A 67500-nucleotide genomic window follows, 5' to 3' on the forward strand; every position below is an offset into this window, starting at 1 on the left:
ATTACAGAGACAGGTCATTTGGGAGCTGGTATTGGTTAGACAGCACAGAGACTGGTCCTTAAGGAGCAGGTATGCATGTGATGGTAAATAGACAAGTCTTTAAAGAGCAGGTAGGGGTTAGACAGTGAATACAGGCAGGTTAGAGAATACAGAAACAGGTCCTTAAAGAGCAGGTAGGAGTTATCTATCGAAGGAATCCTAAGATGTTAAAATGTTTGTGACATTGGGGATCCATCCCAGTAACTTTTAGCTGGGAGTCTTCATTTTTTTCGTCTCTAGTCTGCCGCACCTCCTCCGGCATAGAAAGATTCAAAACAACCTCCCTTTCATTCAGCGGAGGAGGAGCCTGTCTATGTCTGTATTATTGCAGTGTGTTGCATGTGTCTGTGGTGCATGTGTGTGGGCTGTGGTTTATTATGTGTGTGTATATGTGTGTGTGTGTGTGTGTGTGTGTGTGTGTGTGTGTGCACGTTTGTGTTTGTGCATGCATGTGTGTGTGTGTGTATGTGTGTGTGTGTGTGTGTGCTAAAGGTGTGTGGTTAGTTGGTTGGTTGATGGGAAAGTGCAGTTCTCTCTGCATTCCTATCTGCTGAGCGGAGACCGGGCCTCAGTCTAGACAAATCTCTGTTGTCAGGGGAGACCTGGGGGAGACCAGGGACAGACCATAGTCTATATGCGATAGGGGGGGACCAGGGGACAGTCCATAGACTGATTAAAACAGGGGGGGGGGGGGGACCAGGGACAGAGTGGTAGAGACTAGGGGGTCCAGCGCTAGGGAGAGAACTTGTTTTCTTCTCTTTTTTCTTCTCTTCATTTCGGTTTACTTTCTCCTTCTCTACTCCCCCTCTCTCTCCCACTCTTCCCCCAACGACTCTCCCGCCTTGATTTCCCTCTCTCTCTCTCTCTCTCTCTCTCTCTCTCTCTCTCTCTCTCTCTCCCTCTTTCCTTCTCCATTTCATGCTTTCCCATATTCCCTCTCCCCCCTTTCTCTCAGGGGGTTGCTGTGTAAAAGTGGTGGGTGTCTGTGAGTGTCTGGTGTTGTACTGCTGGCTGATGCTGGGAGTGTCTGGGTGTAGACGTCGGGTTGGGCGTTGCAGTCGTTATGACTGGAGCCGTGGTCTCTCTGTCTCGCGCTCAGCAGGAAATAGCTCCATGCACGCACGCAAACCCTCACTGCACTTGAACCCTTTTGTGCATGTGATCCATTCATGCAAAATGTTGTTGAGTTGATGCTTGAGTATGAATTTGCTTGCACACTGAACTTTGTTGTGCACTCAGTGTTCACCTTGCACACTGGTTCAACTGTGCATGCTCATGCCAACCTGCACGTTTTTAACCTCTTTTATTGAATCCAATGCTTGAAGCGAACCGACAATCATGATCTATGTATCTCTCTGTCTCTCTCTCTCTAGCTCTTTTTCTCTCCGTACCTATCTATTTGTCTGGCACACAAACATGCACACACACACACACACACACACAAACACACACACACAAACACACACACACATGCACACACACACACACACACACAGACACACACAAAGTCACACAGTCACACACACAGCCACACAGCCACGGGTCAGCTGTTTGCCGACCATCAATCTGTGTTTACTAGCCGACACCAGACTGTTTAGGTCAACAGAAAGCCCACGACGCAGCAGCCCTGGCTCTCCGCCTGGCTCTCCGTGGTCCACTCGGCTTGTAGTGTGTGGGCTGGGGCAGGGACAGTGCTCTGCAGATAAGACTGCAGACAGCAGGGTCAGGCAGCAGCCGTGAGTTCCTGGCTGGACTGGAGGATCAGCCTGCAGACAGGCTGGCTGATCTGGGCTTCACTACGTCCTGCTCTCTGCTCAGCTGTGACCTGCGGGCTCTCTCACAGATCTCTCTCTCTCTCTCTCTCTCTCTCTCTCTCACACACGCACACACGCACACATACAGACACATACAGACACACACACACACACACACACACACACACACACACACACACACACACACACACACACACACAATTGCTCTCTCTCTCTGTCTGTTGTTGTGTGTCAGCCTCGGGTGCCTTGTCGTTTCCAGAGAATTCTTATGACTGCCAGAAGTTATGGAAAGGTTTAGTTTCTCCCCATGTCTGGTCGAGGGAAATGTGTTGGAGGGTGGGTGGAGGTGGGAAGAGGAAGGGGTGGGTTTAGGAGTATATATCTCAGTGCTGGGAAACTCTCAGTATCAGCTGGGCGCTTCCAGTTAAACACGAAAAATGTTCCTCTTCCACGAGGCGTGCAGATGCCTCAAGAGAGAGGAGACGGTTAGGAAGCCTGTGTGAACCCTGTGAAACGTGCAGACGAGCGCGGGAACTACCCCTCTTCCTCTGAGGACTGGCATGAATAGATGCTTCTTTAAACATACTGCCTGCTTTCTCACGATTGTCCTCGCAAATTATTGTTTCACAAAAAACCACCCAAATCTGTCAAAGACCTCAGAATGACCACATAGACAAAGACTAATGTCTATAGTGTGTGTATGTGTGTGAGTGTGTGTGAGTGTGTGTGAGTGTGTGTTCGTGCTTTATTGTTTTTGGAGTACAATAAAAGGAAAAGTGCACGAGAGTCAGTGTAAGCTTGTGTACGAGACTGGTGCATGATGGACCGGCACCTGGTTTCACTGCCTTTCTCTCTGTGTGTTTGCCTTCACCGGACATGAAAGGCATGACGGCAGACTTCAAAGAGAACTTTAATCCACTGCAAGTTGGTCGATGAGAGCGCCCGTGAGAACGTGCACACACGCCAAGGACACGTGCACATCTACATTACTCCACATTTATGTTTGATATGACTGAGGGCTTTGATCTTTGTGTGACTACAAGTGTCCAAGAATGTGACCACACAAAGTCATGCTCACGCATGCATTGAACGCACAAAGACACGCAAAACAAACACACGTATGTGTCCCAAAGTGACTGAAGACTCTGAGCCACACACCAACACACACAAGCATATATGTGCACACACACACAAACACATATGTCCCTAAGTGACGGGAGACACCCAGCTGCACACATACACAAATACTCACACACATAAGTGGTATATAATTAGACATACACACGCATATGTATTTATAGATACTGACATGTCCCTGTTTGCAGAATGCGACAAGATAGAGACACACACAGACACACACACACACACACACACACACACACACACACACACACACACACACACACACACACACACACAGAAACCCATGACTGTGTGCAGGTCACAGCAGTACATATTTCAACGTGAGAACCAGTTAGTCTTCTGTGGTGGGAGAAAGGAGAGGATCTGGTGTCTGGCATCTGGTGACCTCCCTGCAAGAGGTGCTGCTTTGTTCTCTCTCTCTCTCTCCCTCTCTCTCTCTCTCTCTCTCTCTCTCTCTCCCTCTCTCCCTCTCTCGGAGGGGGGGCGAGGAGACAAACTCCCAGTAGCCTCTGAGTCAATACCGTCATGGAGTCTCCGTCTTCCCCACCTTCCCTTCCCCGCCGCGTCTCGCCTCGGGAGCACATTGTGTTCCCCTGATGACACATCTGGGACAATCTGGGTCTCAGACTGCTCGCCGCGCCAGACCTGGAATGCTGCACGCATTGCTCATCCCCGGCTCACACCGTCTGCAGAGAAAACCTGCTACACTTTGAGGTGTATTGTTTGTTGTTACAGTGCGTCTGTGTGTGTCCCTCTCCCTCCCTTGGCGACCGCTGGAGGGGAGGAAACTTGTCTCTTTTCGTCTGCACGGTCTGGCTCCACAGATAGCATCAGGCTGTGGCTGCTAACTGCTCATGAGGGTGTAGTTAAACTTGGTAAATTAAAAAGCTGAGCAAAGCCTGCAGGGTCCTGGCTCCCATGGAAACGCCACCACCCCAAAACGCCTCTGTCTCCTTTCGGGCTCCACACTGATAGCACAGTCTGCATTGTGCCCATGCCGCTGAAGCTGACCCTTAAACCAGGCGAGCTAATTGTGGACACTAGCCCCGGTCAGGCTGGGCCAGCGCTGGGGGGGGGGGTCGTGGCCGTATTGTTGTGGCGTTAGCTGAACAATGGAGCCGTTAACTGCAGCAGCGCAGGATGTTAGCGCCAGCGCTAGGCTGATAAGGAGTCATTCAGGCTACGGTGTTGAGCGTCTCTGTCTGGCCGTTGGCCGTTGGCCTGGTTCAGCTCTGCTTTTATCTGATTCAAACAGGGTCGAAGCCACATATTTCCCGCGGTACATTTTGTTCTGAATATTTGTTTGCTTTTGTTTGTTCAGAAGATGCTTTTGACAAAAGTGAACTGCAGTGATTTTTTTCATATTGGCCTACATTATTACACTTGTGGTTACTTTGACAGACTATTTTAATTTGAGTCAGACAAACATCACATATAGCCACAATTGCACAAATAGCGGCAACACTCATCAAAGTACGCCAGTATCCACCCTTTCTCATAGCTTTGGATAAAACATGATCTGGGACTGTTTGCCAGTCACAAAGCCAGTACCACCCATGTTTGGCATTTGGACTTCCCTGTTGTGGACGAGACATTCCTTGGATTGTAACAAAACGGCAGCAACATAACCACAATTACACACGTGAATTTCTCTACCCTCTCTCATGTCTGTTGAGGGTTTGGTTGATTATTGTGACAGTAGATTAGCGGTTCTTAAACCTTTTCATCCCAGACCTTGAAGACCATTTCAGTGGACCTTAATGCATTCATGGAATGCTCTAAGCAGTGCGGAATTGGTGATCCTTTTCCTGTGTGTTGTCAGGTCGTGATCCAACTCCCACTCCGCCCCATGGTTTGAGAAACGCTGCAGAAGAGCAACTGAACACACACTGTGCCTCTCTGTTTCTCTTAAGTTCAGACTCCAGGGGCCTAACCCTGCAAGGGCCTCACCTTACTGCAGGGGCCCACCTGTGAGATCCCTGGGAGCAAGTTCAAAAAAGCGCAAGACGAAAATACAGTGGTAGGAATACAGTTTTGCTATGAATGCACATGTTGATGTGAATGGTTTGGTGGTGAGTTCTGAGTTTGGTGTGTGTGTTTGTGTGTGTGCATGTGTGTGTTTGTGTGTGTGCGTGCAGGCTTGCGTGTGTGTGTGTGTGTGTGATTGTGTGTGCGTGCGTGTGTGTGTGTGTTTGTGTGTGCATGTGTGTGTGTGTGTGTGTGTGTGTGTGTGTGTGTGTGTGTGTGTGTGAGTGTTTGTGTGTGTGCGTGCGTGTGTGTTGGGGTGTGCCACCTCAAGGCCACAGCAGGAGCTGTGATGTGGGCCAGGGACGAGCACACAAAGGTATTCCAGGAATGCGCTCGTCACCGCCGAGAATACCAAAGTCTGACGTCGGTAATCTCTCACGTGTGGCGTGCCATTCTTCCCTGAGCCCTGTTTCCATGAGCTCCTTTTGACTTAACACCAAAAGATCTGGATTGGAGTTTATTCGTTAACCCAGAGGGAGAATGGAAATCCTGGGGTGGACTTTTAATTTCTAGACTTTGCTATTTACTATGAAGTCTTTTAGCAGAGTCTTAAATCCAAAGGGAATTACTTTTTTTTAGATGCACATGCACAGCATTACGGTCAGGGCATTTTGCTAGCAGGTAGTGTGCAGATTTCAGGGATCGAACCCAGTGCCTTTCAGCTAGGAGTCAAACACACCCACGACTAGACTGTCCTGCCTTTGTTATCACAATGCTGCGTCTGTATTTGTTTTTGTGAAAATCCTTAACTAGATTTACATCTCGTCAGATATTATCCTCTTCTAGACAGCGGGAAGCATTGTTAGTTCATATTGTTAACATAGCGAACATACCTACCCCCTTCCCGGTCACAACCAGTGCATTTGTGAGGGGAATTCTGCAGTTCAATCAAGCCAATGAGCCTTCAAGCAACATGAATAGAAATGCAAGTCCATTTTATTAGCATTGTTTTACTTGTGGTGCTTTCATTGATTGTATCATGTCTGTACACATCATAAGGATGCATGGGTGGTCCTTAGGTGCTATCACAGCGAAATAAACCTCCATATTTCCATATTGTGGATGCAGGGGTGTGGACCAACTGAACACTACCCCATCATTACTCATAGCGTTAGCAGAGCCGACTAGTCTGAATCTAAATCCGTCGCTGCAAACAGCTGGTCTCTCCCAGTGGTGAGGGTGGGAGCTGAGCGCGGCACCGTTGAGCCGTGACGGTTATTCTGACTCAGCTCAGTACCCTTTTCACTGGTACAGAAACTGCAACGACAAACAGTCCCCTGTAAAGGGCACACAAATGCACAGTGAAAAACATGCAGGTGCCCTCCTGGCACCTAGCATTGCTATGGTGTGTGTGCTTGTTTGTCTGTGTCTGTGTATGAGTCAGTGAGAGTTAGAGAGACATAGAGAGAGAGTGTGTTTTTGAGAGAAATTGAGAGCGTGAGTATCTGTTTGTGTGTGTGTGTGCGCGTGTGTGTGTGTGTGTCTGACTGTCTGTGTTTGTGTATGAGTGAGCGAGAGTTAGAGAGACAGAGAGAGAATGTGTGTGTGAGAGAAAATTAGACATTCTGTGTACCAGTGTGTGTGTGTGTGTGTGTGTGTGTGTGTGTGTGTGTGCATGCAAGCGTGTGCTTTCCTCAGTACACTCATCTCTTGTTTCAGTGTGATGTCACCACGAGGTGCGCTGAGCCGGCGAGAGAAAAGGCCAAGTCCTCCTTCTCTCTCTTCCAGCCGGCTGCACCCTAAAGTAGTCACTCCCGAGCCCACCGGAGCGGTCTCCGCCGGCGTCACACGGGGACCCCCGCCCACGTCTCCGCTGACGCGGCGGGGAAGGTCTGGTGCTCCGATGCGTCTCTCTGCGTCTGGTGTGGTCTGGCGTGAGGCGTCCTCTGGAAGCCCACACTAGAGTGACCGGTGAGCGGGCGCAGGCTGCTCCCGGGTCACAGCTGTGGACAGAGGAGCTGTTGGTCAGCCACGCACTGAGGCCGATGGTGGGAACAATGGGGTCTGCAGCGTGACAGAAACAATGCATCGGTGGTTTTTAGTCCCCAGTGTGGACACCAGGGTTTGTGTCGGAGGGTTTGGACGGTATTTCCTAGACAACAACAAAAACAACTATGCTTAAGAATCACATATGACTAATATTAACTATGACTAATGCTGACGGGTGTAATGGATGTTCACAACATGTTTATTTTTTATGCTTCATTTAGTTATTTATATTTATTGTCATGGTCATAATACAAAACATTCCCCATTCTGCTGCATTCGGCCCCGTTCTATTTTTAGTTTGTGTGATAGCAGACGTCCGCAGGTCTCTGCCTTGCTATTTTTAACTCAGCCGCACCATATTTAATCATTTATACTTCATGTCTGGTGATCCATACTTCCTGCGGAGGAAGAGGAAGGGGGAGGGGGGGGGGGGGTGCAGACTTTTTGCCTCTTAACTCCTCCTCGTCTCTACCCTCCTCTCCTATCTTTTCTTCTCCTCTCTACTCTACTCTCCTCTTTTCCTCCTCTCATTCTCTCTCCTCTCCTCTCTTCCTCTTTACTCCTCCTCTCTGATTTGCTCTCCTCTCCTCCTCCTCCTCTCCTGCTCCTTCCTCTATTTTTAAGGGGTTTTCGAAGCCTCCACTGTTACCGGTAACAACGGTTGGCAAGTGGTAGACATGACTCACTACATGCTAGTCTGCACAGAATAGCACAGAGAAGCGTAAGGCCTCTTGAGTATTCGTGTGATTCTTTCCAACTTCCTTTGCTTCTCAAAGCCTGTATTTTGAACAAAGGCTAAATGCTGACCGTGTTTTTCTTCTATTCTTGGCCCATATTTGAATCCATATGGACTCTTCCACTGGTGCTTTCTCATAAAGCATTACTCTACTTTCTAGATTCTTAGCTTGATATTAGCCCACTGACGCTAGCTCTTGCATTAGGCAGTATTTTGTATGTTGTGAACTGGGTGTCGGCGGCAACATTCCCGTCATGCATTAAAGTCACAAGCATCTCAGTTAGTGATGCCAGAGAGGGCATAGTGGAGCTACCGCAACAGACTTGCTATTCTACGAACGTGTGTGTAAAGGCGTACTGTTTTCTTTCAAAGTAAGTGCTGCCAAAGAGAACAAAACTGAAACTTAGAGAAAGCCACTCTAACCATATCTCACCTAATACCCAACTTAACCATCTCTAACCTAATACCTAACATAACTATCTCTAAATGATACCTAAACTGAATCATCTCTACTAAGTACCAAGACACCATCTCTTACCAAATTCTCCAACTCATCCCTATAATGTTACCAGAATGACTTGTGAAATAGTAGTTTGGTAAATGATTGGGACATCACTTCTACTTTTGTTATTTTCTCATGAAATGGTTTTAGGGAAGTAGGAAAATTGTTGCCGGTAAATATTATTTTTGCACTCATACAAACATTCATAAATAAACACATAAATCTTTGTTGCAATGTTACAGTAACATTTCATTTACATTTTGTTTTTGTAAGTCCTCTGCAGAGGTGTCCCTGAGCAGGATAGCCAACCCTAACTTCTCCCAACATGTTAACTTCTGATTAGGTTGGTTCTCCATTTGTTTGTGAATGGGTGAATATGAATGGTGGAATGGGAATGTGAGTGAATTCATAGTCAGGCTACAGCGTGAATGGTGGCCCCAGTGATGAGAGTAGTGTATGTATAAATGCAATCACACCCACACTAAGCCAGAACTCACTGATATATTTTCTTGAGAAAGGTTTTCTGTCTACCATAGCATTTCCTAAACGGTTTTCCTAAATATTGTCAGGCCATCCAAACTGAAACTACGGAAATGTATTATTTCTGATCACATCACAATTAAACACAATCGTTTTCAGAAATATCCATTTTTCTCATTTCCAAATTCCTCCAGTCTTTGAATATCAAATTTTGGTGGATGACACCCCGTATGAGTTGACCCAAACTGTGGGCATAGTCTCGCTACAGGTCAACTCATCCATCTCCCCCACCCTGCAGGGCTGAAGGCAGTGTCCGACGCAGAGGGACCATGCCCGACGTTAAGGTGCAGAGCTCCAGCGGGCTGGTCCAGGCCCGCCGCAGTGTCCAGCAGCTCAGGCAGGAGGCATGCATGGAGAGGATCAAGGTACACCTGGGTTCACACACAACAAACCTTTTATTTGCATTTATTTCATTTACCATCAGTCTGTCTAAGGTATTTTTATTTTATTTTTATTGCACTGTAAGGTGATTTTGAGTGTCCTGGTACCAAACAAATAAAATTTATACTTATTTATGTTGTGCTTTCTTTCTTTTATCTCTTGTGTTTTTTTATTGTTATCCTGGTTTAGTAGGCCTGGAGTCCAAGCATTCCATGACCTTTTGTTCTTTAATATGCACACGCTAAATCCACTTGAAACTATCTGCACTTTATCCTTTTTGCACTTTGCTCTTAGCCTTTGTACAACCAAGGTGTTTCCCTTTCTTGTTTTCACTTTCGAAGATCATTTACTGTAAATCTTTTACTATTTATTTGGGATGATGCTTCTCTCCAAGGGGGGGACTCGCAGTGAATACCATAGCTCCATGTGAGCAGGCAGGGGTTAGCGATCTTGCCCATGAATGACTACAGGTGGAATTGCTGACATTGGGATTTGATTCCAGAACCTTTTGGATGGGCATGGATAGGCAATTATGAATTATGAATATAGAGTTGTATGTCTTATCAGTGCTTTGTGACTTATGGCTAAATGAACATATCTGTTCAACCTATCCCCCCCCTCCCTGCCCAGGTGTCCAAGGCGTCCTCAGACCTCATGCACTTCTGCCGGGAGCAGGCCAAGTACGACCCCCTGCTCAATGGCATCCCTGCCTCCGAAAACCCCTTCAAGGAGAAGAAGCCCTGTGCCATTTTGTAGCAGAACCCCCACCCCCCCCAACACACACACTTTCGGCCTTTTCTTATTCTTCTTATGCTTTTTTTTCTCCATTATTCTGTTCCGAAAAACAAGACTCAAACTGAAACTCATGAGTGAAACTGTACCGTAGAAACGTTAGCCTTAAGGTCGTTGGCCTCTCTAAATCTGTTACCAAACACCTGCTTCTGAACAGTGGTTGGAAAAGAATGCCCTTCATGGCTCTTTAACTGCACTCCACGCACACCAAAGAACACCCAGCCACCGTACTTCAGCTAGCATGTAGCATCAGATATAACAGCGGGAGCGTACCTATGTTCCCCGGGTCCTATGTTCCCCAGGTCCTATGTTCCCCGCTTTATATGTGACCGGGGAACATAGGCTCCGGAGAGCGAATCTTTTTTTCATAGGACCGCCTTTCTTGCCTCTGATTCGCCTGTGATGGTTAGAATGGCTCTCCTCCTATTGGTTATGGTTAGGGTTAGGGTTAGGTTTAGGGTTAACCCTCACCCTAACCCTAACCCTAACCCTAACCCTAACCATAACCCTAAACCTGACCCTAACCCTTCGCACCCGGGGAACATAGGACCTGGGGAACATAGGGATGACCCCTATAACAGCTAGCAGATGTAGCAATGGATATAAAAGCTAGCAGATACAGCATCAGATATAATTCTAGCAGGTATAGCATGAGATATAATGCTAGCAGATATACCATCAGATAAAACGGCTCGCAGATATAGCATATAAAAGCTAGCCGATATAGCATAGATAGATAAAGAATTCACCAAAGTATGAGGTATAATATTAGGTATTGTGTCATTATTAATAACATTAGATATTACTCCAATGTTAAAGAAGCAATGTATGACCTTTTAATGCAGAGAAGGAAACTATTTTCTCCAGGTAGATTTATTGGATTTATAGGAATTAATGGAGGGTTTCACCAGTAGGTCCTAATGAAATTTTATTCAAAGTTTCAGAAATCTTTTTTTTTGCTGCCTTTCTGCCTTTCTGTACTTCGTATGCCATAGAAACGACTGCAAGATGATGTTTTTTCACTTGACACTCCTCACACTTCTGGTAAGGTATAGATGAGATTAGTGTAGATTTGCCCCTTTAAATGAGGTACACCTTAAATGTATTTAAATACGCTGTAGATTCGTATATCTCACCGTGTGTCGTTTTCCATATTTGTTATCATGTTACTATCAGTTAGTATTAAAAGCTAGAAAGTTAGAACTTACATAAACATGACCAGCTTGTACCAAAACATTCTGTGTTTACAGTTGCCATGGGGATTTTCCTTTTCATAATATTTTTTTCCCGCAAACAATCCATCAGAGAGCTGAGATGTATTAATGCGTGTACCAGGGAGGCTATTGACATTCGTCTCATGGTTAATTACACATAACTAAGACCAGACCGTTTAAAATCTTTCTAGGTGTAGATGAAATAATGTGAGGACACACATTGAATGAATATGTGTATTTACATGCACTCACATAAGTTTTAGCTACTCATTGATTTGTCTGAATTGTGTTTGTGTGTGAGTGTGTGTGAATGCATGCGTATGTGTGTCTATGAGACCGTGTTAATCGATTTAAATAAAACTATTTCCAAACGATAAACATCACTAGTCCATGTATTCATTGAACCAGCAGTATTTATTCATACAAAAGTACAAAAGTCCTTCCAAATAGAACCAATGATCCTTGAAACAACAAAGAGGCAGGGGTATTTTCTGAGGGGTATTTTCATGATTCACCGGTTCGTAGTACGTATTCGGAGAAAGTCCATTCTCTTAATAACTGCACCCTCGAGTTTACTTGGATCTGAATCTGACGTATAAGCTTCGTCAACGTGAACGCATCAGTTACTCATGCGTCTGTTTACCTGCAGCGGTTCCACACTCATATTTCCTTTGTTGTTTTTGAAACCTGTTTATGTCTCGCCTTAATGTATACTTATAATGGAATATTTATCCCATGCTGCATTGATTGTTCTCAGGGCTTTTCTTAGAAGTTAAGTTGAGGTTTTGAATGAAGGTGGCTGCAAAAATGTATAAAGGAGGAATAATCTTTTACTTGCACGTAATGCTTCACCCATTTGTTTTTTGATCTTTAAATATGACATTTTAACAGTTAACAAGAACTTCAACAAAGAACACCATGCCCTGTCGGGCACACGATCAATCACGCACAATCACACAGGCACACACACATGCAAACACCAAACCCCTCACACAAATAGTCAATCACAACCACACACACACAAACATGCACGCACACAAGCAAACAGTCAATCATACACACTTATACAAACGTGGACGAATGCACACACGGACACACACACACACATATGCACGCACGCACGCACGCACACACACACACACACACACACACACACACACACACACACACACACACACACACACCGGGCAACCACGCACGCAGCTCTCTCCCCAGTGTATTCCAGGTCAGGGGGTTGGGTGTGCATGTGCTCCTCTCCATAATAACATGTTATGTGACATGGAGCACGCCCCCCCCTCTGGGCAGAGCCAGGGATGTTATGCAACCCAGCGGCTGGTAGCCCTCCTCTCTCCCGTCACCCAGGTGCGAGGTTACACCCCAGAACCAGGTCAGGTCTCTCCTGTTGGCCCACATTAACATAATCCTCTCTGCCGTCAAACCATGACAGTTGGCTTGAAGGTGTTATGGGGGGTGATCATGTTACCCTGTTATCTTAGAGGGGCAACAAGAAGTAGCTTAATGTCTTCAGAGGACAGCTTCTGTTTACCAATGTTCTGCAACTACAAAGGTTGGAGATGTATGGTTGTATATTTGCATTTGTTGTTCGGTGCACATGATAGTGCAGTGGCTAGGGTGTTGGACTGTCAGCTGAAAGGTTTTGGGTTTGAATCCCAAGGCCGGCAGTCTGGCTGTAGGCATCAGAGAGCAAGATGCACCCTGATCTGCTCATAAATGCATCTAAAAGGAAGTATTTTAGAGTAAAAAGTAATTGTCTAAAATGTCCTTATAGAGAATTATGGTGGACACGTATATCCAGAACATCTGAAGCAAGAGCATTCTCAGCATTGGTGGCCTCACACTGAATTCAGCGGAATTTATCTTGCGGTTACTTCCTTGAAATAAAATGGACCTGTTTTTCATTGCCATGCTTCCAGTAGCTCAGCTTACTTTGCATAGCAGCGTGCTCGACAAAGACATCTCAGCCTGGCTTTCTAGAGATTAAATCCTGCTTTCTATAGATTCCATGCTGCTCTCTATATAACTGAGGTTGGCAAACAGTTCTGACCACAGATTACGAAACTCGTCCAGTCAGTTTGTCACTGTTTATTGAACGATAATATAATATTTGCTGGTCTTTTGCAATCTCTGGTTTTTAATTCAGTGCATGTGTGTGTGTGTGTGTGTGTGTGTGTGTGTGTATTGGGGGGGGGCGCATTCACACACCGTACCTTTCACCTGTTTTACCTTCTCAACCTGCAATCTCCATCGGCCAATCAGTGCAGGCCATGAGCCGTGACCTTGGCACACCTGAGTGTTGCAAAAAAAACACAACAAAAACGTTCCCTTGTTGGACGTATCTCTTCCTGGATGCAGCAGCGCAAAATCTGCTGACATCGGTTCAATGGAACCGTGTGGATGACTCGTGTACGAGTCATCACAGTGACGTCACTGCTGCCCTCCGGTCTGCTGACGTCACTGCTGCCCCCCGCCACCGCCCTCCACATCGTGTTTCCAGTAACGTCCCCACGTCTCTGCACATTTTCTGGTCCCAACAGTCATAGACGTTATGAGCAAGTGTTACCGGACAATTAGACGCTGTGCCTTTTTTTCCCCATCGCCTCCTTCACCCTCCCCCCTACTTCCCCTCCCTCTCCCTACTCCTCCACCGTCCCCGTACTTCTCCTCCCTCTCGATATCCTGTTTGCACCCCACCCTCCTCCACCCTACGTCTTTATCTTAACCTATCTCACCTTTGAATGGCAGGTGTGCCTTTGTTTTATCTCAACGTGCAATTGCAGAATCGTTCAAGCATGTTCTCTAATTTCTCCTGATGTACAGTAGATCTGGTTGCAGTCGGCCTGTGGGGGGATGTGCTGTTTAAGTATCTGCTTGGCTGATGGATGAAATGCTCAGTGTGCGGTTGGTTTGAGGCCTCTGGGGACCTGTCTGTGGGGATGCTCTCCTGGGACTCATCCCAGGGCTCCGGTTCCCTGCTCTCTCCTCCAGGAACCTGCAGGGCCGGCTAATTGGAGACCCTATACTTCCCACGTAGGTGCAAATGATTGTGTGTATGTGTGTGTGTGTGTGTGTGTGTGTGTGTGTGTGTGTGTATGTGTGTGTGTGTGTCTCCGTCTGCGAGACCCTGTAATGGTGGTTTCACCACTGGTGTAACTGGTTCGCCTTTCAGGGCCCCTCCCTGCCTCTAGCCCATTGTCAGCTATAGGGTACCACACACCACCAACCACCACCACCACCAACACCCCCGCCATCCCTCTCCCAACCCTGCGACCCTGGCCAGGAATAGGGGGCTAAAAAGAAGAATGCCGGATAGTGTAGTCCAGCTCTTTAGCAGAGCTCTGGCTAACCATGGTCCAGGCATGCGTTCATTGTTCTATGACCTTTCTGTAAGAGGCTTTGCCTCTGGGAAACCTGAGAAAACCCCCCCTTTTCACAGCGTATTTTAGGCTCAGCTGCGAGGTCGACCTGCTATTTTTGAGAGTATGCCAACAGTCAGACTCGCTGACGCAGAAAAAAAAACATATTTGGTAAGAGTTAGTAAATTAAAGGGTGGATATACGCTTTGTCTTTTTAACATTAGAATATCAGGCCTCCGGTTTTTGCTTGGACCTTAAATGAACCCAACAAGACTCACGAAAAACCAAAGAAACTTAGCATCCAAGGCAGCTGTTGGTGGTTTGTATGAATTGTGTAGGTCACCCAATTAGGCCAGAGTGTTAAGGCTAGAAATTACCCAGAGTTAAAAAAAAGAAGGATACCAGTTATAGTATTAGATAACCATCTGATAATTATCGACACAAGCAAGATAAAAACAAAGCAAATCAAAACTTCACTTTAAGAACATTTTATTACATTTTTATATTATTATGGACAGGCTGGTCAGACTACTGTGCAAAATAAATACAGTTTATCCAATAAATTATTATTTAAAAGTAGATCAAAGAGATGCGTGGCTCCTTCTACAGCGTGTTAAGACTTGTTTTTTAAATCATCAAAATGTCTGCTGGTCACATGTAAGAAAACATTAAATTAACGTTTTTTAAGGCATCTGTTAAAAGTCGGTTAAGTGTCCTTAGTGTTTAACTGGAACATTCCAGGCTGGTTCTTGGAGTCTATCAAGTTCAGCAGCTCTCTCTCTGTCTCTCCCTATGTCTCTTCTCCGTCTTTGTCTCTCTCGCTCTCTCCCACCACCTCTTGTTGTCTGCATTCCTTGAGTGTCCTTCCACGTGCGTCGTGCCAGATCACATGCTCCGGTATCCCGTAAAGACATGTGTTCCCGGTAAATGCACAGTCATGCTTGGCAGATCCTGTGACTCCTTGTAAGCGCTGAGTCATCCTTCTTGGCGCGGTATCCCCGCGCTGACCCGGCGCTTTTATATTTTCCTTATTCTTTATCTCTTCCTTTGTTGGTATTCCATCCTACTGTCACTCCTCCTCCCACCGCTATTCCTTGTTGCCCTGGAAACCGATTGCTTGAGTATTCCCGGAGACGGAAAACGGATAACGGATAACTGAGAGCTGTGACCGTTAGCGGGGGTCTAATGTAGTTTGTGTTTCGTTTCCTTCCTCCGAGGCACACTGTTTTTTGCGTGCGCACGTACATGGTGTCGTGCTGCCCTGTGTGTGCGTCGCGGTCATCGGTCGGGCAGGTTGATGACAGGAAGCCACTGGTCCAGACACCGGCAGTCTTTGCAGAACGTGTTGACCTTTCCCAACGCAGGGTCCTTCCACGACGTGGAGGGGGGGTTCTGTGGAGAGCCAAACAAAGACATTTAGATACGGGACATCACAGATAAGAGTGATTACATTGACAAACTCAATGACATGACCTTGTCAACCCAAACCGAGAGAGGGTGCTGGAATTCTGTCTTACAGGAAGTAGGCGGACTAAGTATATTTTTCCTTCTGAGAAGAGGAGGGTGGATCACATGCCCCATGCCATGCATGCATGCTCCATGCATGCATAGAGCATATTGACCAGCCCCCCCTAGCATAGCCCCCTTGGGTGGCAAAAACTCACTGCATGAAAACGATTGACGCAACCCTTTTTCACCCCCCATAAAATGACTCAAAGTACCAAAAAAGAAAAGGGAAAAGGAATCGATGTTGAATAATTCCGTGACGGGAAACCATCGTGCCTGTATTATACGAACAGTAGTAAAGTTCAGTAGGTGTTCCCTTGACTCACCGTTACTAAAACACAGTGCAGGTCTTCGGGCTCTCCACCCGGCTGGCTCTCTCCCAAGATCTCGGCAAGGCGCCGCATGTTGCTCACTCGCACGATGTTGATGTCGTTTTCGCAGCAGAAGGCCTGGATGAGCGTGAAGTGGATCTGCAGGGCCACGTCTCCCGCGTGCTCCTCGTCCGTCGCAAGCAGACACAGGACCACGTTGTCTGGGTCCCTGTTAAAGCAGCACGCACACACGCACATAGGAGTCAGTAAAACACATCTCACCTTAATGCGTCACCGAGGGACCAAAGCCCAGTATTCAAACATTCCACACCCGACACTGCATTCCTGAGGCTATTGTCGGGTATCATTTGCATGTTTCGTGTTGTTTTATGAATACACCTTGTTTTTTTTTCCACTTACGCATTGAGAGATTTGGCTGCTTCGTAAACGCCGGCGGTGACGCAACCCTGGGGCAAGGCAGAGCTGAGAATCTCCTCGATTGCCTTTGACACCGATTCCATCCTACAAGGAGAAGATTATTCTGTTTTTAACATATGAGGCAGATCGGACAATAAAAGCCAGAAGGAAAATAAGCATAATCCTGCTTGTTATAACAATATAACAATATAACTGATTGTTGCCACACGTAGGATAGTTGCCATGGATATTTGCTAATGCACTTAAACGTCCCACTACTTATTTTTCTTGCTAAAACGTTATTACAATAGTCGTTAAAAGATGGATTAAAATGCATAGTTCTGGTTACTAGCATACATTAAAAGTTGCTGAAGTTCATGGGATTTCGAAAGTTCAAAACCCAAATCCCTCCATCTATGTAGTGCGTAGAAATAGCACGACAAATAAATTGCGTTCATTCCACAACATGGGATATTATAAACATACCTTTCTGAAGAGATGCCTCCACAGGTTTCTTCAAATGTCATATTGCACATCCGTGCTGCTGGGTGTCGACAAAGTATTCCGAGGAAAAAGTGTATCTGCAGATTGTGGAAACCCAGTGCAACTGTCTGGCGGAACGTGTAAGACCGCAGCAAGTCACGACTGAACACGGGACACGTTTCTGCTTCTGCTCTTCTGCAAGAGACCGTTTTTCTTGGAGCTAATTTGCATAACCTCATCTTATTGGCCATGTGTATGCCTCTTTGTTTCACGACACACTTTGTGTGCAACAGCGACGCCCGCTGGCAATACAACGCATTGGGACCCACAAATCAACTGCTCAACACAATAAATACATTACTACCAATTATAGACATACCAATTTTCCATTATCATACAGGCCTACTATATGAGCAAATTGTTGTTATTATCTGGCAAATGGCCTTCATCGTCTATTGGCTAACTAAAAATAGGCACCGTGGTTTCCACATAAACAGCGCCAGCCCTCTGTTTATGTAAACAGGCAGACCGGGGTTCAGCAGAGGTGATAAACAACGCGGGTATGAGCTCAGCTCACAGCGTAACGTCTCGGCGGTATCGTCGTGACGACGTCCTGGACGCTGCTGAGACGTGACAAGAACAAATGCCAGATCCGCTTCGGGGGACTCATGTTTGTGAAGAGGTTATCTGGGGCGACGTCGTGACCCTATGTTTCCCCGCTAGACCTGCCTAATGGCATACTTTATGTAGGCTATGGCTATTTATAAGCATCACAAAAGAGTAGCTTTAATAATAAATCTTACAAATAGTTTCAAAATGTTTATTGTTTTCAAAGATGCTTGAACAATAAGGTAGGAATGGAAAGCGCTGTAGGGACCTACATACCATATCCATGCCAGGGGTTGGGAAGTTTAAGGGAAGAAAAAAAGATAGAAATGGCTCAGAGGGCTGACGTCCTCAGACATCCTCCAATTGTTGGAGTTGTAGGCTACGTCAAACTTACATTGAAATAGTAGTGTGACGATGATTGTTTCTCCTCCCGCCCGCATATTCTTTCAGACAACGTGGCAAGACGACACGACTCCCGCCCGCCTGCTCCCACTCGCTTCAGGCGGCTTTATACCCGTCACTTTTTAAATCTGTTCTCATGCGGAGTCACCAGAAACACAACAACGTCATGAAAATTGTCAGCATGTTGACTTTCAAAAATAAAACCACACTTTGTTTGTTTTCATTCTGGTTATCGGTGAATCACTGCAGCTGTCAAACGCAAGGCGTGGTGCTGAACTCCCCCGGCTGGACCAGATGAGCGGAAAAAACGTGTTCTGGGATGAAGGTCAGAAACGGCGGGACACAGGGGACCACAGAGAATGAATGCTGTTTATGGTCTGTATTTCATGCATCGCGTGATATCATTGTGTGTGTGCGTGGGTGAACCTGGATTGGACTCTGCCGGTGAACTTTACCCCTGCCATGATGTTATCGTTTCAGCCAACTGTGGCTCCTGAATCAGTCGTTTCTATTGATGTGGCAGTTGCGACTGTACTTTGACCATCACCAACGGTGGAGCTGCAGGGCTAAATTGTGAGTAGCCGACCGGTATATCTTTTATACACGTTATTTTCTTTGCAGTTGAAATGATTGTCAGTTTGTTAGGCATTCTTGCAAAGATGAGGATCTCGAGCGATTCGTTTAAAAGTTAAATCGCATAGGCTAACGTTATCTGTCTTGAGCCGCCTAATAACTCCTTTATTCTCGCTCTGTCAGTAAATAACGATCGCTAGCTTCCTTTGTAAATACAAGGGAAAAACATTTGAATAAGACTCGGAAAAAATTCTTTGGTTGGGATTTTTCTAAGCATGAAGACCCTGTAACGTACCATGGACACCAGAGGGCGCCAAGGTCACCACAAGGCCCTAGCCGACGCTAGCAGGTCTCCCTACCCGGACAGGAGCCCCAAGTACCCGCCAACCGATCCGAGGGAGAGGGAGAGGTCCTGGGGCTACCCGGAGGCTCATCACAGAGAATATTTCACCAGCTCCCCTCACAGACCAGAGTATAATGACCCCAGAGGACATTATGGGGGACAGTATGGATATGATCAACAAGGTCACGCAAGGTGTGTGATGTTGTTAGGTTTTTGTTTACTTTGTCCTCTACAACAAGTTTGAGAAACGCTTTTGTCTTTTGTCTGGTCCATTCTTGCTGGTGCATTTCACAAAAAACAAAAAGACTAAAACGAATTAATGCAAGGCCCATAGCTACTGTAGGCTACTCTATGTTCGAGGTAAAAAACTTTTTATGGAAACCTGGGTTGAGTCCAATCAATGAATACATTAATATATTACAATTTAAATAGATAGGTAAATGTTTAATGTTATGAATACAATATAACATATTGTAAACACAAGTTTGCGTTCCAGGCCCGGGTACGAATACCCTCCTCAACAATGGGAACACAGAGATTATTATAATCAGTACAACCACGACCCATACTGGGGACAACGGAGAGGCCCAGGTATGATCGAATCTAATCTGATCGGAAATAATCGAACATCATATAATATAAATCTCACCCGATCTGATCTGATCCGATCTTGTATGCAACAATATTATATAATAAATTGTATTCTAATCGAACATAAAACAACACTATATATTCGATTTTAATCTAACACTTTATTGCTGTTTATTTGTGTCAATTCCAAGATGGTGGGCAACGTGTTTCCGATGACTCATGGCGGTACCAGGACAGGACGTATGAACAGATGCATTCTGAGTATTCCAATTCAGAATACTACTGGTCAGTATCACACTTTCACAATGTTTTTTTTTATTGACAATTCTAAATAGATATTTGTGCGCAAGCGAATAACCTAAATACGCAATCATCACAATCTCTCTTATACAAAACACCCTCTCACATATCTGCTTTGCGGCTCACCCGTTATCATCACAATCTGTGTTCTACCCCCCAGGTCTGACCAGCAGACAGACCGGGGTCACTACGTTGATCCAAGAGAGGCCGCAGAGCCCTCAGCCTCGACCCGGCTCTCAGAACATTCCAGAACCCCAGGCCTGCCCCTGACCAGCACCAACTCTCTGGAATATTCCAAGGCCTCGGGCTTGTCTTCCAGTGACTACGAGCTGAGCCAGTACATGAACGGGGCCGACCAGATCGATGTTGACTCTCAGGCTCTCCTTCCTCCTCCTCCTTCTTGTTTTGAGCCAGGTAGAAACGCAGGACACAGCATACAGTTAGGGCGCACTCACACTAGGCCATCTGTACCGTGCCCAAGTCCGTTTCACCCCTGTACCGTGCTCAAGTACGATTGCCCCCGTACGGTTTCCTCTTGTACATGCGTCATCACGTCGTTATACGTCACCACCAAGCGTCCCCTGCTTAGTAGAACAACACAGAGAACACTGTTGACACTTTACTGACTTTGTTGCTTATTTGGAGCTGTTCTACTCTGATACAGCCCTCTCTTACTGAGCATTTTTACACTGCCAAATAGGCCGTTTTATGCACCCCTTTTTCGCGGCACGGCCCGCGCGTTTACACTCCCCGAGGTAAATTGCCTGCTTGAGCTAGAACCCCAATTTACCCTCCCGGACCCTGCACACATTGGTGGTTTATTGGGTTCCCGGGGGAGGGGGGGTGCTTGGGTAGTGGTGTTGCTGCGCTGTCTCCACAGAGACAACACAGCGATATGATCATGAGCAGTTAACTTCAAACTTGAGAGAAAGTGAAATCCGCGAGCTGCTGATAATGTGAGAGAAGGTGATGCAGTCGTATTGAACAAAGACGTTGAAAGATGGTGCGATTTACGGCCACATGTGATATTATATTGGTTTATACCCTTTTTAAATGGACGTTTGACTCAACCGTGTAATCATGAAATAATTCAAAAATACATGTAAATACTCAACGTTAGTCTTCCTCGTAAAGCCTCTAGAGGAGGCTTTACGAGGCTTTCTTTATGAGGCTTTTGTCGGGATAAAAAAACAAGTGGTCGACAAAATAAAGAATATGTCTGCGTTTTTGCACTTGTAAATAGTTAGTCGCGTTTGTAGCCTACACTCAGACGTGAACTGATTCTTGCATGCGGGTGTCTTCATTCATAAAAAAATAAAAACATTCGGGAGTGTGCAAATTATTCTAAAGAGGTCTAGACTCCGTGCGCAGCCCCGCCTTCTCCAGTGAACAAAGAAAGCCTGCGCCGTGACAAACGGGGTAATTTTGATCAAAAACTCAACTTCACTATCGCACCAACGTGAACCGCTAGCCGTCATGTTTATTGTTTAATGGGAAAGAAGGGTCGCATGGACTATACGTCATCCAGCCCAGGTTGCGTAGCTGTGCGTGTGTGCGTGTCGGCTCATTAGCATCTGTACCGTGGCCTGAGCACACCTCCCAAGTGTGCTCAGGCCACGGAATGGAAGTGGAGTTGAGTACGGTTGCCGCGCTCACACTAGCCAAACGATCTCGACTTTAAAGGGTAATTCCGGTGTCAAATGGATTTGGGATATGTTTTGTATGATAACGAGTTGAAACGTTCGTTTTGGAGCACAAAAACCGCATATAGACGCTTTCTTCAGGTTGTTTTTAGCCGATTCTATCAAAACGCTATAAACTTGGAACGATGGGGGCACTGGTTATGTTAAAAACTAAATCGCTATTTTAAACCACTTAAAAGGCTATAAGTAGATTAGGGAACACAGAGTTTGCGTGTGGCTGACGGATGTCACAATCTCTGTGTTCTTCAATCTACCTATCGAGTCTTAAAAAAGAAATGGCGTCGACGCGTGATCTACTGATGGTATTGTGTGTATAAAATGTCCTTTTTAATAAACAATCTGTACACTTACAACGTTCTCAATGCCTCGTTTTATATGTTAAGACACTTATTATACTACCAAAGAAGTGTCGGGCTACTTTTAGCCTTTTAAGTGGTTTAAAATAGCGATTTAGTTTTTACCATAACCAGTGCCCCCATCGTTCCAAGTTTATAGCATTTTGATACAATCGGCTAAAAACAGCCAACTGAAGAAAGCGTCTATATGCGGTTTTTGTGCTCCAAAACAATCATAAAAAACATCATACAAAACATATCCCAAATCCATTTTACACCGGAATTACGCTTTAACGATCTAGAGCACGGTACAGGTGTGAAACAGACTTGGGCACGGTACAGATGGCCTAGTGTGAGTGCGCCCTTAAACACGTTAGTGGTAGAGGGAGACAGTACATTTACTAAGTGTTTTGAACGAAAAAAAATGACTCAGACATAAAACATTTAATGGAGGATCGCTCAGAAACCAGATGAAGAAAAATAACTAAGATGCGAAATAAGAAAGCGTCAGAAAGTGTTCAGGGTTTTTTCGATTCCCAGCCAAAATGTTCTGGGTTCGTACCCAAAGGCTAACCCGATTAGCATGATGATGAAAGCTTCTAAATCACAAAAATAATAAAAGGAACAAATAGTAAATATAGCAGGATTCAATGAATGAAAATATATTAGAAAAAACACGTTTGCGAATGTGCAGTGATTATTTGATTGATTGTCTCTCTCTATAGAACCCGTTCCTGTCGCTCCGCTGAAGTACGCAATCCCTCACGCGGTGGTCAGTTTCGGTACTGCAGGCCAACTGCTCCGGGTCAGCCCGGGTTTCTCCACCAAAGAGAACCAGCTAGAGATCCACAGTCTGGAGGTAGGCCTAATAATCTGCCTTTTCACTCGCTACAACTTGACAAGTGATTGAATGCCCAGCACCCAAGTTTTTATTTGAATGTCATAATGGCAGTTTTTTCACTACAGGTTATTCTCGGGGAGACCCAAGAACAACAGGACTTGAGGAACTTCCCTGGGCCTTTAACCAGGTAATTATATTGTATTTCATTCTTTAATAATTTTCTCTTGTTTGACAGTGTTTCTGATTGACAGTGAAAGTAGAAAAAACATCTGATACAATACTTTTTTGTGTATCCTATATACTTTCTCTATATAAGGCCTACATGTTGAATAACATCATCATAAATTAAGTTGAAAAAGATGCAACATTTTCTGTTAATTAATTTCTTGTCCACGTGGCCATTTTGGACTATTTCTAAATTAAGTTTTCCATGAAAGTATTCATTTGCATAACAATTCAAAGTAATATTAATACGATGACGTGTTAACCATCAGTCTGCTCTACCTCATCTACCTCTCCACCTCACCAAAAGGGAAGACTTGCACAAAGTCGACGCTATGGAGTTCGCCCACAAGAGAGCAGCCGCCAGCTTGCGAGACGTCACCCGGGACAGCGCCTCTGCCGCCCTCTTGTGGAAGCTGCTGATTCTGCTTTGCAGGCAGAACGGAGTGAGTAGCCCTGAGATATCGCGTGTTGATGGTTCAGCAGGGAGGAAATCCTACACCTCCTGACTTGCTGTGAAACTAACTGAAAAACACCACCTCTCGTCTTTCTATCTGACACTAATAGCCCTTTCTTTACTGCCTCCAGCAAATAGTTGGATCTGATATTGCAGAGTTGCTGCTCCAGAACCCGTCCAGCGAGGAAAGGCCTGACAGCCGTGCGCCGATGCTGATTGACTTCAGCGAGGGCCCGGCCCCTGACACGGTGCCCTGTGTTGTTGGAGACGACCTTCTCACCGGCACCGCGACCCACTCCAGTGCAGAGAGCTCGAAGGTGGCCCTGGACAAATACACAGCGCTGCTATTGGCCGGGAGGAAGAAGGTGCATGACATCACCTGCCATATGATTGGCTGTCGAAGCCCGCTAGATCGACCTCACTTTACATATATAGCTTCAAACATAATAACATGGAAATGTTATTAGTGCATCTAGGAGAAACTTTAATTCCCTTTTATATGGTTGAATTATTGCCAGAACCATTGCTGATAAGATAAAGTTTAGATGTACTTTAATATCCCCATCTTGGAAATCCAGTAATTACACCAGAAAGTACAGGACAGAAATAACAGTTAAAAAATATATATATATATTAAGAAATGCAATCGACGGTAAAGTCTTAAAAAAACTCACAGTAATATTTCTCACTATTATACTATTGCATATATATAATGTTTACATCATAATGACATTATATATTAGAAGGCTTTCTTCTAATTAAGGCTTCTTCTTATAAGGTTTTGTTATTTTTCCTTGATAGTTGTGGATATTTTTTCACCGCCCTTTCAAAGATTTAGGATTAGCGGGTTGTAAATTGAGCTAAATTTCACACACATTCACATGATTTCTGAATACTCCTCTGTTATTCTGTAATAGGAAGCTTTAGAGTCGGCCATGAACAGTGAGTTATGGGGACACGCGCTTTTTCTGGCCAGCAAGATGGACAACCGCTCCTACACCACCGTACTGAACAGGTAGATCAGTTAAGATAGCTTTACTACTATGTCATGTAGGAGACACTTCCATCCAAGCGACTCACAGTGAATTCAGATTGGGAGCAGGTAGGGCTAAGGACATATTTCTCAGGATGCCTAGGTTAGGAAGGGACATTGGGGATCAAACCAGATATTGGGGATCAAAACCCAGCCTCTGCACTATCCCATACTATAGCCTTATCCTTAGTAGGTTATTAAGCCGGTTAACCTGTTGTCTGTGAGGAAGACTGCTCAAACTTTAGTGTCTATTATGAAGTAACAAGCACTCTCACACACTGAAAAAAAGGTACAATTTAAGATTGTTGTGTAATAATAGCATTTGGCATTCATTCTTTTAAAATAGGTCTTCAAGAAAATAATAAATAGAGAACACATCCATGAAATCTGGATTGTTGTTAAATACATAACAGGGTTGCCTCCCTCTTATCCATTCATTCATTTGAAATAAGTCTTTCACTTCTTTAAAATACCAAATGACCACAGAAACTACTGGTCATGCAAGGGGGTATATGTCACATTCAAGTGTTTAAACTTACTTCAGGATTTTAAATAAATGACTGACATTTACAACAGCACAGATATTTGGCCACCGGACGGGCCATTCAAAGTCCCATAAATAACAGCATTTTAACACATTAAGCCTTCAGCACCCGGATGGCACGACTGCTTCTGAGCGTCTGGATTCTTCAGGAGTTTATAAAAACATTACAATAAGGACCAGCGTCCAAGCACGGCTTCCGTGAGCCAGCAGAATGTCAGTCCGTGATCCTGCCTCTTGTTGGGCTTCTCCGGACTATAAATACACACAAATAAGTGATTGAGGCGTTAAATAAAGATCTGTTCACACCCCCGGAGCTAGAGCAAGCCCTCTCCCTCCGGGTGAATCACTCCGCCCCCCCTCCCCGTCCTGAACCCCTCGAAGCATTCGCGGTGCCATGTGCGGCCTGGCGTCACTAGGACAAAATCTGCAGCCAAGAAGCCCCTGTCTTGGATATGGCGAAGCACTCATCCACAACACCGACCCTTAGATTTATACTCCGGCCAAATTACCATGTAACCCAACACGCTGACCGCCTATGCTGGCGTTCCCCTGCTCCACGTGCGGAGGCCTGCGCATGTCTGACCCACAGGGCGGACGAATGAATGCGCTGGACGTAGGGGGTGTGAGAAAATTAAATCTGATTAAAGCAAGGGAAGGCAGTTTGTAGACACCGGCAAGAGTCAGCTTGATTTCGACATAATCTAAAAAATTAACCCAACTCATGCCTTCAGGCTTCCCTCCGAAGCCACACCCCCATAACAGGTGACTAGCTCGCTAGCTAGACAGACAAGTAGGACGTCCAATTTGTATTTTGTCCGATTGAAATGATTGGACCGGTTAATTACAGGCCTGCACCAGCCACATACATCAGATTGTATCATTTGCTTATGTCGGAGGATTTGATTCATTGATTGCTGTCGAGATGTAAAAGAAATTCAACAAGTATGACGAAAGATTCTTCTAAAATGAACTGCCTACCCTGGCAAGACGTTAAGTGGTTCTGAACCTAGAGTTCTGCCAAGTCTGCTTTCGAAGGTTCTGAACATTGGAATAGTAGAGCACTCTAGGAACGATCAGGACAGCCAGTGACCATACTTTGGCAGAGCAAAAGTGGATGGGGGGGTTGCCAGTGTTTGGTGCTAATATTATGTGTGACTTCTGTCCTTATTTAGGAGGTATAACATTTGAATCAACACTTTTGCGGACCAGCTGTGGGTTTTTGACAGTGTTTGCTTGTAATATCTGACTTACTATTTAATAATTTGAAAGACAACATAGAAAATTATACAATTATATAAATATTAAATAAGGCAACAGATCTTTTCACATACGTGTCATTAATGAGCAGGTAGGGTAAGGGCATTTTGCATTTGGGTACAAACCCCAAACTTTTGGCAGTGACACCCTAACCCCCTAACCACTGTTCATTTCGACAACGTTCACCTTGTATTTCCTCAGGTTCACCGGTCAGTTGACCTTAAGCGACCCCCTCCAAACGCTCTTCCAGCTGCTCTCCGGGAAAACTCCTGCAGTATCCACGGTAACGCCATTAACACTCACCTACCCTCTGCAACATCTTGAACTTCACATTCACACCTTCTTTTAGTTTTGCACATTTGACGTTTGTGTGTATTCGTTGTGTGTGTGTGTGTGTGTGTGTGTGTGTGCGTGTGTGTGTGTGTGTGTGTGTGTGTGTGTTTGTGTGTGTGTGTGTATATGTATATGTGTGTGATTTGTGTATGTGCATTCATGTTTGTGTGTGTGTGTGTGTGTATGTGTGTGCGTGTGTGTGTGTATGTATATGTGTGTGATTTGTGTATGTGCATTCATGTTTGTGTGTGTCTGTGTGTATGTGTGTGCGTGTGTGTGTATATGTATATGTGTGTTATTTGTGTATGTGCATTCATGTTTGTGTATGTGTGTATGCAGTGTTGTGGGCAGGAGAAGTGGGGGGACTGGAAGCCCCACCTGGCCGTCATGCTGGCCAATGAGACGGCGGATCCCGACGTACAGAGGAAGGCGGTTGTTGCCATGGGAGACACCCTAGGTAACGGGTGCAGAGATAAGAAAATGGGTATCATGATGATACTACTATTACTAGTACTACCACTAGTACTACTAATACTAAAAGATTAAATGATACATTGAAATAACAATGACATACACTGCTTTGAAATGAATTGGTTATTTCAAAGTTGATTTCTAATGTACCAGGCCAAGATTTTCTGAGAAGAAAATGATAAAATCTGAATTGCATTATGTGTACCACTGATGGTGACAATTTCTTTGGCTTGGCTAGCCTCAAGAGGTCTGCTCCACGCAGCTCACGTCTGCTACCTGACGGCCTTTGTCCACTTTGGGTTCTTCACTCAAAAGACAGACCGGCTGGTTCTGCTGGGCTCCAGCCACAGGTGAGCCACGATGGGCAAGTCCCGGAGCCACACAAACACAACACAACATGACCTTCACGTCACAAACTTGTTTCGTTACCAGTTATAAACTGGTAACGAAACCAGTTTACGAAATCCAGTCAGATCCTGCGATCTGAGTGGATCGAAATTAATTTAATTATTTCTAGGGCTACATTCAAATGCAACATTTTATGTTGTTATAGAAGCTATCTCTTCTTGATTCATATGATAAAGGTTATTATGCTTACTTTAAAGTTACTGTCAAAAGCTAAGAGTTTGTTGCTGGTTACTCCGTAGGCTAACTTGAAAAGGTAACAGTTTGTTTCTCTTTAGATTGTCCTTTTCAAAGTTTGCCCAGAATGCGGCCATTCAGTGCACAGAGGTATTTGAATACAGCCAAAATCTAGGAGGAAAACATTTTTCTATTCCAACGTTTCAGGTAATTTTAATTTTCAAATCAAAATCCACCCTTATTTTTTGCTTAGTGTTTAAGTGCTTAAGAAGTGAAACAACACAACTTTATTAAAATAATATCTGTTTATTAATATTACATATTATATATATTACATTTTTTAATTAATGTTTAACCATATTAAGTAGTTTCATAATTTGAAATTGCTAATGCAGAATATTAAGAAAGTGTTGGTCATACATTTGTTTATACATGAGAGCTGGAGGCCTCCCTACTGTACAATTTACTGTAAATAGAAATGTGACACCCTGAAAGACCAATGACTTCACTCTTACATTTTGGGAACACTGGAATCTTCATGACTATGTTATGGGTTCTACTAACTTTTGTTAAATATCTTTCACTGTAAAATGGCAGCACAAAGCTACCTCCAAACTCTGTATTTGACACATTTGAAATAGAAACCGTTGAAATAATAAAACACATGGTTTGAGTCCGGAGTGTCAGAATGTTGTCGGAGGACATGGTGTGTGCAAGACTGTCAAGGGACTATAATTAACCCCGTGAGACTCTGAAACCCTGTGCTGTGGACAGGTGTATAAGTTGCTGTACGCCACCAGGCTGCTGGACTGGGGCCTTGCATCGCAGGCATACCATTATTGCGAGCTGATTGGTCAGAGCATCCTAAGACATAATGAGGCCCAGCTTGTCCTGACCGGGGAGGTTATCAAGGTATTAGAATGACAGAAATACCCTAAAGGTGATGCATTGGTATGTGTGCATGTATACACTATATTTATGGCTGTGTTCATGTTCAGCATTTATATATTTTTACCTTTTAAAGATTATTTTTGTATTGGTCTGTTTTGTCAAAGTCTTATGGTGGTGGGTCACACCATAATGTATTGTGATATATCGTTACATATCATATTGCTGGGTATAACATATCATAGCGTTACCTTTTATTGGGCAATGCATTGCTACCTTTTCGGAAACCATTTCAGAACGTATCTTACCGAAACAAATCATAACTTTTTATTTGAGAACCTCTTGTATTGCTATCGTAACCTTTTTTGTGAACATATTGCATCGTAACGTATCATAACCTGTTGATTCAGAACGCATTGCATTATAAGGTATCGTAACCTTTTGTTTACGAATGTATTGTATCATGAGGTATTGTATCTTATGGTATCATAACCTTTTGTTTTGAAACATATTTTATCGTAAGGTATCGTAACCTTTCTCTTTCGGAACTTATTATATCGTAACGTTGTTGTGTTTCTCCCTGCCAGTTGGCTGACAGGCTGAAGCACTGCGAGGGCCAGTTGAGCGACGCGTCCTGTGGGGGAGTTCCATGTGACCCCAGCTGGCTGCAACAGCTGCGTCTCAGGCTTCAAGGCTTGCAGGTCACGACCCCCTGGGGCCCTTCAACATGCCACGATATGCCATGCCCACAGTCCACCCTCCCTCCCCTAAAGTCCTTCCTCCCCTCCCAACTGTCTTCACTCCCTTCTTTACAGTCCTTCCTCCCTCCCCCATACTGTCCTTACTCCCCCCCATACAGCCCTACCCCGTTCCTCCTCCTGTACAGTCCCACTTTAAACGTAAACAGCCTACAGGACCAGTATGTTAACATCTTAATCATCATATTCATCAAACAAAACTCTCTCTCTCTCTTTCTGTCTCTCTCTCTCTCTCTCTCTCTCTCTCTCTTTACAATTCATTCTAAATATTATTAAAAACATTTGTTATCATATACGTTTTCGAGCCTTGGCTGGCTTCTATTCTATTCTATTGTAGTCTATCCTACATTTTTTTGTTTGGGTTCAGGACAATAATCTCCTCTTCTATTGTAGTCTATTATACTATACTTGTCCATATAGTCTAGTATGCCACAGTTGTATTGCATAATACTATATTATGTCCATGTTTAATGTAGGTTGTTCTTGGTCATTATGGTGGTAATTACAATTGGTTTGGTTAGTAGTAACTATTAAAGCTTTACAAGATCATAATGCTTTTACCAGAATCAATTAAAAGTAAGCTATAGATATGCAATATTAATTCATTGATTTCATCCAATGACCCCGCTCTCTTGTGTTATAAAACATGCCGACTCACACTCTCCTGTGATTCTCCAAAGACGGGAAATGATGACAGCATGGGAGCCTACCTACCCCCTGTTGATGGGAGCCCCCGGGCCAATCAGGACACAGTTACACCCCCAGGTGACGAACTAACAAAGTCCAACATCACGTTATTAAGGTGACAACATTCAGCTGTTATCACCTAAAGCTAATTCAGACCTCCCATTTTTGGTTGACTTCCCAGAGGCTTACCCCCGCTATGACAAAGGGACCGAAGGAGGGGAAGGAGAAGGAGAGACCCCTGGGGTAGCCCTGCAGCCACCACCAGACGGGTGGGGGAACAAGGACCTGGGGTACACCACCTGACATGAGTCACTGGACCTGGGCTGTCCAATAGGCTTGAGCCTCTCAAGTTCTCACTCTACCCATGTTACCATAGTAACCATCACCTATAATAAATACAATCTTCTGAATGAACTACTATTTCTATACACAGATATTATATCTAGTTGGCTCTAACATGGCAAATATACCCTTTACCATTTTTACGATAGGTTTGAACTAATAAGAATATATTACTATTGGTGCATTATTAATAATAATAATAAAAACCCTAATTTGATTTTACCATTATCATTATTACTAATATTATGACATATTATTCATGTTAATATTATTACCATACTATGTGCCATAGCTGTGCTCTACTCTGACACACTGGTCTGGTCTCTCTCTCTCTAGGTTCCAGGCTAATGCTCCCCCTTCTCCATCGCAGCCCTACACTCCTCCGACTCCAGCGCAATCCTATGCTCCTCCACCACCAGCTCATCCTCACGCTCCCCCACCTCAACCAGAGCGCTACGCCCCCCCACCTCAACCAGAGCTCTTTGCTCCTCAACCTCGAGCTCCTAGCGGAGCCGTGGACCAACAGCTCGGTTATCATCACTCAAATGCCGCCCAGGTCATCACACCGTCCACAGGTGCTAACCCCTAGTACACACCAGTAATATATACCATTATACTTTCACGCAGCTAACGCATGTTGAAAGGCTTACAGTCACAAAGCCATCAAATGTTGTACTGCTAAAAATCTTAAATCTTGGGTTTTTGATGTTGATCCTGTGCGTCCATGGGGGTTTGACGTTGTGAAATTGTCTTTTTTGTTCTTATAGGGTTCCTGCCGATGGTTCCTCTGGAGAATGTATCTGGAGAAGACTTGGTGAGGGATGGGTTTTCCAAACAGTTGTTGTCTGAAGAAAAGAGCATAGTCACAAAGAGATGGCTGTTCCGTAGAGGGGATTCTCCCCAGTGTAGTGGTTTGGTGTCCGCAGCAGGGGACTAAATAGGTGACAGGATATTCACACCTAGCCTAGCCACCTAGCCTAACCCTGAGATCCAGCCCATAGGAACCCCTAACCATCACTCCAACCCTAGAACCGGAAAACCAAACCCTAAAACCCAACCAATAGAAACCCCTCACCCTTACTCCCAACCTAGAACTGACCACCAAACCCTTAAACCAAACCCATAGGAACCATCAACCCTGGAACCAAAAACAAACCCTCAAACCCCACCAATAAAACCCCTATCTGGTTGAACTTTTACTCTCTGGACCTTGAGTTTTATTGTCTGTTTAGATGTTGAAAGGGACCCAGCTCATGATTGATTGTGATGGGCTGCTTGTCTAACTTGAGGTGGGGTTTCAGGTGAACAGCAACGGGGACGAGACGTGGCCTGAGGGTCCACAGGCAACGACTGCGGAGGAAACGGCTACAGAACCAGCCGACACAAAACAACCAGATGTGAGTGATGATTTAATGATCTGTTTAACAAGGGCCCAACATACTGACAAACATGCAGCCACATACAGTAAGCCACGCCCCTATCTATTGTTATGTCACTTTGATGAAATAAATGTAGCGTGGCAGGGTTTCATGCTTTATCACCACAGGGCAGCAAGCCAGGCTGGTTCAGTAGATGGTTCAAATCCAAGCCCAACAATGAACAGAAGGAGGTGTCAGATCAAGCCATACCCACTCAAACAGTAAGGACAAAGTCCATTGATTATTTGTATAAATCCTTCGGTGTGCTCCTTTATTAATTTATTAGGTAATTTTGTCATTTGATTTCATGAATTGTTTTTGTATTTATTATTTCTTTATTATTATCCATTCATCTGTTAATACGTGTAACAATCCAGAGTTTATAAAGATCTTTTCTGATTAAGGCGTCAGAAACACCCCAACTGGGGTCTAGGCCAGAGCCCCCTGCCCCTCCCGGGGGCTCCTACGACTGGGCTCAACGCCAACCCGGCTTCAATCCCGGCCCACCTTCCACCGGCATAACTCTATAAACCCCAGGTACCTACCAGCCCCAGACACTTTATTTATCGCGACAAAATGGTCTGCAACAGTTTTATAGCAATTATTTTTTGATGCTATTTAGTTACACCAACCATGTTGTGTCTTGTCTGGTCCTGGGCTGGAAGGGTGGTGGTGTCTGGTCCATGGTGGTGGGGTGGTGGTGTCTGGTCCATGGTGGTGGGGGGGTGGTGTCTGGTCCTGGGCTGGAAGGGTGGTGGTGTCTGGTCCATGGTGGTGGGGTGGTGGTGTCTGGTCCATGGTGGTGGGGTGGTGGTGTCTGGTCCATGGTGGTGGGGTGGTGGTGTCTGGTCCTGGGCTGGAAGGGTGGTGGTGTCTGGTCCATGGTGGTGGGGGGGTGGTGTCTGGTCCATGGTGGTGGGGTGGTGGTGTCTGGTCCATGGTGGTGGGGTGGTGGTGTCTGGTCCATGGTGGTGGGGTGGTGGTGTCTGGTTTTGGGTGGTGGCGTGGTGGTGTCTGGTTCTGGGGTGGTGGCGTGGTGGTGTCTGGTTCTGGGTTGGTGGCGTGGTGGGGGGGTGGTGTCTGGTTCTGGGGTGGTGGGGTGGTGGTGTCTGGTTTTGGGGTGGTGGTGTTTGGTCCTCTGGTGTCTGGTTCTGGGGTGGTGGTGTTTGGTCCTCTGGTGTCTGGTTCTGGGGTGGTGGGGTGGTGGTGTCTGGTCCTGGGGCTGTGGGGTGGTGGTGTCTGGTTCTGGGGTGGTGGTGTTTGGTCCTCTGGTGTCTGGTTGTGGGTTGGTGGCATGGTGGGGTGGTGGTGTTTGGTTCTGGGGTGGTGGTGTCTGGTTCTGGGGTGGTGGTGTTTGGTCCTCTGGTGTCTGGTTGTGGGTTGGTGGCATGGTGGGGTGGTGGTTTTTGGTTCTGGGGTGGTGGTGTCTGGTTCTGGGGTGGTGGTGTTTGGTCCTCTGGTGTCTGGTTGTGGGTTGGTGGCATGGTGGGGTGGTGGTGTTTGGTTCTGGGGTGGTGGTGTCTGGTTCTGGGGTGGTGGTGTGGTGGTGTCTGGTCCTGGGGTGGTGGGATGGTGGGTTGTTGTTGTTTGGTCCTCTGGTGTCTGGTCCTGGGGGGTCTGTTGCGTGCGTTCAAAGAATTTCTGAGTATATCATTAAGTCATGCTAAGAGTTATATTTATACTTTGTTATTCCCAACAGCAAATGACATCCAACCGAATCAAGCGGGAAACGGTCTAATCATAGTGTCTAATTACATCTCAAGTTTATCTGGCCTAGTGTCTGCCGAGGACATTTTCATCTAACCGCACAAACATTAAACCTCCCGTCTAAATATATCCCTGTATTTCTTATACGCCAGCATAGAATGTTGCTGTTGATTAAAAAACTTTAACCAGAATGGAGGTCAGAAATGTAACTAGCCAAAAACGTTCCATATCTGCTGATATCTGCTACATTTCAAAGACTCATTTTGACCCATGGTTTGTATAAGTTTTTTTGTGTTTCCAGGGCCCCCTTGACCTTCACCAGAAAGGAACATGGGAATGTCTGTGGAACCGTGGCCCTGCTGTTTGAACGCTGCATCTTGGATGGGAAGGGCCCAGTACCGAACGGCCCCATAACCAGCCCCTCCCCTCCACCAAGTAGGGCTTTTTTTGGATGACCTTTGAAACTCCCTGTTCTTGCGCACCTTGGCAGTACTAACTGTTACAGAAATACACGCGCAAGCCAGTCATGGAAGAAACTTTTCATGTCAATGTCGCAACTCAAAACTCACAACTCACAAGTCGTGACATTGCCACAAAACAGCTGAAAGCATCATACTTCCGGAAAAGCTTATGTCTGCCTATGAGCATCATGCATGTATTTTGGGTCTCATTCGTATAGTCCAAGAAGGAGGATCAGTATTTGTGAATGAAGACATAATTCCTGACAAGGTATTTTATATAGAACACAGATGTTGACAAAATAAAACCGTATGCCTACTTTGAGTGGTTTTCCAGGATGGTTTGGCTTGAAAATAGTGCTTTTGGATGTAAATTATCTTCCAATTACCATGTCTGAATTGGATCTCACCTGAGGATGGGAGCTAGAGATGTATTGAGGACCAAAGAATGGACATGCTAGACTTAATTTTGTTAACGTTTTTTTCAACTTTTAGAAGCCCACCTCTTATTTAATAAGAGTTAGGTTTATAACACAATCATAAATGGTTCATTGCTTTGTTTGCTTGTCATCATCAGATCACATTAAAATCATTAGAAAACAAAAGTGTAACCAATAAACCTGTAATGTTCATGATTATTTATTTGAGAAGAACAGTGTAGACTGCATATAATTGTGTCGTAATAAAGTTTTTCTATATACGGGATGTTGTTGTCATTGCAACACTTCTCAGTCAAGTGGAATACATTTGAAGGATTTTGGAGAAAACAGCAATAGTAAGCTAGTATCCAGTTAGGTAAGTAATCCAATCAATTTATTGAGGGCCGGTTTGTCTGAACATTTGATTTATTGATTGCTGAAAAAATTGCTGGCCGTATCTTTAAGAGGGAAATACTGTGTGCTGTCTAAGTTAACGGTGCCTGACGTGGGGACAGGCCATGGGGCCGTGGCATGGATGGACCTCTGTCTGGCCCCCAACCAGTACCCTTGATTTATCCGTTAGTCCCGTCTCTATAGTGATCACATTGTTAGGCTTGCATCTGATATGTTCAAGTTACAAACAATTTAGACCACCGACCCACAGAGACAACATCTCCAATGTGGCCTACCAACGTTAACCAATTTGTCACTGTGTTCAAATGTTAATGTCTGAGATTTAAATAGGATATATAAGATTAGTGTTAAACTACTACAATTTTTTATTTTTAATTATTAGATATTATTATTCTATGTATAGTATTGTCACTTTCTAGTAAATCACGTGTTGAGTGTTCACAGGGGTGTGACGTCAATGAGAGCAGCACTAATTCAATTCAGCAAATAAAAAGACGGTTTTAAAAAGACTGGGGCCATAACTGAAATTCCATGTAAGGCTTTACACTTTGAGTTCTGTGACTGGCAACATGGCAGGTGCCATCTCCATTTACCACGAGTCGGCAGGACGGAATGGCAGCCGGACACACTGGCTCTGAAATGAAGCATAGCCGGGCAAACATCTTCGCAACTATGGAATATTGGCCAGCCCTTCTTTTGGATGCGTCCTAAAGGAGGGGGTCCTGAAGGATCCATCAGATAGGTTGACATTATCATGTAAAGAAAACGTAGAAAATCAAAGCTGCAATCAGCAATTGTTGCGCACCCTACTTTGTTTTGATTAAATTGGGATTTGATTGTATCGCACGGCTCTCATGCATTCGGTGGACAATGACACTCAATCAAAACATAATTGAATCAAAACAAAAGTGGCGAGCCAAAATGTCTGATTGCAGCTTTAACATAATCTATATTGTTGAACATTCCCTCCTTCAGATTTCAAAAATACCTATAATTATTCCTTGAGAGGAAAACCTCTATATTTGTAAACCCCTTCTTTATTTATTTGATATTTTAACATTATTGCAGTTGTAATTGTAATTATAATGATCAATGAAACAGGCAGGACATGTAGGTATATGAATATATATTTATATTTATATGTATGTTACAAATTTTTTCTTACTGCATGCTTGGATCCAGTTGTGGTCTTGACCCACTATTGCATGGTACCCCAGCTTCTTCAACCACCGACAGTTCACCCTCCAAGATGGCAAACAGTTAGTGTTACACTTTTTAAGCTGGGAAACGTTAAATGGATATTTATATTCGCAGGCCTATGTTGTTATTCTACAGGCATTCACGGAGATGTGGTCCAATATTGTTCAGTATTATCTTTGCGATTATTATGTTTTTTTAATTTATCAATCTAGACCTATTGAGAAAAGGCTTTATGCTTTATGCATTAACAAAGTGAGATTAAACATTTATATTGTGTATCGTTTAAGAAAAGAAGATGAACTGTCATTTGTCAGTTTTAAAACAATTGTGTTGTAATGATTTTATTGAGATATAACTTAACACTTGTGTGATGTGTTGTAATCCAAAACACATGAAGACTTCAACAGGAATCCAGAACCTTACTGGGCACCTAGGAATATGCTTGTAATGGCATTTTAAGTAGTACAAAACACAACTCCACCACTATAAATAATAATATTAATAATATTACTAACAAAAATCAAAAAAATTCCCTCTTCACTTATTTACAGTACCCTGTGTCCATTAGGGTTGAGCACCGAAACTCGGTGGGGCACCGGTTCCAATGTAAACAGTAGTACCGAGATCGAATAAGAACGCACATTTAGGTGCCTCGTAATAGGATGAGGTCCAAACGAGTAAGCGTGCGTGTGTTAAGTTGAAGTAAATAACATTTCTTTATGTACATACAGACAACTGTCGAAGACTGCCGAAGAATATCCCTGAAGGCAGCATTGTGACAACCTGGGATTCGACTTAAGTGCTCGGCATGGGTCTATAAGTTTGACATCATGCATTCAACATCACACATTCACATCATTCAACGTATGAGACCTTAATGTGCCATCTAAATAAAAAACCACAGAGGCTTCGGTTGCATTCAGATACGGAGGTGACTGAGGCTGAGAGGGGGAAGAGACGGAGCGTGGGACAGACCTGCGCTGTTCCTGCGCTGTGTAACCCCTATCAGACGCCCCCCTCCTCGTGTGTCGACGTGTGCTCCATGAGCTTGGCCGCGCATTTGAAGGACTTGTTGCACTCGGTGCACACGAAGATCATCCCGCCGCAGCTCTGCTCCTGGTGGGCCTTGAGCGACGCCGGCTGGCCGAAGTGCATGCCGCAGCCGCTGCAGCTGTGCAGCCGCTCTCCGGCGTGCACGTAGCGGTGGCGCGCCAGCCGCGATGCCATGGCGAACGCCACGCCGCACTCCTCGCACTTGTGGGGGCGCGCGTTGGTGTGGATCGCCTCGTGCTCCAGCAGGTTGGAGCTCTTGGTGAAGCTCTTGGCGCACACCGCGCACGCGAAGGGCCGCACGCCGCGGTGGATCTTCTGGTGCTCCGCCATGCGGCTGGCCAGGGCGAACAGCTTGCCGCAGTCCAGGCAGGAGTAGGGCTTGTCGCCCAGGTGCTTGCGCTCGTGCCGCTTGAGCGACAGCGGCTTGTTGAACGTCTTGCCGCACTCGGCGCACGGGAAGGGCTTGTCGTTGGTGTGCATGTTGCGCTCGTGCTTGCGCAGGTCCGACGAGCGCACAAAGTCCTTGCCGCAGGTGTCGCAGGCGTACGGCTTCTCGCCCGTGTGCGTGCGGATGTGCTTGCGGTAGTCCGACGACCAGATGTAGGTCTTGACGCAGAAGGGGCAGTGGTAGGGCCTCTCGCCCGTGTGCAGCCGCTTGTGCTGCTGCAGGGTGCCCTGGTGGGAGTAGGCCTTGCCGCAGACGTCGCACTCGTGCGGCTTGCGGCCCGTGTGCGTCTCCAGGTGGCTCTGCAGGTTGCAGAACTTCTTGAAGGCCCAGTGGCAGCGTGTGCACTTGTAGCGCCGCTGCTCATTGTCGATGTCCACGCCACGCTTCTTCATCGCCGCAAAGATGCGCGGCACCTTGCCGTCGGCGCAGGAGTCGAAGAACATGGAGCCCTTGTTGACCGTGTGCTCCTTGTGGAGCTCGCTCGCCGCCCCTTCCAGGACGCCGTCCCCGCGGCCTCCTCCTCCTCCACCGCCGGCGGCGCCGGCGTCTGATGGGTTGGCCGTCGCCGCCTTCTGACTGGGTGGGGTGTCACCGGGCTGCGGCTCAGCGGCTTTGGCATCGCCGCTTCCCGCTTCCCGTTGTGTCTGGGCGTGAGCGGCGGGAAGGTCGTCAGGGCAGGCGAGCAGGTCGGAGCTGTAGCGTTTGTTCTGGCCGCACCGGGCCTTTTCGTCGCCATAGGACAGCTCGGCTAACCTCTCCGCCAGGCTCCACTTGGGGGTCTGGGGGTTGAGGTAGAACACCCCGGGGTCGCTGGGGTCGGCGTGACCCCTGAACCTACTGAGAGAGGCTTTCTGCTTGTCCTGGTGTTTCCGGATGCTTCTCTTGGAGATGAACTTACTGGCGGTCAGCTGGTCACTGGTAAGGGTGGACGTTTCTTCGGCCATTCTTGGTTTCACGGTCGGCCGTAGGTCCAGCTGCATTGATCAGAATATCGCAGGGAACGGTTCTCCTATTGTGAAGTATAACTGAAGGAAACACAAGCAGCCAATCAGTCAGGGTGGATGTACGGTATGTACCGTGTTCATGTATTGTATTGAATTTCATTGAAAGTACTCAAAGGTACTCATAAATTTGTATAGTACAGCATATATTTGCATCTGTTTTTTTATTTGTATGTGAGTAACGATGCACAATTGATGTGTATGTATATATATATATATATATATATATATATATATATATATATATATATATATATATATATATATATATATACATATATATATATACATATATATATAAATAGAGGGAGATATCAAGACAAATACAGTAGATATATTTACATCAAACACATTTTATAAATATATGTTTATATATGACATACATTAAATAGTTAGACACACGCACACACAATATATTGATTATATATTGCACCACTGATTTGAAACAGTTTTTTTGTTCTCTCATCTAGACAGAAAACAGTGCAGTGAAGCGGAACTCTTACCTCCATGCTCTGCTAGGCCAAGTCCGACGGATCAGCGCTCCACCACTCGAGTCGTTTAGGAGAAGGACACGTGGGCGGAGCCCGAGGCGACACTGGAGAAGACGTCTGGAGACAGCGGTGTTCCCGCAGCCGTCAGCAAGAACTCACCCTTGCAGATTTGTCCGACCGCACCTGGCCAAAACATTGGTTGTGTGAGGGGCATTGTGGATGACACAAATATGCCATGAAAGTTCATAGAGAAATGTGTTACGTAAAAAAAACAACGCCATAATTTGGGGGACAAATTGTGTTGCCAAGCAGGACTTTGAAATCATTTGTTTTCGTTAGAGTCACTCTTGCTATTAATTTGTATCAGCTTTACCACAATAAACATGCTTATAGGCAATTTTTCATAAAATCCCCATCGAATTCTGCCTATGCAAACAATTAAAAAAAAAAGATTTTGCCAAGTAGTGCTATGAAGTCATAACGACTCACTTGGTTGTTCGATCCACTGGTTGTTTTTCATTTGCTTAAACTGTAACCAACATATAGGCCTAGCATACGTCTCTTTATGTAGGCTGTCCTATAACTCAAGTAAAGTTGCTGAGAATAAAGTATTGCGCGTTGTCAGGTCCTAACAGAATCGCACACCGATATAGTAACCATTACAGGCAGCAGAGGGCGTAGTCACCCACTGTTGCATTTCACTCTCCACTGGCAAACTGACGACAGGCATTCCAGGGTCATTCCAAATAGATGGAAGAGTGTGGGTCTTAAACTTGTATGGACTGATGCGACCCCTTGTAAATACGGTTTATTTTGAGTTGGAGGCTCTCAGGAACAGAACACATAGGGCGCATATCCGAGAATATGATGCCTGATTATAGGCATCATATTCATCATATGAGCCTACATTATAAAGCAATGTGTAAGAAGGCCTATGTCACGTGTTTGTTTCTATTCTATCACAACTTTGAGAAGTTAATGTGTCTATTCTATCACAACTTTGATTGAGAAGTTAATGTTTACACACGTCTTGGTACATTTATGTTGCGTGTCCATTTAATGCGTCTTTCAGCACCACACACTTTCAGAAACAAAATGATCTGCACACGTTAGATAAAGACGAAAACGAAACACTACCAATGAATTCTTCAAAGTTTGCTACACAATTATCATTGAGAGCGTCATCGAACAGTCCAGTACAGGCTGCACTCTTTATACTCTCGCATAGGCTTGTTCCTTGACGTCAGAGATAAGCTGTGGCCTACCCTTCCCTCTGTGCAAACCCATGCGTCTCTAAGGAAGTATTGTTTTGTCACCACCAGGCTGGAATACAACACTCACTTTGTCATTTTGCTATTTGTCCGACAATCAGATGACTTAAAATATACAAAATACTTTGCTGAGAGTAGGCCAAGAGTTTTTGTGTCAACTTGGACAAAAAAATGAAAGACAAAATAGTCAGATGTAAAGTTGGCCAACTTTATTGGATCTTTAAATAATAAGGGCAAGAAAGGTCTAAGCCTACTTTTGATCTCAAATATGGGCCTAGACTATATCAGTATCACTCAGTGGCATCTTGCTCTAAAATGGGCTGAGTCATGTCTGGTCTGTTTGGGGGGCGAGGGGGAGAAGTGAATAATTGGAAACATACCACTTGGAAGGATTCAACCCTTTATGTAGGCCTATAGGCTGTACATGAAGAGTACAAAATGTATGTGAGGTCGCCGTGTTGGGATACAGATAGGGTTTGTATGCTACATCAGACTTGTTTGATTAAGCCGTCTACTGGTCTGGATGTCTTCTTGCCACTGATCATTAAGGGCGCTATATGCAATATGTATTTGTTAAAGTAGGTGTTAAATAGCTCTTTATTCTGACAGCCATCAAGGATTACTCCAACAGATCGTTATTCAGTGTTTGGTTAGTCACCAGTCCCTCCCCTCTGCAGTACACAGATTTTATTTTTTCCAGGTTTCCCGGTCCCATTTTATCCAATCCAGAGAGAGAACTCTACAAAGGCCGGTCCTCTCTGTGTATTCATGGGCAGGCAGCAGGATTTCAGTGTTGACTGACAATGGCGGAACAGGCGAAACTAACGATTCCAGCGCTCCAAGGAACAACCACCAAACGTCAATTGAGAACAACAAAAACTGTTGAAGAAAAGAAAGAAAGGAAAAATGTGTGCAGCCTCGCCCACCCCAGAGTCCAATAAGACCCACTCATCGACACACACTCCCTCAGTGGTTCGGCCCAGAATTCCTGTTAAACCAGACAAAAGACAAGTTGGATTCTGCGCTTGTGCGATCACGCCTCCGTGTATTTCCCCTGTCATGCTCTTCCTAGATTGTTATCAGGCAAGTTGAGCCAAATCACAAACAACATTACCAAACATGTTATTTTCAATTTGTTCAATATTTGCCTACAGAAAGAGAAAAGGTCCTACACTGTGCATTGTGCCGTTGGGGCAGTATAGTCAAGCAGTGAGCCATTTGGTTCTGTTTGAACGCAATGATGCTGTTGGTCCGGCTTTTCTGGGATTTTATTGCGGAAGCAGAGTTGATCTTGTAGGCCGTGATCTTTCACAACACTTTATTAAACCAGTATGACCTCCTCTCTTGTATTCAATAATGAATCTGAATTAACAGTAAGAAAAGGTACAAGTGTCTGATGACTAGTAAATAGTAAAAGTAAATAATAGTTGTTGCCTGGAAAATCAGCAAAGCAAGTCAATGCCTAATCTGGGAACCAGCAGTTCTACTCTGTTAAAGCAGTACAACACAGAGCCTGGGGTGAAAACTGAAAGGGGAGAGTTATTGTATTGTTTCCTACTGTTACGGCGATATCTTACTGAAGAGAAACTAGTTTCAACGAGTGGGTGAAGCTTTCAGAAGGGGATTTGAATAACTGTATTTACGCAGAGGTCATCCAACGCATTGTTGACTTAAAACCTTTACTGCAACCTTTATTAGTTTACTGCTACTGGCAGAGTTTGTGTCCGGTCTGGCCAATTATTCACATACAGTTTTCCAACTCCAGCAACATGATTGGAGAAACAAATATGAAACAAAAAAAAGGTGAAGTGAAGCCTATCTGAAGTTAGACTTTAGATATTAATCTTAAGTGATTTGTGAGACTAGACAACAGCTACATCCCAACCAAAAGGTAATAATAATCACAATAGGCCTAAAGTAAATAATAATTGGATTTGTATTTAGATCATTCCTTTGCCAATCTAAAGAGCTTATAATCAATTACCTAATTCCCTCTACTCACAAGATGGCGGCACATGGTCCTAAAATATGCACTGGACTGGCAAAATAATCTCTCCTTTGGCTTGGTTCTCAAACACACCAAACCAAAAAATCAGTAAAGACCTTTCTCAAATCGTTACGACCCTTTCTGACACAAATCACACAGCTCAAAACGATAGTATATGTATTCAATGTTTTGGTAGATATCGGTCACACAGAGAGAGAGTAGGTTTGTTCTGATCTTTTTTTGATGAGTGAGGGATTGGCAGCCAGACGCGGATTAATGCATAGTCACCTGAGGATGCAGCCGAGAGGCCCAAGTCTGCAAGGGGCCCTGGATTGGCCAGACTATTTTACATTTTTATTGAAATAAAATAAAACGCAATCTCTATTGGCCAAGAAACAAGAAACATAAAAAAATGAAGCAGCTGATTGGGTAGATTTGTGGGTCATGTGGCCAGTTCTTAAAGTTAATTTTGTTACTCGGTCAAAGCTACTGGACAGCATAGTGCCAAAATGTTGAAAAAGATAAAAGCTCAAGTGTTTCCATTTGTCTATATGGCACTCCGACTATTTATGACTTTCCTGGAATCAATGTAACCAATGCCAGCGGGGAGCGCTCGTTTTTGAATTTGCCGCTAGATTAAGATAGACTGAGATCCATGATGGGCCAAAACATGACGTGGCGTGTTGATGACGCTTCGGTCTGCATTTGTATGTCATTGAGTGGCACCCTAAATGATAATCAGCCTGTTGCCTTTTGTTCTCTGAATGGTAAAATAATATTTGCATGTTGGCACTGCTTTTCAGAGTCATTCTTTTCTTTTTGTGGGTCTATACCAGTGTTTCATAAACTTTTTTTCTGGGGACCCATTGTTTTTAAATTTCAAACCATCGACCCAATTCACAATCGGCCTTATCTATAAAATCGGGAGAAGAACAAAGTAGTGCATAAATGAACATTCCTGAACGTTTTTACTGCCAATTCCGTATCCCCTTATATATGAACTTAAACCAGACATTTCAAAGACATAAATCACAACTTTGTTTTATGCACTTGTTATTGAAAAACGACTACACATATTAAATACTCGGCCCTAAATGAGACCAAATAAATGCATTTAGGCGGAGTTCACATCTCCTTGTTTTGGCTTCTCACAAGTTATTTCCTCTCACAATGTGCATTAGCCTTTCCACTAGATTCAATGTTATAAGTAAAATATCAGAACAATACAAACATTCAGTTCTATCAAAAACATGCTTCTTGTTGAAAGTTTTTTAAATGCTAATGTGTAAAAAAGAAAAAATGCAGGTTACTGCAGGTTCATGACCTATTAGCACTTTGTTGAAGTTGGCAGATATGTGCATGATGGCACAGCAATGCATGTCTTTCTGTATACACGGCTAACTAACCCATCATGTCCCATGCAGGTTTATGGCCTTTTTGCACTTAGATGAACGCTAGGATAGGTCTTATGGTAATCTACGTCATATCCCGCCCCTTGCAAGCCCACCCCCCTAAACCACACAGAGATTCTGCTGATGCCTGAACGACACTAATGTCCGAACATAAAGCATCAAGTCTGAATCTACCTCAGGGTCGAATCTCCTGATGTAAAAATGCTGAAAGAAGGCGGAGGACATGTCTGAAAAGGTCTTGTAAGGATGTTGAGATTTTGCCTCAGTAAAACTGGGTGTTGTGTACTGCTGCTGTTGTTGTAGGCTTACTTCTTGGGTTAGAGAAGTAAGCTAAAAGCTGTTACCAGCTTGCAGATACACTGTGAATGCCTTTTTAGTCGTCAGTGGGTCGGTCGATCAGTATTATATATTCCTAGAATGCTTTCACACATGGCACTAAATTAAGCTTTTTTTGTTTAAATTAAGTTATTTTGCGTGATCAGTAAGGGGGCCTCACACAAATAGTAGCCTAGGGGCAAATGACAACCTCAATCCGCCACTGCTGGCAACCATTGTAAGGAGAGAACACAAATCAATGTGGCGAGAATGTGGTTTTAGTTAGTTTAGATACTTGGTCTCTCTCTCCCCCTCTCTCTCTCTCTCTCTCTCGGTAGGGTTGCCTGCATTTTTTCATGGCAGTTTGGAGCTGGTACATTTCCACTAAAGAAGAAGAGAGAAGACCTGGAGCACATAGGGGGTGTAATGAGGTCAAGGGTGGGAGGGATGGGGTCAAATCTGCTGGACAAGGCTCAACTGGGGGGGAAGGGAACAGGAGAACGGCGACTACCAACCAAGCAAAAAGCACCGAACAGAACCTTCTCTGCACCCCGTAACAGACACATAAAACAACCATTTGCGTAACAGGACACCAAATAAGGAAAAGACGGGAAGAGAACATTTTGTCCCTGTTTATAAGAATAGGCAGTCCGACACCAGCAAAACAAAACTGAAGAAGAAGGCGTCATGACAGGATAATTGGGGGGCTAGGCTGGGGATAGGCTGTGAGAGCTTTACCACTCCTAGAAGCTGAACCAAGCGTCTGATTTACAACCGTGAGCGTTGGCAGGGATCCTTATGTGTCTAATCCACACACACACACACAAGACCCATCGCCCTATTAGATACGCCAACAACAAACATAATAGAATCCAGAGGAGAAAGTAGATCTTGTTTCTGACTATGGCCTCACACGTATCTCTCCTGCAAACCTGCCAACTGCGACAGTTGATACTTAGTTAGTTTCAATATTCACACATTCAACATGTTTTGAAACCACACCGAGTCCAGTTATTGAATCATGAAATTCTTTGTATGGGCAATTTTTTTTGGAAATGCTGCCATGCATAGAAAAACATATTGATTCTTTTAATATTTTTGCTACATGTGTGAAAAGGTTTTTGTTGGAGCCTATTCCTCAACTTTTCAGTTTCTGTTCCCGATCAGCTGCACTGCACGTGCACATTTAAAGGCCAGGAAGAAAAACAAAGGATCCCTTTGTTGTCACATCTTCCCAAAATAATTTTCTATTCTGAAAGGAACTGAGAATCAATGTGTCCTCCGTAGTAGCGAGCTAGGCTCACATAGCATCCATGCCTGATGCATCCTGCCTATATGCATGAAACAATCCGTATGTGTGTAAATGTAATTAAAATGTAGGTTGACAGACACTAATGAATACGTGGGACCCTATTTTGTTGTCTATTCTCTTGTTACTAGTTGTTGACCCCAAAGCCAGCTTCCACGACATCTGCTGTGCTTTAACAGCTGTTCAAGTTTCCTATTATTCAACCAAAAGCCAGGGTGCGTTTCTCAACAGGTCTGCACGAAGCACAACGGAAGACAAGGGGTTGGTCAGGTCACTACCACATTCTGGGCTCTTGAAGTGGTCGAGCGCACTCGTGTACTGAGGGGGAGGGGAGGGGGCAGCTTTGGTCAAGATTGATCAAGGTCATCCCTTTTCTCCAGATCCAGACCCTAAGCTGCCCTAACTTGTGAGATAAGAAGGCAACCCAATGAGATGGGGCCTGGTTCATGCTATTACAGTCCCCAAATTAAGTGAACCTCGAACACGATATATCTTATTAACATAAAGGACATCCCGTGTCCGTAATTGCCTAAATGAATAAGTGCTCACATGCCGTACAAGCATTGGATTTAAACAGGAAGGGATGGTACATATTTCCACAACGGTCACTCATTTGACCCAAACCAAGTTCAAATGTTGAAATTATAGTTCCGAAAAGAACAGGGTGCCTGCTGTATGTTTAGTGGTCTGCTAATCCCCCAGTCTTTATGTGAATACAACCCACAGCTGGTCAGTGTCTACTTTGCATTCATACAAAATACGCTGTTATGGTTGTGTTTTAGACACAAGGCAGCTACAGTAACCATGCCCTTCCCTTATGGTGTGTGAACAATTAAACTTTCCTTTCTGGAGACCCAAGACCTTGCTTGGACAGGGTTCACAATCAAACTTCACTTGAAAGCATTTCACAGTAGGCCAGCTGGTTCGAGGCCTCCTAGGCCATGGCCCGAATAGGAGTTGTAAATAGTACAGAGTAAACTGACTTGACAAAGCACAAAATGGCTGTTGTGTAAACTGAAGGAGAGAAATATCCATTTTTAAAAGACAACAGATGTATACTTAAAATATAAGTTGATTGATTGATGTCTGCATCTATAAAATACTTAAGATGTAGTATTTTGCAATAATGAGGACATTTAGGGTCACAAAGAACTCACCTGACCTTTTCTCAGCCACGAGTTTGAGTGACCACATAAGAATTTAACGTTTGCTCTTTGGAGATGAAATAATGCACGAGCTGTGACCAATATACCCATCCTGATGTTGGGCGTGTGTGGCCCATCTTCAGACCAGATAAACTCCATGTGATGCGTGTTAGTGGTTTGTCTGAGGCATGATTTCAGGAATGACTCTACAACATGCTTTTCCACACAGACATGAAAGTAAAATGGCTGGGCCCTCAGTTAAATCCAACTAATTTCTCATGAAAAGGCTATAAACAGGACATTAAAATAAATTTGATCTTTATTAGGATCAAGTCTGATGAACAAAAAATATGACATAAGAAAACTTTAGTGTTTGGCTGACCCATAAGGAATGTTGTATCATTAAGCTTCACGTTTTGCAGGGGTGCCCCTCCAGCACTACAAACATTCACAACTCTTTGGTTCAGGGTGGTAAGTGATCAGCTGCCATATCCTGCGAAAACTAACGAATATTCAACGTACCGGAGCACGGGGTAAAGGATTACAAAAAAAAATCTACTATAGAACGGCAGTATGAAGACGTTTCTATTCTACCATGTTGCTATACCTTGTTCTTTATAGAACGGCTCACCGCCAACTCATGGAGTTTCACTATTTTAGGATAGCCACATTCAATACACAAGAAAGTTAAGTAGTTGGGCTGAGTCTTTCACTTGCTGTAAACTGTTGGCGCGTCGCCCTCCTCCGTAAGTAGACAGGTGCGTACCAGCGACTCGGTCACCACATAGGGGTCACAGTTGGCGGACGGACGGCGGTCTTCGAAGTAGCCCTTCTTCTCCTGGCCCACGGAGCGCGGGATGCGAATGCTAGCACCGCGGTTAGCCACGCCGGCGGAGAACTCGTGGATGCTGGAGGTCTCGTGGTGTCCCGTAAGGCGGCGGGCGTTGTCCAGGCCCCCTTTGGGGTCGTATGTGCGGATGTGGTACGTGTGTCTCTTGGACAGCCTCTCGATGGCGTCCTCGATGGCCCTGAACGGGGTGGTGAGGAACAGATTATTGGCAACAGAGAAATATTTGCAGGGCAGATAATCAAATTATGGCCCTCAGTTTTTGGTTGCTTGAGTGGCCACTCGTGATCCCCACGACGCGATTAACGGTTCATTTTGCTCTGCAAGCTGGGACTATTGAAGGAGGAACTGTTTAAAAAGTTGTTAAACGTTTTTCTGTTGTATATGTGTGAACAGAGTTTGTTATCTGTGTGCTACTTCACAGTGTTGTGCCTTTTGAAATGTATGCTAACCTGAAACCAACTTGACTGTATGAAATAAATGATCCCATAGGAGACATTAAAGAACCTAACTACTTTTGGATCACCGATCCGAAAGTAGACTTCGCATCAAGTCTTGAGTCCAAATGTCTACAGCTCTGCTCTAGAAATTAAATACCTCACAGGGAATACGCAAACTCAATACAACAAACAACGTGGGGTCCTTACTTCAGACCGCCCTCGGCCCTCATCTCATTGGTGCTGAAGTTGGTGTGGCAGCCAGCGCCGTTCCAGTTCCCGGGGATGGGTTTGGGGTCGAAGGACACGATCACGCCAAAGTCCTCGCAGACGCGATGCAGGATGAAGCGGGCCGCCCACAGGTGGTCGCCCATGTTGATGCCCTCTGTAGGACCCACCTGGAACTCCCACTGAGGAGGAACCACAACGGCCAATGGGATTCAGCGAGGGAGCTACAAAGCCATAAGTCCATATATTTACATTTTGTAAGTTTTAACTTAGTCATTTTGCATCTCTTTTATTTAAACAACAGCCTTGTTCTCTGCTGTGAAAGCTGAATTGAGCACCAGCTTATCTTATCTGATAAACAGCAGTTTGAAGTCTTGTTTAGGAAACGACCACCGCTTTGAGGTATTCAAATCCATCATTCGCACTCAGTAATTGCAGACACCTTGACACCGACAATGATCAAACAAACTTCTAACTTCTCCAACCAAACCTATTGTTCTCCGGCCTGTATACTCTGGATTAGTAGGGGTGAATCAGTATTGGTTAGGGAGGGGGTGGGGGTCTACCTGGGCGGGCATGACTTCTGCGTTCGTGCCACAGATATCCACGCCGGCGTAGAGACATGCTCGGTAGTGCGCCTCCACGATGTCCCGACCGTAGGCCTTGTCCGCGCCCACCCCACAGTAGTAGGGTCCTGACCAGGAAGACAGAGAGTACACATTACCCAGCATGCAACACCCAAACCCTCAGTGTAAAGACGCTGTGCGTTTATGTTTAATGTGAAACACCAACAAGAGACAGTTATTGTGTTGACACAGTAAGGAATTGTGATTGAAGTTTTAATATTCATTCTGTCCAATATCTGATTCTTAATACTGTACAGATGCCAATGTGTTGTCGTTACTTCTTCTGACAAATGTACTTTGCGTATGTAAAAACATGGTTTGTAGATTCTAAACAGTTTGCATGCTTTTTCACCTAGTGAGGCTTGGTTCTACAGCCTAGCTTGATGTGCCATTCATTTTATAGCCAAGATGGCCACATGGTGAACAAGGCGCATGTGGCTGCTCACCTTGGGGCCCCGGGAAGCCATTGGAGGGCCAGCCGAAGGGGTGGCCGTCCGTGCCCAGCAGGGTGTACTCCTGCTCCATGCCAAACCACGGCTGCTTGTCCGCCACCTGTGACATGCTCATCACCTTGCTACAGGTGTGGCGCAGGTTGGTCTCTGTCCCAAGAGATGATATAGAAACAATTTAGGATCCAAATTTATTTGGAATAAAACATTTGTTGCTTTAATATTCATTATACTGACTCATTGGTCATCCCAACTCATATTTACCTTCTCAAATTTCACCCTCATTCATTTGCAACTCATTATTACTTCACCATAATAGCATTAATTGCAAAGGTGACTGAGTGATGAATGCTTTGTAAAGATAGTGTTTGCTACTCTAGGCTACATGACGCTAGTATATACTAGTTGACTTGACGTACCAGCCGGCTTGCGGTTGTACTTGTAGACCTCACACAGGACCAGCTTGTTGGGGTCTTGGCGGAAGGGGTCTCGGAACATGGCCACCGGGATCAGGTACATATCGCTGTTGGACCCTTCCGACTGATCGGTGCTGGAGCCATCAAAGTTCCACTCTGGCAACTCTGCAACATAACAATAGCAGATAAGAAAAAGGCAAGTCAGTCAATCAGTGGCCATCTTGGTTTTTAACAACTTATTTGCAAGACAGTTGCTAAAAAAACAACCACCATTACTTATTATGTAACTACAGTGGTAATGGCGTTACCCCACACCCCCCAAAGAATTTATCGAAATGCTGCACCATCGATGGTCTTAGGTTCAGAGTTCAGCGTCCGCGTCTTGCAGCGGAGTCCCTCCCCAGAACCGTCTATCCAGATGTACATGGCCTGGACTTTATCTCCCTGCGGGAGGTCCAAGAACTGCTTCTTCACAGTCTTGCTCAGCACGGCACTGGCGGAAGTGGCCATGTTACTCCAGGTAAACCTGGAGTTGCGAGAAGGAAAAAGTCTGCGCGTCATTACATAAATCGTGGTACAGGGACTTTTGGTCATGCAGACGTCTAGTCTATACGTCTGCGACGCGAGAGAGATGGAGAGACGATTGATGCCATAAAGTTGTTTTCTAAATAGACCAACACATCAACAACTTATAAATATAGTGAAGAATGAATGACGGGAGAAGACGTTTCAGAAATTGGTAGTGTCCTCGCATGCAAAGACATCCGGATTTCCTCACTTAGCGATACGGCACTTCTTTGTGGACGGAAGCCATGAGCCTTCTTCAAGGAGTGACTATATAACTCAGCATATGACGTAGAAAATCGGTGGCCAACAACACGAAATATATTCATATATTTTCAGAAAAAGTTAGATACTAAGAAACTCTTAGGCTATTAAATCATGATGCAACACAAAAAATGTAAGCTAGACTTGGTCGAAACATTACCTTTTATCAGCTGGAATGTGTATATGGAGGACTGACAGACCGTGGAGTGTCTATTTCGTACGGTGGACCTGTGGATGCTCATTCCTATCATGTGGAAGTGGTTTACTCGGCTTTATTGATCGGGTGAAAATGTCTCCTGAAGACGATTGGCTGGCAAATCTGTGTCATCTTGATGTAGACAAGGCAGATGTTCTCATTGGCTGAAACGGTAGACTGGCTCCCAGCAGGCCGGCTCTTCGCAGTGCACCCAATGAACGTCTCTGCGTGGCTAGACACAGCCGGGTTACATTACAACTATTTGACACACTTCCATAACAAGCTCAGAATTTTGTCTAAACTCAGTGGATGTATTGATTCTCATATCTTTTATGTCACTGATAACTGCTCAAATTGTGTCTTCTGGTTGAATATCTTAAAGCGACAACATAACTTAGCATCGCTGACAATCGCGATAATGTTTTCGATTCTGGGATTAGTAGGCTTAACTTATCTTATTTTATCGGGTTGGTGCTTATCCTTTTCCCCAAGTGGGAAACTTTGTAACTTACAAAGTTTGTATCGTGACGTACTAACTAAAACAATCGTGACTCAAAGTAAACACACGCTGTTACTGGTTCCACCACAGGGATGCAGGTTCACAAATGTTTGGACAGTTAACAAATTAGGTTAAGCTGTCTAAAGTTGGCTAAATACTCGAACAAACTGGACTTATTGTATAGTGAAGGATGTAGTGAATGTTAGGTCTAAATACATATTTGAAAGTAAGTAGGCCTATATCATTCTGAAAAGTTGCCTGCTGCACTATCTGGCCCGACCAGACTCTCGCTGCTGATACTAATCACCGTAGAAAGAGTCCTATGTAAACCTGAAAAACAGGTTCTCACAGATGATCATGTCATGATCATCATGTAGTCAATAGTGGGACATTTATAGTAGGCTGATAGGATTATTAGCATATAGTAGTATCATGGATTTCTGGTGCTGAGGCTTTAAGGGGAATCTCGTTTAAAGGATAGGAATATGAATAATACATGGAGCCTATGTATTGATCATGTAGGCCTATCGTTTAAAAGAGATCGTTTTGAACTTGATGTAGGCCTTTTGTGGTGCTCACAGGTCCCAAATGATTGCGGGCGAAATTATCTTAATCTTTCTACTTCATTTTGGTCTAGTTTTAAAACTACATTTAAACCAGAAGTTAAAGCGTCCCATCTACAACAAATCTGACTTGGTTGGTCGTGCACCTCAGTTATTTTTCTATCAAGGGACTATATAGCAAAGCGTTTAACCCTACCTTAGACTTAAAACTGCAGTAACAATCAATCACTTTAGCAATAACATTTATAAACGATAGTATTATGATATATGCTATAAACCTTTACCTACCCTATTTTTATATATAGCTTTCATTTGTGCGTTCATATTATATTCATATGAGTATCATTGTTCATCTAGTACTCAAATTAACACTTTTTTTGTTTCACTCTTTCATTTATTCCTAACTCATTGTTACTTTGCCTTAATAGTATTCAATGTAACGGTTACTTTGTGGGATACAACCTTCAAGATAGTTGGCTACTCTAGTTTACACTACTCTAGAGTAAATTACACTAAGAGTATTGATTTCACAAACCTACCGAAAAGGTTCTCCCACGCAGTCGAGGGTAATTGAGGGAATAATGTGATATTAGGCTACCCTAATCATGGGTCTCCGTTCCTAAGGCTTTGTTAAAATAAATGTCAAAATTAGCTCTTAATAGCGCTGTTTCTACAATGGAAGATTGTATAGGCTGTATACACAAGGTAAAGCCTACAGCCAGCGTGTCATTTAAAAAATATGCCTAAATAAAAAAATACATGAAGCCTATGTATTGCTTATGTAAGCCTATATTTTTAAAGTTTTAAACGTGATGGCTGTTTTGTTGCTTTTGGGTGTTCAATATGTGATTGAGATCGAAATGGTAGGCTACTTCGTTTGTCCTCCTCAGTTCGGTTGCATTAGGTCTATATATGTAAACCAGAGGTGAAAGCGTCCCATCTAAAACAAATCAGATTTTGTTCGACGTGCACCTCTCAAGGAACTATCTTCCGGCTAGGCTGCCCGTTATCTCCCCCGCTCACCGCTTCAGTTTCTTTATTCAGTCTGTCGATGAAGGTTGAAAACCTTTGTTACGCATCGCTGACACCTGGTGGTCAATAATATCAACACACAACCGATTTCAACCGGACAATAGATATCAGCCCAATACTCCGGTCGCTGAATGATCAAATTTACGCGATAAGAAGGAACATCTCTGACTTTGGCACCGTTTTTTCGTGGGGTCACGGGCTGAACAACCGGTACCGCTGATCTAGATGGGATACAAAAACAAAACATTATTTTGAATTTATAAATCTAAAGTTTTAAGGATATTATATTACATGATCAATCGATTTACGTGTTTTTTAAAAGTCTTTCTTTGGCCTAAAATGTATCTTTGTTAATTGGGATTTTTCCTATTTACGTAAAGACCATGGCCTTGCACGGAGATATGGCGCCATCTGTCGGTACGTCGGCCAAAGGGAAGTGCAGGTAGAAATTATTCATGAAAAGCGTCTGCTTCTCGGCAGGTTTGGAATGTTTAATAATACCACAATGAGACACAAGGGGGCGTCATTACATCGCTTAACTTAGGCCTATCAAATTTTGTATGGTTCTTCAGCGTTATCCTTCACACCCAACAACAAAATTGAGAGAAAAGGGAAAAAAAAGAAAGAAATGAATATGTAAACATACAAATGGATAAATTATTCATAGTAAATATCTTGTCGTTAATTTAACTACATTACTAAAATCCATGATAATTGTGTGCGTCACATCCAACCGCCCCCCGTTTAAATCCTATGAATTATTTTTCTTAACCTCATAACACGATTAATATAAACATATGTATGTAGATGCATCTACCTCGATTTAAATGTATTCAACACATTTTCACTAGTTTGATAATCAATGTTTATGCTTATACATCATGCATAGCCTACATATTGAGAGATGCACTCTGTAGACTCTGGAGGTATATTCGTGGTTAATTTCCTCCTTTCTGTTAGTCCAGCTGGGGGATGGAATTTATATAGTAAAATGCCCTTCTTCTATACTTCTTCGCAGAATACTAAAACGAAACATGGAGGACATTTAAAAAACCATTAAGTAGGACACATAAACGAGAAGCACACTGCTGGTCATTCCCGCTCGCCAACATAAATGCTAATTGGTTAATTTCAGCTCCATCATGTCCCACAAAACCACCGCAGCCTCCTTCATTACGCCGCCATAAAAGACTTCCGCCGCGCAATAAAAATTATGTCAATTAGTATGCAGAACAATGCTTAACATATCAGAAAATTAATCTACAAAGAACTTGAATTAAAAGTTTAATTCGCAGAATAACTGGGACAGGCCAGCAGAGAATGGTATTGTGTGTGGTCTAGTTCGCTGTAAATTGCTCCTTTGTTACAAGTGACGGAAAGCAATTAAAGCAGGCATTTCGCTGTAGTCTTTTTCTCTAACTTGCTGTCACTGACTAAACTGTCCATTCTGTGTGTGCCTGCCTATGCATTTGAATGGAAACTTACTTAAATCCAGCCGAATTGGATTCTGAGAGGATAAAGAGTTCCAAGATCGTTTGGTCTAATTGGACTAGGGATTCCCGCCGGAAGACGGTCTGTTTGTTGTGAAGGAGATGCTCTATCTGATAGCTATAGTGGCAAAAACCACGTGGGCCCGCAGTGCATGTAGCCATAAGCACTGTATGCTATAGTTTTTTCCTTACATTTATTTGGATCTCTGATTTCTTTTGGCTGGTGAAGATCTTTAAAGGAAAAAATTATAGGTTATATGAATACATGAACCTTACTTTTTAGGGTTAGTGTTAGTATACTCTTCTATACTAACTATATTATACTCTTTATATAGGCTTCGCCTTAATGAGCAAAAACATTTTACATAGCCACATAAGACAGAACAAGCAATTTAAACAAACAAACAAGCACACAAAATATCAGTATGATTTAAATCCTACACAAGAAGGGGCAGGAAGTGGAACAGAGCGGTGAGGAGAAGCTGCACCAGTGGAGATGTAGTAGTAACTTACCGTTTGTGAACATGTTCCATTTTAGTTTTAGTTTTATTTCATTATCTCAACCTTCCCATGTCAGAGGCAATTTGGTAGACGCTTTTATCTGAAGCGTATTACAAGACCGTGAGGGGAATCATTCTTAGCATGGGTAGTCCAAGTGGGAATCAAACTGTTCTCTATAAGTTGCTTTAGATATGATATTATCTTATATATTATGTTGCAATCATCCCAACTTCTGACACCAGTTCGGACCAATAAGAACGCTGCTAAGGTCCCCCACTAATGCCAATCAAATCCCAAAGGATCCAATCGCATCTCTCCAGTGTTTTTCCCGCCCTCATATATTATACTTGTAAATAAATACTCTTTCCGATTCTCACCAAATAAATATTCATAACTGAGTATGCTGATACAGCACAGACGCTCATTCTGGTGCACTCCATCAGGGGCCTCTATAACGAGCCCCCCAGTGGACCGTCAGGCTAATTCCAGTTAAAACACTCTTTTAATTAAACAAAGGGAATAGGAAAGTGGGAAAGCAAGGAGACCATCCCACTGCTCCCCTGTGTGGAGAAATTCATTAATACGCGACGACCCCGTGGAATTACACTCCACAGTCTCTGATGGGGCCCCGCCTCTCAGAGACCTGTTTGGGCCCCGGAGGGGGCCACTACCTCTGTGAGACTGGCTGCCGCCTCCACCTTTCAGAGACTTCCTCTGATCCCGAAGAGGCCCCTCTCTTTTATCTTTCAGAGACGGGGCCCCGCCTCTCAAAGACCCGCTGAGGCCCCTAAAGTGGCACCAATCTCTGAGAGCATTGCTGCCGCACCAGCATTTCCGAGACTTGCCGGGGCCACCGAGGTCGTCCACACCTCTCAGAAAGACAGAGGCAATGGCCTTCGAATTGGTGTCATCTTTAAGAGATTCAGATACTTGTTCGGATCTTTTAGAGAGTGGTCCCACAAATAGGTCCCCACCGCTCAACAACTTTCTGAGGCCTCTACAATGGCCTCTATGGTCCAGAGCTTTGCTCTGCCCCACAGTGGTGGTTCCTATTCATAGACTAGTTGTAGCCCCTAACGATTGACCCTAGAACACTTTAGAGACCCGGTGCTCTAAAGCACCAACAAGTGCTTTAGAAAGAACACCTTTAAACCTTAAACCTAACCTTTCAGAGAACTGCTGTAGAACATAATGTGGCACATAGTGGCCTATGATGATAGCCTTTCTGGCTAACTTCCTTTCTGGTGGCCCTCGAAGAGACCCCTGCCTATATAGGGGGGCTTTTAAATATCACACAGTGACATACTTATACTTATTACAGGGCGTGCAATCAATGTGTCTAGACATATGTTGACATTATAGAATGAACATCCTAACGTATTTGTGTTGATGCTCCTTTCTGAAATAGACTGAACCACTTGATGGAGTGTGGTGTGTGTCTCGCTACCGATAATCTAATTGCTTGTGAACGAGGAACGCGAAAGACGAGGACGTTATTATATCTCCACGTCTCGCATCTCTGGTATAGCGAAGCAACGGTTCCCAGGGTTCTTGCCAGGGTCTTGCTGGAGGGGGTGTGGTGAGGGGGAGGCGTCTCTCAACCTCACAGCCCTGCAAGTCAGGTGGCCCTCACGGCTCTCACAGCTGTCTGTCGGCCATCGCGCCGGATCAGCATCACGTGGCGGGTGCAAACACGCTGGTGCCCTTTTTACATGCTACATTTGACTTTAATCGAGGAGGGGGATCGCGTGAGGCGCTCAGACTTCTCCCCCCCCCCCTCCAAATAGAATTCTCCGACAGCAACACTTCTGTGCACGTGTAATTAGCAGAGTGAAGCTCCTAATTAGCTTGTTGCGTTGTCAGTATTAGTGGATCTGGTGAGATTCGGGGGCCTGGGGTGTGTGTGTGTGTGTGTGTGTGTGTGTGTGTGTGTGTGTGTGTGTGTGTGTGTGTGTGTGTGTGTGAGAGAAAAGGAGAGGGAATATGTGTGTGTGGGTGTCTGTGTGTGTGCACAGGGGGGTCTAGCAGATGGCGGCGTCTTTTCTTGCAGGCATAAAATCACGCTGGAGACACACACACACACACACACACACACAAACAAACACACACACACACACACACACACACACACACACACACACACACACACACACACACACACACACACACACAATCTCTCTCTCTTACTCACACACACACACACACACACACACACACACACACACACGCACACGCACACGCACACGCACACACACACACACACACTCACCACTACCACCACAGCATCCAGGGGTTGAGAACAGAGAGCAGCGGAAGTCCTGCTGTCACATTACATATTAGTGCTTACTGTGGGCTAAGGGGCCCGCTCCACGCACGGAAAGGCCCCCGCTGCAAACACCGTCTGGGCCGTGGGTAGGCCTATATCTGCGATACTGATGTTATTATTCTGTTGTTATTAGTCCCTGTTGGTCACATCCTGTCACATACGCACAGCCTCCGTGGCTGAATTCACCCTCGCAAGCTGACATCGCCTCTCTGCTGGCAGCCCCCGCCCCTACCCCCCTCTTTATTTAATAGGCAGATTTTATTAGATACCATTTTGATATCCCTGAGGAATGTCAGAATATTTCGTGCCGTCAAATTCCCACTTTAAATCGTACATAGCGTGTTCTGTGAGTACCGCAGACAACAATGTTTTAATGGTACGATGAAGACCGGGAGGTTTGTCGAGCTGATGAGTTGTTTAATAACAAATGTTGATTCACATTTCGCACTCAGTTACGGTTCTGCATCTGATAGACCAAAGGTACGATCCACATAGTCAAAGTTAGAGAAACTATAGCAATATAAAGAATGAGCGTCTCCCTTTGCAGCTGCTGCTCCCTGGCTGAAGCCGTCCTAGATGTGCTCTGACGCGGAGAACAAAGACCCCCCTACAAAGACCCCCCCCCCCCCCAGATGTTGAAGTTGATTTAAATAGAAAAGGGAGGTTTGGTGCATATTTTGGAAGTGTGGAATCGGTACAAGAGGCGAACAAGCCGCACTGTCCACCCACCTAGCAGTCTGGGTGAAGAACACGCTCTTACCTTGGGAATCTTTTTGAAATCGTGTTGATGTGATGACTGTTTCCCCGTTTGTAATGAAGAATAGAAATGGTGAGAGATAGAAAATCCCTTTAAACACGTTATTATGTATCACATAATAATAATAATAATACACTGTAAGTAAATAATAATTAATGGTGTTGAGTACCAAAACATCTCATGCCCCCTTATCGGTTTGTCTAAATGTTTGTTTGAGGATAAAAAAAAAAGCTTAAAATCTATTGTGAGCACTTCAGATATGGTGAATCTTTACCATAGTCAGCCAGTCAGTCAATCAGATCTGCATGCGCCGACTTTGGAGAAAGGTTTAATTAAATGACATTCAGTGATAGAAAAAGATATAGTTTCAATTAAGGATGGTTAATTGGAAAAGGTCATTTCAAAAACTAAAATTTTTCTATTAGAAATTCAATTACCTCGCAGAGAAAAGGGACGAGTAAGGGAGGTTGAGCTGAATATAATTCAGAATAATGGACCGTGGAATGTAATAAGTCGACCAATTAACTGCTTTTTTATTTGATTTGGGTAGATTTTATGATCTTTGCTCACAATATCAATTACAGCCGGGGTTTTTTGTATAGACAGTCTTCGGTAACATTGGGAAATTACAAAGGAATGAAGAACCATTAATAACCAATTAATGCAATTAGAACACATTTGTAGGTCATCAACTTTTTTAACGACTTTTTCAATCTGGAAATTGTCTTTAGGAATCTCCAGGCTGATCCTATCTGTGTAGTTATTTACCCATTGCTATTATGTCCTCATGTTTTGATGAAAATAAATCACTTAATAAGTAGCTTTGTCTAATTATTTTTCCCGCTATAAGCGCTGAGATATATATGTCAGGAGATTTTGACAGCTGTCAATTCATCGGTAACATGTGTCCATATTAATATATGAGGTTGAAAGACATCTCATAAGCCTATCTAGTCTAGTTCTATGTTATGTAAGGGTGTAAGGTCACTTCTAAACACAAAGGCAATGTAAGTGAGTAAGTAAATTTAATCGCTTTCATTTGAATTTATAATTTGTTATGATCTAATTAATTTATCTGTGGTGGGCTTTACATCATCATTTTAACGTGAGACTTTGTCACAAATGAGCTAATGTAATATTTTAGAAATGCTTTACACCTGAAATAAAACGGTGGCAACACGCCATGGCACTTTCTGACTTCTAAATTATACTGAAGTAAAGCAATTTAATCACAATACATTCCATACTGAATAAACTTGACTTCACTGCATTCACCGTCCGGCAGGGGGCAATGTTAACCAGAAAAGGAACACCTTACACATCGCATTGTTTTCAGTCGAGCGTGGTTTATATTTCTTCATAACTCAAAATGATGTATAGTGAATATATATTTTAACGATCATTTGACAAATATATACAGCACTTTCTAGAATAATGATTACTGACCTTAACTGACAGAGATGACAATTTGTTTTAAAAATAACACAAAATGGGTCTCACTTCAGCAGTAAAGGTTGAATAGGATAGGCATCGCTCGGTAGGAAGAACTGTGTTCCCGACTTTAGGTACAATTTGAAAATAACTTTGATCCCCAACTTTGGAAGCGTTAGATATTTTAACTGCATAATGTTTTTTTCATAATTATGAAAGAGATTTCAGTACAATATTCAGAATAATATTCAGAATACATATTCAGAATAATATTCAGAACACATATTCAGAATGAATCGGAATATCTATTCATTAAAATCAGGCTCAGTTCTCTACCTAGGGAAAATATAAAAAAATGTATTTTAATTACTTAGAAAAAAAACTTTATCGTTATGTGTTTTCTCTTCATAATTAAATTAATTAATTCAAATTCAAATGAACGTTTCTGAGATTTCTGCCTGTAATAATTTTGTTATTTTCAGATTTCAGTCACACAGAATTAGAGTGAATGTATCGGTGTGTGTTTATTTGTGTAAGCAAGTGTGTGTGTGTGTGTGTGTGTGCGTGTGTGTGTGTGTGTGTGTGTGTGTGTGCGTGTGTGTGCGTTGGTGTGTTTGTGTGTATGAGAGAGCGAGAGCGAGAGAGAGAGAGTCTGGGTCTCATTTTTGTGAGAAAACATGTGTGTGTGTGAGTGTGTCCGTGTGTTTGTATGTATGAGAAAGAGAGCAATTGTGTGTGTGTGTGTGTGTTTGCACATGTGCACGTGCGTGTGTGTGTGTGTGTACAAGTGAGTGAAGGGTTGTACACAGCAGCTGGGCCCGGCTTTTTACTCTCCATGCGCTGGGGCCCTTGGAGGCCCCCACTGTTGTTGTGATTGATTGGGTCCTGGTGCTGACCGGGCTGGGACCTCCGAGCCCAGGGGCCCACCAGCCCACCAGCCCAGGGGCCCCCAGCCCAGGGACCCGCCACGCATGATGTTTGTTTGTGGTCGGAACCCGTCTTTGTCAGGGGGGCCGCAGTCACCAGACATCTTATTCCCCCGCCCCCCCCCCCCCCCCCCCCCCCCTTAAACGCCCTCTCATCGAGGACCATGTGGGGGTGATGTTGGATGCAGTCTGTCTTTGTTGTTGCTTATTGTTGACATTTATATACAAATTCATTTTATGAACACAAAGCTCTTTGTCACGGCTTTTGGATAGATAGATAGATAGATAGATAGATAGATAGATAGATAGATAGATAGATAGATAGATAGATAGATAGATAGATAGATAGATAGATAGATAGATAGATAGATGATGGATGGATGGATAGATAGATAGATAGATAGATAGATAGATAGATAGATAGATAGATAGATAGATAGATAGATAGATAGATAGATAGATAGGTAGGTAGGTAGGTAGGTAGGTAGGTAGGTAGGTAGGTAGGTAGACAGACAGACAGACAGACAGACAGACAGACAGACAGACAGACAGACAGACAGACAGACAGACAGACAGACAGACAGACAGACAGACAGACAGATAGATAGATAGATAGATAGATGGATGGATGGATGGATGGATGGACAGATGGATAGATAAACAGATAAAAAGGATAGGATCAGACGGTGAGACAGACAGACGGCCAGTTCTTACATTGTACGTGTCTAACACTGATTAGAAGGGCGTGTTGGTTTTTGTCTGTCTAGCTCTGGTAGGAAATGAGGGGTGAAAGGTTGATGAAAAGGACAGAGGACCGAGATAGGGGTCGTCTTGGGCCGTCTCTCTTCTGCAGGAGGGAGGTTTGTTTTAGTTATCGCTCAGCCGTTACTCAACTGGTGTTTACATCAGGCTAATGGATTTGGAACTATCGCTTATTGTACTTCACATGAACCTTATGAAACTCTTTTGTTTTGTTTATGTTTGGCTGTTTTTAAGCTATGGTTGACGTTACATGGGCAAATTATTATTGTGATATTGTTTATATTATTGTTATTATTTATTATTAGTAGGAGTCTGATTATTAGTCGAATGTAGTAGTTGTGGGAGTATGTGTTGTATAATATGTCTGATTGGTAAATGGGATTAAACAAGCCAACATGATTTTGCTTACTGTTTAAAATATAAAATAATCAATTATAACATTATAATATAACAGTGATATCATTAAACACTTTCAACATGGCCGCCATCTAATCTCACAGAGAAAGAAAGCTTTATGTGCAAGATAAACACGTAGAAGGTCCTAGCGGGTCCAGCTAGTGGTGTAATAGCTTTCCGTCTGTCAGACAGTGTTTGTTTTTACAGGTACAGACCCTCCCTGTTTATTCCCTATACTTCATAGGTTAACGGTTCAATTATTGACCCTAAACTATACCCGCTCTTGGGGTTGCGGACATGATGCATGGCTTTGTGTCGGAATTCAAACAGCAAGTTTAACAAATGAGGAGTCGAGTCTTCTCAAAGTGGAGACCAGTCAATTGTAGAAACATAAAATAAATAAAAAGTATCATTGGCCCGTGATGTCTATTATATCTAGTCAATTCACAAACGCACTAATGCTAAAACGTCACGTAAAACTTAAAAAGTCCTCGGTTCTGCATTTCGTGCATCGAGTGAATTGATATTCTGTTGAAAGAATATCGCTTTATCATTTCTCTCGTGGAGCGTTTGGCTCGCTGCGCATGGAATATACGGAGGCTGCTGGTGTCTGCTATAGATTCCCATCCCTCCCCCCTACATTTCCTCTTCGTGGTGACACTCCCATCGTGTCCAAAACACTCAATGAATCCCCAGGAATAATGCGACCCAACAGCCAGCACTCCAACGCGAGCGCGGCGCCCATATCCGATGCGGCGGGAAGATTGATCTCCCATAATGCATTGTCTTGATGAGACATTGAAAAATGGCCTTCAGCCGCGACGTGTCAATATCGGGCTTGGATGCACCCCGCGGTCCCGCGCCTCTTATTTAATCCGGGGCTTTTCTTTAAAATGATACCTCTCTTGTTACATTTCCACTGCCTGTCTGTCAGCTTGACACCGCAATATTCCCGGCCGTACGTCGGCCTACCCCCGTATTCCGCCGCTGCTCGGCTTCATTTATTTGAAAACACCATTTCACACACGGCTGGCTTTAACAAGGCATTATACAGCGCCGCCAGAGAGAGGGGGAGAGAGCGCGCGCGTGCGTGAGATAGAATTGTGACAGATACAACCTTTTTATGGCGAGGATACAGAGCGCGGTAAACAGCGGGGTGCATAAACGGGGCCCACAGTCTGGCCGGCGTGCGCGTGGATGTCACTCAGAGGACCGGCGAGAGCTCGCTTCTGGTTTATTGCTTGTTTTTTAAACGTTATTTAATCCAACCGTCAAGGGGAAATACAAAACACGTGGTTCCATAGGCCCGGGCCTGGGTCTGGTGTGTGTCGGCGGTTCCCTTCAGGGCTGTTGTGTTCTTTACTGAGTGAAAGCGTTGACACAACTCAGAAGGACTCGGCTGTACGCTCCGGCTCTCTGAAACGGCCGGCGTTTCACCTGCAGCGAACAGACCGGGTGGAAAGGACAACGCCGCTGTAACGAGCGGTCGACGTGGAATGCGTCTTACCGAGGCGACCGCTCGGGTCCAAGCACGTCATCGCAGGTTCTTTATGGTGATTAAAACAGATAGGGGAATGTAAACGCGGTCCAGATGTGGGCCTACCAGGGGTAACACCGCACGAGGCTGCGTTGCGGGCCTGTGCGCTGGGGGGGGGACGCACCACCCTCTGACCCGTTCTTTCATCGAGAGACGGGTCCGTCCAGGGGGTGTGGTGAGGCCGGGGGTCCGGTTAGGCCGGGGTCCGGAGAGGCCGGGTTCCTGCTGGTCCGGTGAGGTCGGTGTCCGGGGCGTACTGGTTAGCACGCAAGCGCACACACATGGATACAGACATAACCCCCCCCCGACACACACACACACACACACACACACACACACACACATGCAGGCCCGCACAGAGGTACACACACACACCCGCAGACGTATGCTCGCAAGTCGGAACACCCATGCGTACAGATGCACACACAGATGCTCACACGGACACACACAGAAATATGGTGCGCACAAACACATGCACGCACACAAACATGCAGGAACACAAACATGCACAGACGCACACACACACACACACAGCTGGAGGCTGCCGTGGAGACTGTGAGATGGGCTCACCACTAAATTATAGGACGTATTTTATACATTTACTGCTCGGCTCAGTAGGCCACCGCATTTGTTGCTCTTTTATCTTTAATTCCTCCGCAGCTCCGCCATAAAACAACAACACGCCTGTTTGTCAGAGGGCTACACTCTGGGGTTGCTTTTTTTATGCAAAGGCATCGTATATTTATTTGTTCATAAATATAAATAAACCTACTTATTTTACACGGCGTACTGCATTATATATGCCTTGCATAATTGCATCTGTCTGCTCAGCGTTTTATGGTATTTATTCTACCAATCTACACAAAGGTCTGGGGTTTTTAATTTCGCACGGCGGCGTGAGGAGAAGAAATGAGTTACATGAGTTTGAAATTAAAATGTGAGTGAATGTGAATGTTTTTATGGTACCTCTCCGGTGATATGCGATTAGTACACACAAGCGCGGGCGCACACAGACGGACACTGACACACGCACGCGTAGACACGCACGCACAAAGACACACGCGCAGCCGCACGCACACACACACACACTCATCCACAAAAACACCCCATGTGGGTGTGTGTGTGTGTGCGTCTGTAGGTGTGGCCCACACACGCACACACACACACACACACACACACACACACACACACACACACACACACACACACACACACACACACACACACACACACACACACACACACACACCCTCAAATGAGAGTGGTGGGTCTGGACCCAGGAGTCATGGCTGGTATGTAAATCTCCCGAGTGGGCAGGAGCTTCATTAAGTGTTGGGCTGTAGATTTATGTAGTGATCTGTACAGAAGTGGTTGGGAGACCGGGCTAGCCGTGGCTAGCTGGACATGATGTATGCACTCTCCTGGCTCCGGCTGTGGAGTTATAGAACCAGCGCCTCAGAACCAGGGCTGCCCGGCGGGGAAGAACCTCTGAAGGAAGGTCCTCTTTAGATGTACACCTCACCCTGCTCCGTGGGGGGGAAGTAGAGATGTACTACTATATCTACCGCAGCACTTTACCACTACTCTTTATTCTACTATTTCATCTTTACTATTGAGTCATTCAGCAGATGGTTTTATCCAAAGCGACTGACTGGGAATTAGTGTACATTACAGTGATATATACGTGTCATTAATAAGTAGGTAGGGGTAAGGGCTCCTTAGGTCAAGGATACCTTCAGGCAGAATGCAGGCAGTGGGATTGGAACCTAGAACCGTGGCGCCGGGAGTTCCACTAGCTTTGACACTAACCAGCCTGTGTTAATCTTTCTTACAGTGTATTTTCATCTGAGATACATGGCATTAATGAGCAGGTTGGGTTTGGGGCAACTTGCTGTGTAGGATGCCTACATGACGTAGAGTGAACAGCCCATATGTACGTTTATATTGTCCAGGGGTTGAAAGCCCTGGAGTACTTTCCATCCAAGAACCATACTGTTGGCCCTGATTAGAAATACCACACACACACGCACACACACACTTGCACGCACACACACACACACACACACACAAACATACACACACACACACACACACACACACACACACACACACACACACACACACACACACACACACACACAGACACACGCACACTCCCATTATATTACCATTCTGTTGTTGTTCTCCTCCTAGGACCTTTAATTGTGCTTCTGAAAGCATTGTTAGCGCTGTTATTGATAGTTCATGGTGCCCGCGGTTTGTTTTCACAAACACTTTCCAGAGGTCGCTGCTCCGTTTAAAAAAGCGTCTGGTTTTGTTGTCCTCAGACTGTGCGAGCGGAGAACTGGAGGGATCATTTCATACTAATTGCTTTTCCAGGATGATAATCCAGGCAATAAACTACAGCCAGACCCCCGCTTGTCTGCAGGGAAATAAAGCGAAATGAAATAAACGTCCGTTCGCCTTTCATTCCGGTCCAATCTGTTCGTTTTCCAAGCCAACTTTCAGGGAGAATCAAATAAATAAACTCATGTGGTCGGAGGGAGAGACGGAGGAGGAGGAGGGGGAGAAAGGCGGTTAGGAGGAGATGAGGAGTTGGAAAAAGAGTGGGGGGAGGAGGAGGAGGAGGAGGAGGAGAGGGAGAGTAGCATGAGTAGGAGGATTGGGAGGTGGATGAGGAGGAGGAGGAGGAGGAGGAGGGGGAGGAGGAGGAGGAGGAGGAGGGGAAGGAGGTTTGAATCAATATTTCCTATTTGAGACGCCAATGCTAAACCAACAATGGGCCCCGGTTGAAAAAGGCTCCGGAGCATTGTGTGTTCAGGTGTGCGGGGTAATTGAATTCTCCGTTGAAAAGGCGCCTCTGATTAAAACCCCGGGAATAAAAGAGAAAACGCAATCAAAGCGCCGCCGGCCGAGGGAGGGACAAAGAGCTACCTTCAAAGTTTGGCGTCAAAGTTAATTTTGATTAATGTGTGAAATGTGTTCCGTGAGTGGGAACTTGTTCGTACGTTTCAAAGGGAAACATGCGGGAACACGCGGCGCTTTGTACGAAGAACGCCAGCGCTCGGCATTCGGACAAAGTGTGTCAAAGCTTTGTTGTTGTTTCGCGTTCTTCGTCTTCGCTTCGGTATTCACATTGATTTACTGGAAGGCGTTGTGCACAGAAACGTGCTTTGATTTCATATTTGTTTATGGCTGCCAGGTGGTGCATTGTGTTAATAGACAGATAAAAATCAGACAGGAAATGCCCCCCCTCTCCCCACTATCCCCCCCATCTCCCCCCCGTGCTGACCCCTACAGCACCTCCTTCCATCTATCAAGCTGTCCTCCCCATGACTCCTAACCCCCTGATCCCTCTCCCTAACGCGGCCCGATGAACAGGAAGCACATCAGCACTCCTGGAACCCGCTCAGACACACTGCCACAGAACACAATGCCACCGCGGGAGAACATGCAGCCAGAAGACAATATGGCCGCTCAAAGGAATACTTCGGGATTTTTCAACCTGGATCTTAATTTCTGATCATTTCGTCCGGACGGTCATTCTTTATATCGGTACAGTTTTGAGCGACACGACGCAGCCGTAAACGGTGAAAATCTGCTGCAATGTATTCCTTTGGGGCAATAGCGCCCCGTTAATGTTAATCCTCTAAAAGTGCTTGTTTTTGACACTGAAAGGCTCAGATTATATGATAGCATTGTGGAAAGCAGAAGTCCCGGGCGTCCAGGTTGTAAAAACTCAAAGTTTCCTTCAAGGCTTTGTTACAACTACATGTGTCTTCCTAATCAAGGCACACAAACACAAACACACACACCTACACACACACACACACACACACACACACACACACACACACCTACACACACACACACACATACACACACAACTCATACAGACACATTCCGTCCACATTGAGTTGTGATTGGTCTGAAAGGTTAGGATACATTTTTAACTCATCATTCTTAAACCTCCTCCTGAAGACTGTCTTTGACTTCATGACATGTTACTTAAAGGTTTATCTCTACTTCTAAATGATCTAGCTCTTAAAAATGAATTTTCTATTAAGTATGAATTTAAACATGCTTCTTCAAGACTTGATAAGAATAAAGAAATTCAGTAACATTAAGACACTTACTGCTTATTAATCCCTGTGTGTGTGTGTGTGTGTGTGTGTGTGTGTGTGTGTGTGTGTGTGTGTGTGTGTGTGTGTGTGTGTGTGTGACACTGTGTGTGTTTGTTTGCCTGCATGCATGTTTTTGTGTATGTATAAATGTGTGCATGCCTGTGTGTGTCCAGGATAGTGATCAGCAGGAAGCTCTGTGTGCGTTTGATTGGGTCTGGCTCCGGCTCTGGCCATGTCGCCTGTCATGCTTGTCATTCCTCTGGCCTTGCAGAGAGTCTTCTATTCTTGAGGAGACTCTCTCTCTCTCTCTCTCTCTCTCTCTCTCTCTCTCTCTCTCCCTCTCTCCCTCTCTCTCTCTCTCTCTCTCTCCCTCTCTCTCTCTCTCTCTCTCTCTCTCTCTCTCTCTCTCTCTCTCTGTATACCCAACACTTTCTCGTGCTCTTTCTCCTTCTCTTTCTTGCTCTCTCTCTCCACCTTCACCACAACCACCACATCTTAAACCACCTCCACCACCACCACCTCCTCTACCACCACCTCCACCACCTCCATCACCCCCACCTCCACATCCTCCTCCTCCATC

At 44.5% G+C, this 67500-nt stretch overlaps 3 protein-coding genes across 3 annotated transcripts; 1 reads left to right on the forward strand and 2 right to left on the reverse strand.

Moving 5' to 3' along the window:
• Nucleotides 1–15030: 15030 nt before the first annotated feature.
• On the reverse strand, nt 15031–17394 carry gadd45ab (growth arrest and DNA-damage-inducible, alpha, b). The gene is made up of 4 exons (XM_079739384.1): nt 17234–17394; nt 16751–16852; nt 16346–16559; nt 15031–15905 (listed from the first exon to the last, which is right to left on the reverse strand). The coding sequence occupies exons 1-4, from the start codon at nt 17281–17283 to the stop codon at nt 15792–15794; spliced, it is 480 nt and encodes a 159-aa protein (XP_079595510.1). The 5' UTR covers nt 17284–17394; the 3' UTR covers nt 15031–15791.
• A 1165-nt stretch (nt 17395–18559) lies between these two features.
• sec16b (SEC16 homolog B, endoplasmic reticulum export factor) lies at nt 18560–34675 on the forward strand. The gene is made up of 25 exons (XM_079740520.1): nt 18560–18616; nt 18722–18814; nt 19096–19349; nt 19654–19748; nt 19940–20033; nt 20209–20462; nt 22812–22945; nt 23053–23114; nt 23460–23595; nt 23738–23971; nt 24524–24621; nt 26642–26723; nt 27113–27230; nt 27483–27594; nt 27928–28033; nt 28601–28738; nt 29302–29415; nt 30153–30237; nt 30341–30449; nt 30838–31076; nt 31269–31315; nt 31803–31898; nt 32048–32140; nt 32324–32456; nt 33928–34675. The coding sequence occupies exons 3-24, from the start codon at nt 19111–19113 to the stop codon at nt 32447–32449; spliced, it is 2811 nt and encodes a 936-aa protein (XP_079596646.1). The 5' UTR covers nt 18560–18616; nt 18722–18814; nt 19096–19110; the 3' UTR covers nt 32450–32456; nt 33928–34675.
• A 12181-nt stretch (nt 34676–46856) lies between these two features.
• On the reverse strand, nt 46857–50651 carry glulb (glutamate-ammonia ligase (glutamine synthase) b). The gene is made up of 7 exons (XM_079740646.1): nt 50541–50651; nt 49897–50078; nt 49556–49717; nt 49134–49286; nt 48628–48755; nt 48044–48243; nt 46857–47577 (listed from the first exon to the last, which is right to left on the reverse strand). Exons 2-7 carry the CDS (start codon nt 50060–50062, stop codon nt 47259–47261), a joined length of 1128 nt encoding a protein of 375 aa, XP_079596772.1. The 5' UTR covers nt 50063–50078; nt 50541–50651; the 3' UTR covers nt 46857–47258.
• Nucleotides 50652–67500: the final 16849 nt, after the last annotated feature.

Source organism: Pollachius pollachius (genome assembly GCF_949987615.1).
Source record: "Pollachius pollachius genome assembly, chromosome: 7".
Classification (NCBI taxonomy): Eukaryota; Metazoa; Chordata; class Actinopteri; order Gadiformes; family Gadidae; genus Pollachius; species Pollachius pollachius.

What these genes read in the sequence shown, in the direction of transcription:
- gadd45ab (XM_079739384.1), bottom strand. Translation starts at nt 17,283, where the DNA reads ATGTGCAATATGACATTTGAAGAAACCTGTGGAGGCATCTCTTCAGAA. An exon ending in GGAGGCATCTCTTCAGAAAG is followed by an intron (nt 16,853 to 17,233) that starts GTATGTTTATAA and finishes TTCTCCTTGTAG; the next exon opens with GATGGAATCGGTGTCAAAGG. An exon ending in GCAGCCAAATCTCTCAATGC is followed by an intron (nt 16,560 to 16,750) that starts GTAAGTGGAAAA and finishes CTGCTTTAACAG; the next exon opens with GGACCCAGACAACGTGGTCC.
- sec16b (XM_079740520.1), top strand. Translation starts at nt 19,111, where the DNA reads ATGGACACCAGAGGGCGCCAAGGTCACCACAAGGCCCTAGCCGACGCT. An exon ending in GATCAACAAGGTCACGCAAG is followed by an intron (nt 19,350 to 19,653) that starts GTGTGTGATGTT and finishes TTTGCGTTCCAG; the next exon opens with GCCCGGGTACGAATACCCTC. An exon ending in TACACCACCGTACTGAACAG is followed by an intron (nt 24,622 to 26,641) that starts GTAGATCAGTTA and finishes GTATTTCCTCAG; the next exon opens with GTTCACCGGTCAGTTGACCT.
- glulb (XM_079740646.1), bottom strand. Translation starts at nt 50,062, where the DNA reads ATGGCCACTTCCGCCAGTGCCGTGCTGAGCAAGACTGTGAAGAAGCAG. An exon ending in CAGAAGTCATGCCCGCCCAG is followed by an intron (nt 48,244 to 48,627) that starts GTAGACCCCCAC and finishes GTTCCTCCTCAG; the next exon opens with TGGGAGTTCCAGGTGGGTCC. An exon ending in AGGGCCGAGGGCGGTCTGAA is followed by an intron (nt 47,578 to 48,043) that starts GTAAGGACCCCA and finishes CACCCCGTTCAG; the next exon opens with GGCCATCGAGGACGCCATCG.